Source organism: Theropithecus gelada, chromosome 17 (assembly GCF_003255815.1).
Source record: "Theropithecus gelada isolate Dixy chromosome 17, Tgel_1.0, whole genome shotgun sequence".
NCBI lineage: Eukaryota > Metazoa > Chordata > Mammalia > Primates > Cercopithecidae > Theropithecus > Theropithecus gelada.
Genome location: NC_037685.1, coordinates 53,726,579 through 53,798,667, shown reverse-complemented (window position 1 = coordinate 53,798,667; position 72,089 = coordinate 53,726,579). Strand labels below are relative to the sequence as shown.

At 44.6% G+C, this 72,089-nt stretch overlaps 1 protein-coding gene across 2 annotated transcripts; it reads right to left on the bottom strand.

The window, feature by feature from the left end:
• Nucleotides 1-22,133: 22,133 nt before the first annotated feature.
• On the bottom strand, nucleotides 22,134-50,168 carry ZMYM5 (zinc finger MYM-type containing 5). 2 transcript variants are annotated; one of them, XM_025364389.1, is made up of 5 exons: nucleotides 50,111-50,168; nucleotides 49,076-49,143; nucleotides 37,286-37,778; nucleotides 36,952-37,045; nucleotides 22,134-22,499 (listed from the first exon to the last, which is right to left on the bottom strand). In XM_025364389.1, exons 3-5 carry the CDS (start codon nucleotides 37,766-37,768, stop codon nucleotides 22,459-22,461), a joined length of 618 nt encoding a protein of 205 aa, XP_025220174.1. In that variant the 5' UTR covers nucleotides 37,769-37,778; nucleotides 49,076-49,143; nucleotides 50,111-50,168; the 3' UTR covers nucleotides 22,134-22,458. The 2 variants fall into 2 exon arrangements, with proteins under 2 accessions (XP_025220174.1, XP_025220176.1); XM_025364391.1 differs by lacking the exon at nucleotides 22,134-22,499 and adding an exon at nucleotides 23,469-23,978.
• Between the last annotated feature and the right edge of the window lie 21,921 nt (nucleotides 50,169-72,089).

The following is a 72,089-nucleotide window of genomic DNA, read 5'->3' as shown; positions in this document are numbered from 1 at the left end:
TGACTGCCTGTGATTGACTGAAGCTTGGCTGCTTATGATTGGCTGAAACCTGATTATCTGTTACAAAGTATATACTCCTAAATTAGGTTTAAATTCCTTTATGGACTAAGTTAGGTCACAGTTCAATAGGTAGGAACTCGAAGTATGGAGACAGCCGCAGGCCAATGGCCTCTTGCTTATTTAATTTAATAAGCCAGACCAGGCATGGTGGCTCATGCCTGTAATGCCAGAACTTGGGGAGGCCAAGGCAAGTGGATTGCTTGAGGCCAGGAGTTCAAGACCAGCCTGGCCAACACAATCTGTAATAAAAATACAAAACACAATCTGTAATAAAAATCTGTGAAACACAATCTGTAATAAAAATACAAAAATTAACGCAGAGCGCAGTGGCTCACGCCTGTAATCCCAGCACTTTGAAAGGCCAAGGTGGGCGGATCACTTGAGGTCAGGAGTTCCAGATCAGCCTGGCAAACATGCTAAAACCCCGTCTCTACTAAAAATACAAAAATTAGCTGGGCACAGTGGTGTGTGCCTACAGTCCCAACTACTTGGGAGGCTGAGACAGGAGAATCACTTGAACCCAGGAGGCAGAGGTTGCAGGGAGCCGAGATCATGCCAATGCACTCCAGTTTGGGCAACAGAGAGAGAGAGACTTAGTCTCAAAACAAACAAACAAACAAATAAAAATACAAAAATTAGCCAGGTGTGGTGGTACACACCTGTAATCCCAGCTACTCAGGAGGCTGAGGCAAGAGAATCACTTGAACCCAGGAGGTAGAGGTTACAGTGAGTGGAGATCCTGCCACTGCACTCCACCCTTGGCAACAGAGTGAAACTGTCTCAAAAAAAAAAAAAAAAATTAATAAGCCAAACAGGATGGTCTCAAAATTAATAAGTCCCTATCTGGATTTCTGCAGCTCTTACCATTGTGTAGCTCCCTCCTCTCGGGTATTCTGCCCCAGACTAGATTCTAGCTCCCTCAGTTCCCCTGAATCCTTTTTCTGTCCTCTCAAGTGAGCAAGTTTGCTGTGGTCTCATAGACACCATCTTCCTATGCCACAGCCTGGAAAGGCTCTCTAAGCAAAAGGCCTGTTTCTCTTGTCCCCAGGATCCAGGTCCTGTGCTGCTTGTTGCCTCCTGTCTAAAAACAGCCATTTCAGATCTTTATCCAGTTTTCTATTTTTGTTGTTGTTTTGAGATGGAGTCTCGCTCTGTCACCCAGGCTAGAGTATAGTCGTGCAATCCTGGCTCACCACAACCTCTGCCTCCCGAGTTCAAGTGATCCTCCTGTCTCAGTCTCCCGAGTAGCTGGGACTACAGGTGCACACCACCACATCTAGCTAATTTTTGTATTTATTTTATTTTTTTGACATGGAGTCTCACTCTGTTGCCCAGGCTGGAGTGCAATGGTGTGATCTTGGCTCACTGCAACCTCCGCCTCTCAGGTTCAAGCGATTATGCTGTCTCAGCCTCCCAAGTAGCTGGGACTATAGGCATCTGCCACCATGCCCGGCTAATTTTTGTATTTTTTAGTAGAGACGGGGTTTCACCATATTGGCCAGGCTGGTCTTGAACTCCTGACCTCATGAACCGCCCGCCTCAGCCTCCTAAAGGGCTGGGATTACACGGGCTAGCCACCGTGTCTGGCCTGTATTTTATTTTTTATAGAGACAAAGTTTCTCCATGTTGGCCAGGCTGGTCTCAAAACTCCTGAGCTCAAGCAATCTGCCTGCTTCAGCCTCCCAGAGTGCTGGGATTACAGGCATGAGTCACGATATTCAGCTGTTGTGTTTTATATTTTTTATTTTTGTTATTATTATTTTTGAGACGGAGTTTCGCTCTTGTTGCCCAGGCTGGAGTGCATTGGCTTTTGGCTCACTGCAACCTCCGCCTCCCAGGTTTAAGCGATTCTCCTGCCTCAGCCTCCCGAGTAGCTGGGATTACAGGCATGTGCCACCACGCCCAGCTAATTTTGTATTTTTAGTAGAGATGGGGTTTCACCATATTGGTCAGGATGGTCTCAAATTCCTGACCTCAGTGATCCACCTGCCTCGGCCTCCCAAAGTGCTGGGATTACAGGTGTGAGCCACTGCACCTGGCCTTGCTGTGCTTTTTAAATTGTCTTTTTGAGGGATTTGTCCATCAAATTTCTCAAATCCTTTTTTCTCTTGCTTTTTTTCTTCTCTCTCTCTCTCTCTCTATATATATATATCTATTTTTTTTTTTTTTTTTTTGAGACGGAATTTTGCTGTTGTCCAGGCTGCAGTGCAATGGCGTGATCTCAGCTCACCACAACCTCCGCCTCCTGGGTTCAAGCGATTCTCCTGCCTCAGCCTCCCGAGCAGCTGGGACTACAGGCATGCGTCACCACGCCCAGCTAATTTTGTATTTTTAGTAGAGACGGGGTTTCTCCATGTTGGTCAGGCTGGTCTTGAACTCCCGACCTCAGGTGATCTGCCCGCCTTGGCCTCCCAAAGTGCTGAGATTAAGGCATGAGCCACTGCGCCCAGCCCCCCCACCCTTTTTTTTTTTTTTTTTTTGAGACTGAATCTCGCTCTGTCGCCCGGGCTGGAGTGCAGTGGCCCGATCTCGGCTCTCCACAACCTCTGTCTCCCAGGTGCAAGCAATTCTCCTGCCTCAGCCTCCTGAGTAGCTGGGATTACAGGCATGTGCCACCACGTCTGACTATCTTAAATTCTTTGACCTAAATTGTTCATAATACCTTCCCATGTCTTTGTTTTGTTTCATTTTTGTCTTCCCCCCACCCTCCAGAAATATCCATAAGTTCCTAATATGGCCCTGGCAGTCACAGCTCAATGGCATCTTCACCCAACAAACCCTAGACTCTCTGCTGCCCCGACCACAGCGACCGGCCTGAGAAGTGCGGCACCAAAGGGCGGTAGGGTGTGACAGGCTGCTACAGTTACTACTTGAGACCATCATTATGACAGTTTGTTACTACTTGAGACCGTCATCACAAGACTGAAGGAAGGAGGACAAATGTAGAAATGAAAAATTAAAAGAAACTTTTAAAGAAAGGGCCAGGGGAAGAAGACAGGTCCCTGCTTCTAGTGAGCAAAGGCAGCCGCCTGAGCCTCTACAGCCCTTCCTATTTATCGGGTAGAAGGAGCAGGGAGCAGGAGGTAATGATTGGTCAGTGGCTTAACTGAGCACAAGTTAACATGATTGCCAACAAGCTTCAGATGTGCCCAATTACAAGAAACACTTGCATCTGGGGCGTGACTGCCCTCAGCATTCCTTCTGGGTGGCAGACACAGTTTGTCAGTTTGCCAACACGCTGCTTTCATGAGAAGTTTGCCGTTTACTTATGTAGCCTACAGTGGTATACCGAGTTGATCATGACCCTCACTCTTTCGGCCTTCAACAGTAGGGAGCCAGGGGAGGAAGCATCAGGAATGGCACAAGGTCATAATGCTGGTGAGCAGGGGGCCATCAGCCCCAGGAGCAAAGGCCACTTGACAGACCTGGGGGTGGGGTGAGTGCCAGAATGCTGTGGATTACTCAGAGTGGAGGATTACTCACAGAGTGGAGGTGGAGACAGGCCACCCCCTCTGCTCCCCTTCAAGTCTTGAGGCCTGAGATGGCTCCAAGTGTCCTTAGAGTGGGGCAGAAAGGAAGCTTAGGTCCACCTGGCATGTGGCGAGGCAGGATCCCTAGAGCAAATGTTCTTGGTGGAGTGTGGCGAAGGAGGCTACTTGCCCCTCCAGGACAGAGGGCTTCTTCTTGGTCCAGTGGGAGAAGATGCCTCCTTGGTGATGAAGCAGTGGGTGATTTGGGGTAGATGTGACATTCATGACGCCAGCTCTTCTGCAAGTCATGGTAAGGCACCGAAGGGTGGCTCCTCTCCCTGCAGCAGCTGTCACTTACCATCCTGTAGACCATGACCTCCTCACGCAGCGCCAGGGCGAGGATCACAGTGAGCCAGCAGGTGCCTGCGGTCCTGGAGCTGGTCGCAGCAGGTCATCCTGCACGCAGTGGAGGCGCCCCCTGTGGGCCGCAGCACATCCCCAGCTTCTGGACGCAGTGTGAGCGAGCGGTCACGCAGCAGCATGCTTGTGTGAAATGCCCCATGAATCTCTGTGCCCACGTCCCTGCAAAGCCCACGACAGGTGCCCGGGTGCCGGAGCACGCACTCACCCCCACGGATCTCTGGGCCCAGGGCTCAGCCCGGCATCTGGTCGCTAAAGGTTTACAATTTTATTAATTTGTAGGCACATATTATGAAAGGCTTTTTAACACCAACAGGAGTGAGGTGTTAGTCTTATTTCCTAGGAGTTTCTCTGGTTTATTTATCCTTAGAAGCAAACTGGATTAATATGTTCTTCACTCTAAATGTGATTTCCAGGATATTAGTTCAAAATAATCTACTGTCTACATTTAAAATTAACACCAATATAGTCCCGATCTAACTTCACACCCTCTTAAAAACAAAGATTCTGTTAATTGGCTCAAAATCTGCTTTCAAGTCTAGTTAAATTCTCTCTTTTTTTTTTTTTATTTTTATTTATTTTCTTTTTTGAGACAGAGTCTCACTCTGTCACCCAGGCTGGAGTGCAAGGTGTGATCTCAGCTCACTGTAACATCCACCTCCCAGGTTCAAGCGATTCTCCTGCCTCAGCCTCCAGAGTAGCTGAGATTATAGGCTGCCCGCCACCACACCTGGCTAATTTTTGTATTTTTAGTAGAGATAGAGTTTCACCATGTTGGTCAGGCTAGTCTTAAACTCCTGACCTCAAGCAATCCACCCCCCCGGCCTCCCAAAGTCCTGGGATTCCAGGTGTGAGCCACTGCACCTGGCACTCTTTTTTTTTTTTTTTTTTTTTTAAGTGAAGTAGTCAGAGGAGGGAGAGTTCAATTTGTAACTGACTGAGAATTGAGATAACTCATTTACTCTACTGGCTCATCTTGGACCAGCGTTTTTTTTTTTTTTTGGTTTTTTTTTTTGATACTCTGTCCAGCCCAGGCTGGAGTGCAGTGGCTCCATCATGACTCATTGTAGCCTCAACCTCCAGGGCTCAAGTGATCCTCCTACCTCAGCCTCCCAAGTACATAGGATCACAGATGTGTGCCACCACACCTGGCTAATGTTCGTATATTTTGTAGAGACGGGGTTTCACCGTGTTGCTCAGGCTGATCTCAAACTCCTGGGCTCAAGGGATTCACCTGCCTTGGCCTCCCAAAGTGCTGGGATTACAGGCATGAGCCACCATGCCCAGCCCAGCCTCAAATTCTTAATTTCAGCCTTAACATGGTCACACATTGTAAGTCAACCTTATAGAGCAGTGGTCTCCAACCTTTTTGGCACAAGGGAAGACAGTTTCGTGGAAGACAATTTTTCCATGGACGAAGGTGGTGGGGATGGTTTCAGGATGAAACTGCTCCACCTCAGATCATCAGGTATTAGATTCTCACGGGGAGCCTGCAACCTCCATTCACAATAGGGTTCCCAGTCCTATGAAAATTGAATGCTAACGCTGATCTGACAGGAGGCGGAGCTCAGCAGTAATGCTCATTCAGCAGTTGCTCACCTCCTGCTGTGTGGCCCGGTTCCTAACAGGTCACAGCCAGGGGTTTGGGGACCCTGTTATACAGCACTATTCCAGCTCTAAAATTTTGTGCCTTCATATTGTCTTTGTCTATGCCTTTCCCTATTCATCTGCCACTGATGATTGCAGCTGCCTATGTTAAGATCTTATGTTGTGTCAAGGAGTTGAGGAATTTTAAACTCCAAGTAATGGGGAACTTCAGAGCTTTGGAGACAAAAAGAGTGATGAGACCTAAAAAGATAGAGTGTTATTCTTTCCACTGAACTTGACTGAGATCTTCCATTCAATTATACTCATTTTTACTTTTTTTTTTTGAGACAGAGTCTTGCTGTGTCACCCAAGCTTTAGTGCAGTGGCATAATCTTGGCTCATTGCAACCTTTACCTCCCAGGTTTAAGCAATTCTCCCACCTCAGCCTCCTGAGTAGCTGGGATTTACAGACACATGCCATAATGCCCGGCTAATTTTTTTTTTTTTTTTTTGAGATGGCATTTCGCTCTTTTAGCCCTGGCTAGAGTACAATGGCATGATCTTGGGTCACTGAAACCTCTGCCTCCTGGGCTTAAGCGATTCTCGTGCCTCCAGAATAACTAGGACTGCAGGTGTGCGCCACCATGCCCGGCTAATGTTTTGTGTTTTTAGTAGAGATGGGGTTTCACCACGTTGGCCAGGCTGGTCTCGAACTCCTGACCTCAGGTGATCCACCTGCCTCGGCCTCCCGAAGTGCTGGGATTGCAGGCGTGAGCCACTGTGCCTGGCCTCACTTTTACATTCCACGTAGCAAATTGTACACTGTATATATATAAAGTGGCTATTAGCAACTCTTACTGGCTCATGACACTAAGAGAGGACCAAAGAAATCACAAGAGGAAAATAGGTCAATGTAAGAATTTTAAAGATAGCAATTTTGAAAATCAGAAGTTTATGAAAACAATCTCAGTTGTCCTCAGTGAGATGAGAAAACCAGTAAGTCAATATTAATTGGCACTGCCATTTTCTTCAAGACTATTGAGACTGTCCTTTCTAATTTTTGATATAAAATTAGTAGGAGGAGGCCGGGCGCGGTGGCTCAAGCCTGTAATCCCAGCACTTTGGGAGGCCGAGACGGGCGGATCACGAGTTCAGGAGATCGAGACCATCCTGGCTAACACGGTGAAACCCCGTCTCTACTAAAATACAAAAAAAAATTAGCCGGGCGAGGTGGCGGGCGCCTGTAGTCCCAGCTACTCGGGATGCTGAGGCAGGAGAATGGCATGAACCCGGGAGGCGGGGCTTGCAGTGAGCTGAGATCCGGCCACTGCACTCCAGCCTGGGCAACAGAGCCAGACTCCGTCTCAAAAAAAAAAAAAAAAAATTAGTAGGAGGAGATAATTTTTTCTAATGATTTTTCCCAGTGAAGTAGCTAAAAAGATGAAAAGAAACCCTGGGTACAGTCCAGATCAGTGATGACAGTTACTGCAGCTGGGGAGGTGAGGGATGGTAAATAGGACCTTCACGTCTATGTTTTCTCCCTTCCTTCCTTATAGTGAGCACACATTAATTTTACATTAAAAAAATAAAAATCAGGCCAGGCGCAGTGGTTCACGCCTGTAATCCCAGCACTGTGGGAGGACGAAGCAGGCGGATCACCTGAGGTCCGAGTTCGAGACCAGCTTGGCCAATATGGCAAAACCCATCTCTACTAAAAATACAAAAAATTAGCCAGGCATGGTAGTGGGCACCTATAATCCCAGCTACTCGGGAGGCTGAGGCAGGAGAATCGCTTGAACCTGGGAGGCAAGATCGTGCCATTGCACTCCAGCCTGGGCAACAAGAGCAAAACTCTGCCTCTAAATAAATAAATGAATAAATAAATAAATAAAAATTAAAAACTAAAAACTAGAAAAGGAAAAAAATTAAATTATTCCTGTACAGCCATACTTGCATTTTTATCTTCTCTTCTTTTTTTTTTTTTTTTTTTTTTGAGACGGAGTCTTGCTCTGTTACCCAGGCTGGAGTGCAGTGGCCGGATCTCAGCTCACTGCAAGCTCCGCCTCCCAGGTTCACGCCATTCTCCGGCCTCAGCCTCCCGAGTAGCTGGGACTACAGGCGCCCGCCACCTCGCCCGGCTAGTTTTTTGTCTTTCTTAATAGAGACGGGGTTTCACCGTGTTAGCCAGGATGGTCTCGATCTCCTGACCTCGTGATCCGCCCGTCTCGGCCTCCCAAAGTGCTGGGATTACAGGCTTGAGCCACCGCGCCCGGCCTTCTCTTCTTAACTTAGTTGATTTTTTTTTTTAAAGGGGTAGGGGTTTTATTACGTTGCCTCATCTGGACTCCAACTCCTGGGCTCCAGGGATCCTCCCTCAGTCTACCAAGCAGTAGGGACTACAGGTTTATGCCACTGAGCCTGTATCATCTAACACTGTATTATGAAAGGTGTCAAACATATGGAAAATTTGAAGGCTATTTACAAGGAACATAGGTCAATGAAACACCTGTCTTTTGAATTTTTTACCTTTAATTACTATGTGTGGAATTGATGGCGCCTTCTAGGTGTGCAGTATGATGATGAAATAAATGAATTTAAAGTGAGGATCTAATTTTATTTTTTAAATTGATAAATCTGATAGTTATGCCAAATTATCTCAAGCAGCCACTGATTGATTTCAGTAGTTGGCTCAAATACAAAAGAGTCTAATTATACTATGAATCTGTGATTCAGTTGATTGACAAGCTTTAATGAAATAATGAGTATATTTGTTTATTTATTTTAGAGACAGGGTCTCACTCTGTCACCCAGGCTGGAGTGCAGTAGCATGTTCTCGGCTCACCGCAACATCTGCCTCCTGGGTTTAAGCGATTCTCATGCCTCAGCCTCCCAAGTAGCTGGGATTACAGGCATGCGCCACCACGCTAATTTTTGTACTTTAACAGAGACGGGGTTTCACTATGTTGGCCAGGCTGGTTTTGAATCCCTGACCTCAAGTGATTTACCCCACTCAGCCTCCCAAAGTGCTGGGATTACAAGCATGAGCCACCGTGCCCAGTCTGAAATAATGAGTACGTTGATAACTTGCAAACAGCTGGGCGCAGTGGCTCATGCCTGTAATCCCAGCACTTTGGGAGGCCGAGGCAGATGGATCACAAGGTCAGGAGATCGAGACCATCCTGGCTAACACGGTGAAACCCCATCTCTACTAAAAAATACAAAAAATTAGCTGGGCGTGGTGGCGGGCACCTGTAGTCCCAGCTATTCGGGAGACTGAGGCATGAGAATGGCATGAACCCAGGAGGCGGAGCTTACAGTGAGCCGAGATGGCACCACCGCACTCCAGCCTGGGTGACAGAACAAGACTCCAACTTAAAAAAAAAAAAAAAAAGAAAGAAAGATAATTTGCAAACAAATTTCAAAACTTATTCTATGTCTCTAGAGTATTCTCTGGGCTTCTAGAGTAAACTGGATTTTTGGAAACATCCCAAAGCCACATTTAGATCCAAGTCTGAAAATACTAAATGATCTAGTTGTCAAAAATCAAAATGGTGGCCAGGCATGGTGGCTGAAGCCTGTAATTCCAGCACTTTGGGAGGCTGAGGTGGGAGGATCGCTTGAGACCAGGAGTTCAAGACTAGCTTGGACAACATAGTGAGACCCTATCTCTATTTAAAACAAACAAACAAACAAACAAACATTCAAAATGGTTAGAAGTTAATGAGGATGATTCTCATGGGTATTCCAAAATACACTGGTACCGTTGGGAGTCTGCAAGTATTCCTAGCGTCATCCCATAAGAATGCACCTTGTGTTCTAGTTGCTGCTCATATGCCATTTTGCTTCACAGGAATAGTATATAAAAATTTAATATATTATAAAATTGACATCAGAAATCAGAAACAGAAGGGAGATTTACTAAATACACAGTGATGGGGCTGCTGACCATCTAAAATAACTTAGATTCCTAATTTTCATTGGTGTGTCTCAAATTTCAAGCATGCCATCTCTTTTCACAGGGAGGAAAAAGCCCGTAACACTTGAAGGTTAACTTAATATATACTTATTTTAATATTTTTTATATTTTTATCAACATAAAATAGGTAAATATACTTATAGTTCACATACAATAATAAATGCTAAAACATTTACAAATTAAATTAAAACAAAAATAAAACCAATAAAATGGAAATTAACCATCATTAACATAACAAATAATGCTGTTTTGTTCAAATAAAAATATTTTGCTCAAACGAAGTAAATCACAAGTATTTGGTTTAATAGCAAAAAGCTGTAGTTTCAGATCCCATTCTGTAAACTGAGTAGTTTTACTTTAATAATAATGTTGAGAATGCTTGTTCACATAAGTATCTTATTCAAACTAGTATTGATCAATTCAAGCCTTTCTTTCCTCTTTTAAGGTAATTAGAGCACTATATATATATATATATATATTTTTTTTTTTTTTTTGGAGACTGAGTCTCATTCTGTTGCTCAGGCTGGAGTGCAGTGGTGCAATCTCAGCTTACTGTAACCTCTGCCTCCTGGTTCAAGCAATTCTCCTGCCTCAGCCTCCTGAGTAGCTGGGACTACAGGTGTGTGCCACCATACCTGGCTAATTTTTGTATTTTTAACAAAGACCAGGTTTTGCCATGTTGGCCAGGCTGGTCTTGAACTTCTGACTTCAATTGATCTACCCGCCTGGGCCTCCCAAAGTGCTGGGATTACAGGCGTTGAGTCATCGCGCCCGGCCAAGAACTGAATATTAACCAAACCCGTCAAATGGCAGTCATTAAATGCCAATTTTTAAATAGGTGTAAATTGATAGATTAACAATAGTAATTGTTAATCTTCATTGCCTAATGATGACTGAAACTAATTAGTTTTAGATTTAGAATGGAAACATTTTTTGCTATTTATTTGCTAACATACTTATTGCTAAGGAACTGTTGCAAGTTACTCTGTAGAGGAGACTTACAACAGGACAGTACTGACTCTTGCAGCACAGATGTTTTCTGAGTAATGTAAGATTCTGATCATCATGCCAAAAAACAAATCAGGTATATTATGTGTACAACAACAGCGCACCATCATTTTTCTCATTTTCATATAATCTGCGTTCTGCAGCATCAATAGCTTTATTTTTTTTCAGATCAGATTTTAATTTTGAGTACTTAACACTATTGTTGATGTGCATTTCACTTTCTTCATGTTTACTAAGAATATGTGATAAATGTTGCCAATCTTTGCAACCATTTTCATTTTTCAGTTGATTTTTTCCTTCCCCAAAGAGTCTGCAATATAGACAAAACACAGAATCTTTTGAGGTCGAATAAAGTAACCAGGATCTAGTGGTTTTTTCACCGTTTGGAAGAATCCGTGTATAATAAGTTTCTGAAAACTTTCTCCCTGTATTATCTTTTGGAAAGTTAAAATTTCTTACTTGAGGCGGAACATTTTCAACAAGAGTGTCCCGTTGTTTAATATTCAAAATTCGGGGCCACGTACCTGGATCTGCGGAAAGCACAACTGGTACAATGGAGTCTTCAAAATTTTTCTCTTCCAGTTGCTCTTGAAATGTATCAGCTATGGCTGACGTGGAAGAAGGAGGTAAATTCACATTCTCTTTGATCAGTAATGTATCCATGCCACATTCTACTGAAAGGTGTAGCTCTGAAGTCTTTTCCTTTTTTTCTGTGATTCCATCTATTTTTTTCAAAAGCGTACTTGACGATCCACAGAATTGTTTCTCATTTTCTTCTCTAACAGCATTCCTTTTTCTATTTTCTGATGCTGTTAATTTTTTTGATTTTGTTTCCATCATCTGAGGACAAAGATAGATTACAATTTTACTTTAGGTTAAACTTTAAAAAATTAATGTATATTCAAATGCTCAATAAGCACATGCTCATCATTAGGCATCAAAGAAATGCCTATCAAAAAGACAATGACGACCAGGTGTGGTGGCTCACGCCTGTAATCCCAGCACTTTGGGAGGCCAAGGCGGGTGGATCATTTGAGGTCAGGAGTTCGAGAACAAGTCTGGCCAGCATGGTGAAACCCTGTCTCTACTAAAAATACAAAAATTAGCCAGGCCATGCTGGCATGTGCCTGTAATCCCAGCTACTCGGGAGGCTGAAGCAGGAAAATCGCTTGAACCCGGGAGGCAGAGGTTAAGCTGAGCTGAGATCGTGGCACTGCACTCCAGTCTGGACGACAGAGTGAGACCCTGTCCCAAAAGAAGAAGAAGAAAAAAAAAAGGTGACAATGTACCACTTCATATTGAAGAAGATGGCTATCATAAATAGAGAATGAGGCTGGGTGTGGTGACTCACGCCTATAATCCCAGCACTTTGGGAGGCTGAGGCGGGTGGATCAGCTGAAGTCTGAGGTTTGAAACCAGCCAGGGCAATATGGTGAAACCCCGTCTCTACTAAAAATACAACATTTAGCCGGGCCTAGTGGGGCAGGTACTGGTAATCGCAGCTACTCGGGAGACTGAGACACAAGAGACCTCACTTCAACCCTGGAGGCAGAGGTTGCAGTGAGGTGAGATCATGCCACTGTACTCCAGCCTGGGCAACAGAGCAAGACTCCATGCTTTAAAAAAAAAAAAAAAAAAGGAGAACGAAAGTCTTGGCAAAGATGTGGAGAAACTGGAACCTCTCTAAGATCCTGGTGGGAAATGTAAAGTGGCATAGCCACTTTTGAAAACTGTCTGGCTCAAAAAAACAAAAAACAAAAGACAAAAATAAATTAGATGGGTGTGGTAGCAGGTGCCTGTAATCCAAGCTACTCAGGAGGCTGAGACAGGAGAATTGCTTGAACCTGGAAGGCGGAGGTTGCAGCCAGCTGAGATCATGCTACTGCACACCAGCCTGGATGACAGTGCGAGACTTCGTCTCAAAAAACAAAAAAACGAAAACTGGAAGTTTGTCGAAGTTTAAACAGAGTTACCATATGACCCAGCAATTCCACTCCAAGGTATATACCCAAAAGAAATAAAAATATATGGACACACAGGCCAGCCACGGTGGCTCACGCCTGTAATCTCAACACTTTGGGAGGCCGAGGTGGGTGGATCACGAGGTGAGGAGTTTAAGACTGGCCTAACCAAGATGGTGAAAACCCGACTCTACTAAAAATACAAAATTAGCTGGGTGTGGTGGCGGGCGCCTGTAATCCCAGCTACTTGGGAGGCTGAGGCAGGAGAATTGCTTGAACCTGGGACGCGGAGGTTGCAGTGGGCTGAGATTGTGCCATTGCACTCCAGCCTGGGAGACAGAGTGAGACTCTGCAATCAATCGATGCAGAGATGTGATATGATCAGATAAATAAATGCAAAGATGTGACATGATCAAATTTGTACTTTGGAAAGATTGCTCTAATTGTATTATGAATTCTTAACCTTATGTAAGGAAGCAAGCAGCACACAGATCAGTCAAGAAACTAGAGTAGTAATTCTGGCAAAAGATGATGTTAGCTATGTCTAGGATTACAGCAGTAGAGATAAGGGTTGAGAAGTGCTCAGGAAGTAGAATTTGGATTAGTTGGTAATTGATTGGCTCTAGGGGCTAAGGAAGAAAGAAGAGTAAACAATGACCCTAAGTTTCCGAATGGGCATTTGGGTGGATGGTGGGTTAATTTACTGATATAGAAAACAAAGGAAACCAGGTTTGGAGGTTCAGTTTTCGACACAATGAGTTTGAATTTCAATAAGGCAGTGGTCCCGTAAGAGTATAATGGAGCTGAAAAATTCCTATCACCTAGTGATCTTGTAGCAATGCAACACACACCACTCCACCATTTGTCCTAAACAAACCTACTATGCTGACAGGCATACCAAAGTATAGCACATACAAGTAATAATACTTGATAATAAGCAATTGTTACTGGCTTATGTATTTAATTTTTTTTTTTTTTTGAGACGGAGTCTCGCTCTGTCGCTCGGGCTGGAGTGCAGTGGCGCGATCTTGGCTCACTGCAAGCTCCGCCTCCCGGGTTCCCGCCATTCTCCTGCCTCAGCCTCCCGAGTAGCTGGGACTACAGGCGCCCGCCACCACGCCCAGCTAATTTTTTTTTGTATTTTTAGTAGAGATGGGGTTTCACCGTGTCAGCCAGGATGGTCTCCATCTCCTGACCTCGTGATCCGCCTGCCTCGGCCTCCCAAAGTGCTGGGATTACAGGCGTGAGCCACCGCGCCCGGCCTATACTTTATTTTTTTAAAGAGACGAGGTCTCATTACATTGTCCAGGCTGGAGTGCAGTGGCTATTCACAGGCATGAACAGATACACACAGTGTATCCAGCTTATACAGAAGTATTTCAGAAGAAGGCATTGTTATCAAAGGAGAGGACAGCTCCATACATGTTACTGTCCCTGAACACTGAAATGGAATAGGGACCCCCTGTGGGCATCCCCAAGCATAAAAATAAAGGAAAACCTTGAGTTCCTTCAAGGGAAATTCCAGGCACCTAGCTAGCCTTGAAAAGTAAATGAGTAAATTAATAAGCAAAAAGGTAATAATAGCTTAAAACAACAGCTGGGAAAGTTAAAGAGTCAGATGTTTTCTTCCCTAGAGAAACTAAAGTTAACATCTTAATATATGTCCCTGAGTTGTTTTTCAAAACTCTGGACCTCTACCAAAAGTCTGCTGGCATCCACTGGCATGTGGACCCCAGAAAAAGGGGAACTGAGGACTGAACTCTGACCACTATTCTTTTTTCTAAATTTCTTCCTAAGGAGCCTGGAGGAGGGCATGCCCATAGGCCAGAGCTACCATTCTTTTCTGCTGATGCCAATGTTTTTTTTTTTTGAGATGGAGTCACTCTGACGCCCAGGCTGGAGTGTAGTGGCGCGATCTTGGCTCATTGCAAGCTCCGCCTCCCAGGTTCAGGCCATTCTCCTGCCTCAGCCTCCCTAGTAGCTGGGACTACAGATGCCTGCCACCACACCCAGCTAATTTTTGTATTTTTAGTAGAGATGGGGCTTCACCATGTTGGTCAGGCTGGTCTCAAACTCCTGACCTCAGGTGATCCACCCGCCTCAGCTTCCCAAAGTGCTGAGATTACAGGCATGAGCCACCACACCTGGCCGGAGATTATTGAACTAAAACAGATATAAATCTTGGCCTCAGGGGACTTCTTGGCTTCTTCGGTGAGGGATGAGGCACATGTGTACGTAAATATTCCTATCAGAGGCAACAGTGCACACTAATGAAGGTTTCTATTGGAGGCAATAGTGTACATGAATGATGTGGGTCAAATCTAGCAGTGTGACTGGGGTAAATGCTCTCCAAACTTCAGTATCTTTAACACTTTAAAATTACATATATAGGCCAGGTAAAGTGGCTCATGCCTGCAATTCCAGCGCTTTGGGAGGCCAAGGCGGGCAGATTGCTTGAGCCCATGAGTTAAAAACCAGCCTGGGCAATATGACAAAACCCCACAAAACCCCTGTAGGCATGCACCACCACACCCGGTTAAAACACAAAAGTCAGCAGAGTGTGGTGGCACAAGCCTGCAGTCCCAGCTGCTCCGGAGGCTGAGGTGGGAGGATCACTTGAGCCGCAGGTTGCAGTAAGCAGAGCTCAAGCCACGGCATTCCAGCCTGGGTGACAAGACGGAGCGACCCTGTCTCAAACAAACAAAACAAAACAAAAAAACAGATACATTTAGTATAAAACACCAACTAGTCATACCAGGTTAATTAAAACAAATAGGAGTTCCCTACCACCTCTACCCACTTCCCCTTTACCAGAAGCTAACCACTTACAACCTTTTAAAATAAAACAATTTTTAAAATATATACCATTTAAAATATATATATATATTTTTTGAGATAGTCTCACTCTGTCATTCGGGCTGGAGTGCAGTGATGAAATCATGGTTCACTCACTTGCAGCCATGACCTCCCAGGCTCAAGCGATCCTCCGAGCTCAGTCTCCCAAGTAGCTGGGACCACAGGGGCATGCCATGCCAGCTAATTTTTCAGTTTTTTTTTTTTTTGTAGAGACAGGGGTCTCACCAGGTTGCTGAGGTTGGTCTTGAACTCCTGGGCTCAAGCAATCCTCTTGCCTCAGCTTCCCAAAGTGCTGGGATTACAGACATAAGCCATTACGCCTGGCAAAAAAAAATTTTGAAGACAAGGCCTTGCTTTGTTGCCCAGGAGGAGTACAGTGGCTATTCACAGGTGTGATCCCAGTGCACTGTAGCCTCAAACGCCTGGACTCAAGTGACCCACTCACCTCAGCCTTTCTAGTAGCTAGTATTACAGGTACACGCCACCATGCCCAGCACTTACATAACTTTTCTAGCTGATTCTTTGGTTATTTATTTCCAAATCTCAAAGTTACTTGTTTGTATCACTATTTACTGACCTTTTTTTCCTCCCAGCTTTAGGTATTGACTTCTCGATGAGGAAGATGAAAATTTTGCTTTCCTTCCTCTTACCATGCTCACCATACACTCATCACCCATCCACTTATCTTTGGTTGCAGGATTTCTTGGACAAGATGATTATTTGTTGTGAGGGACTGTGCTGTGCACTGCAGATGTTTTGCAGCACCTCTGGACTCTATCCACTAGATGCCAGCAGCAACCCTCAGGTGTGACAGTCACAAATGTTTCTAGACATTGCCAAATATCCCCATGGGGACAAAAATCATCCCTGATTGAGAAGCACTGGCTTAGATCAAGATTCTATCTTTACATTTTATGACGTGTATGTTATTCAGCGCTAAGCTACTAAGTGCAAGATTTCAGTTTTTTCTTATGGTGTTCATATATTACTAAGGCTTTCTGTGTTGGCCTTTTCAGAAGGCTGCCACTAATCACTTGAAAATACTCACGTGGTTGGGGTGGAGTGGGGAAGCACATTTATAAAACGTAAAACATTCTGATTATACAGAAATATCATGCCTATATTTGGCAACTATTAATTCATTTACTTATTATTATTATTTGAGACAGGGTCTTACTCTGTTGCTCAGGTTGAAGTGCAGTGACATGATCTCGGCTCACTGTAACCTCTGCCTCCTGGGCTCAAGTGATCCTCCCACCTCAGCCTTCCAAGTACCTGGGACTACTGGTATGAACCACCATGCTTGGCTAATATATAATTTTCTGAGACAGTCTCACTCTGTCACCCAGGCTGGAGTGCAGTGGCGCCATCTCGGCTCACTGCAACCTCCACCGCCCGGGTTCAAGTGATTCTCCTACCTCAGCCGCCCAAGCAGCTGGGACTACAGGTGTGTGTCACCACACCTGGCTAATTTTTTGTAGACACAGGGGCTCACCATGTTGCCCAGGCTGGTCTCAAACTCCTGAGCTCAAGTGATGAACTTGCCTCAGCCTCCACAGGCGTGAGACACCTCGCCTGGCCTTTGCCAACTGTTGATGAGTTACTTTTTCTTTTCTTTTTTGAGACGGAGTCTCGCTTTGTCCCCCAGGCTGGAGTGCAATGGTGTGATCTCGGCTCACTGCAAGCTCCACCTCCCGAGTTCTCGCTATTCTCCTGTCTCAGCCTCCTGAGTAGTTGGGACTACAGGTGCCCGCCACCATGCCCGGCTAATTTTTTGTATTTTCAGTAGAGACGGGGTTTCACCATGTTAGCCAGGATGGTTTTGATCTCCTGACCTCATGATTGACTTGCCTTGGCCTTCCAAAGTGCTGGGATTACAGGCGTGGCCACCATGCCCAGCCTATTTTTCTTTTTTTTTGAGACAGGGTCTTGCTCTGTCACGAAGACTGGAGTGCAATGTTGTGATCACAGTTCACTGCAGTCCTGACCTCCCAGGCTCAGGCCATCCTTTCGCCTCAGGCTCCGAAACAGCTGGGACTACAGCCATGTGCCACCATGCCTGCTAATTTTTTATTTTTTATTTTTTATTTTTTTTTTTTTGAGACGGAGTCTCACTCTGTCGCCCAGGCTGGAGTGCAGTGGCCAGATCTCAGCTCACTGCAAGCTCCACCTCCCGGGTTTACGACATTCTCCTGCCTCAGCCTCCCGAGTAGCTGGGACTACAGGCACCCGCCACCTCGCCCGGCTAAGTTTTCGTATTTTTTAGTAGAGACGGGGTTTCACCGTGTCAGCCAGGATGGTCTCGATCTCCTGACCTCGTGATCCGCCTGTCTCAGCCTCCCAAAGTGCTGGGATTACAGGCTTGAGCCACCGCGCCCGGCTAATTTTTTATTTTTTGTAGAGATGGAGTCTCACTATGTTGCCTAGGCTGCTCTCCAACTCCTGGGCTCAAGCAATCCTCTTGTCTCTGCCTCCCAAAGTGCTGGGGTTACAGGTGTGAGCCACTGTGCCCCACTGAGTTACTCTGTATTACTGAAGTACACATGGTAGAATGAGCACTTCATTCTAGGGATCAGAGTAGCAAGCAAGTGATTTAAGAAAATCTAGGCCAGGTATGGTAGCTCACGCCTATATTCCCAACACTTTGGGAGCCGAGGCAGGTAGATCACCTCAAGTCAGGAGTTCGAGACCAGTCTGGCCAACATGGCAAAACTCCATCTCTATTAAAAACACAAAAATTAGCAGGGCATGGTGGTGAGCACCTGTAATCCCAGCTACTCAGAAGGCTGAGGTAGGAGAATCGCTTGAAGCTGAGAGGCAGAGGTTGTAGTGAGCTGAGATTGCGCCACTGCACTCCAGCCCGGGGTGACAGAGCGAGACTCCGTCTTAAAAAAAAAAAAATATATATATATATATATAGAGAGAGAGAGAGAGAGAGAGAGGCATGGCTGCCTAGTTTCAACTATGCATATGTCTTTTTTTTTTTTTTTTTTTTGAGACGGAGTCTTGCTCTGTCACCCAGGCTGGAAGTGCAGTGGCGTGATCTTGTCTCACTGCAACTTCCACCCCCCTGCAACCTCTGCCTCCCAGATTCAAGCGATTCTCCTGCCTCAGCCTCCTGAGTAGCTGGGATTATAGGTGTTCACCACCACGGCCTGGTTAACCTTTTGTATTTTTTGTAGAAACAGGGTTTCACCATGTTGACCAGGCTGGTCCTGAACTCCTGACCTCAGGTGATCCGCCTCCCTTGGCCTCCCAAAGTGCTGGGATTACAGGCATGAGCCACCGCGCCCAGCTATTTTTTCTTTTTTTTAAAAAAAAAGAAGAAAAAAAATTTTTCCAAATACATTTATTTTATAAAATACATGTATCCAGAATAATACAAAGAACTCCTACAACTCAGTAACAAAAAGACAATTCAATAAAAAAAAATGGGCTGAAGAACTGATAGACAAAACAGACACTACCACATTTTAATTTTTCTTTTTTGGAGAGACAGGGTCTGGCTATGTTGACCAGGCTGGTCTTGAACTCCTGGCCTCAGCTCATTCTCCCACCTGGGCCTCCCAAAGTGCTGGGATTACAGGCGTGAAGCACCTCACCTGGCTCCAAATTTTGGTCAGAATGTAGAGCGACTAGAATTATCAAGTGCTTAGGGAGAGTGCTAAATGGTAAAGAAGAAAAATTAGTCTTTTTTTTTTTTTTTTTTGAGACGGAGTCTCGCTCTGTCACCCAGGCTGGAGTGCAGTGGTGCGGTCTCGGCTCACTGCAAACACCACCTTCCAGGTTCAAGCAATTCTCTCGCCTCAGCCTCCCAAGTAGCTGGGATTACAGGCGCCTGCCACCATGCCCGGCTGATTTTTGTATTTTTAGTAGAGACGGGTTTCGCCACGTTGGCCAGGCTGGTCTCAAACTCCTGACTTCAGGTGATCGACCTGCCTCGCCTCCCAAAGAGCTGGGATTACAGGCGTGAGCCACCGCGCCCGGCCGAAAAATTAGTCTTTTAACTTCATCCAGGAGTAAACTTTTTCTTTTTTTTTTTTTGAGACAGAGTCTTGCTCTGTCACCCAGGCTGGAATGCAGTGGCATGATCTCGGCTCTGCAACCTCTGCCTACCGGGTTCAAGTGATTCCTATGCCTCAGCTTCCCACGTAGCTGGGATTACAGGCACACACCATCTTGCCTGGCTAATTTTTGTATTTTTAGAAGAGAGGGGGTTTTGTCATGTTGCCCAGGCTGGTTTTGAAATCCTGGCCCCAAGTGATCTGCCTCCCTTGGCCAAAGTGCTGGGATTACAAGTGTGAGCCACTGTACCTGATCATTTTCTTTTTCTTTCTTTTTCTTTTTTTAGACAGGCTTTCGCTCTGTTGCCCAGTTGGAGTGCAGTGGTACAATCATAGTTCACTGTAGCCTCAATCTCCCAGGTTCAAGCAATCCTTACACCTCAGCTTCCAAAGTAGCTGAGACTACAGGCACATGCCATCATGCCTGGCTAATTCTAAAACATGTTTAGTAGAGATCAGGTCTCACTGTGCTGCCCAGGATGGTCTCAAGCTCCTGAGCTCGAGCAATCCTCCCGCCTCAGCCTCCCAAAATGATGGGATTACATGAGTGAGGCACTGCACCCAGCCCAAAGTAAACTTTTAAAACAAGCTTACAACAATCTATAGACTTGAATATTTGAGATGGGACAAACCAATGACACAATGACAGAATGGAATTAAATGAGATTCTAAGATAAATCTGGTTCATGTAAGCTGTAAGGATGAAGCTACTATATATTTGATCATTTAAAGCTGATTAAAAAGAATTACCTGTTTATATTCGTTAATACAACTTTGGCAGCAAAATCTCTTCTGCTGACCTCCAATCACCAGGATGTTGTTTCCAGTACTCTTACTAGGCATGTACTCTCCACAGTGTTCACAGCAGTTCATTATTAGACCATTGGCCAATCTGTACTTATTAAAGCAATGGTTACTGCACAGTTTATGTGTTACATTATTTACGCTGACTTCATGGCGAATCTAAAAGAAAAACCAGAAGTCGTTAACTAAGATATATGAACCAGATTAGAAGAGCAAGCAATGAGGTAACTAGTTTAGCACAGCAAGCAATGAGATAACTAGTTTCTGTAACAGAAGCAAAGAATCCCTAATCATATCTCAGAGGAAGATATACCCAGGGAAAAGATTTTTTCTTTTTTTCTGAGATGGAGTCTCACTCTGTCACTCAGGCTGGAGTGCAGTGGCACAATCTCGGCTCACTACAACCTCTGCCTCCCAGATTCAAGCGATTCTCCTGCCTCACCCTCCCTCCCAAGTAGGTGGAATTACAGGCACCTGCCACCATGCCCGGCTAATTTTTTTATTTTTAGTAGAGACGGGGTTTCATCATGTTGGCCAGGCTGGTATCGAACTCCTGACCTCAAGTGATCTGCCCACCTCGGCCTCCCAACATGCTGGGATTACAGGCATGAGCCACCATGCCTTGCTGGTAAAAGATTTTTTAAAAACATATTTTTTTTTCCTTTATTTGTAAGATCACTTTGATTTTACAAAAGAGGAAAAGATTAATAGGAAAGCAATACAATCAATAATAACTTCCCGAAATAACAGATAATGAACTCTACTTTTGAGACAAGTTCTTACTATGTTACCCTGGGCTCGAATTCCTGGGCTCAAGCAAGCCCTCCACTCATGCCCCCCGAGTAGCTCACATTACAGGCTTGCAGCACCACACCTGGCTTTGGTTTAGATTTTGACGTGACCCACTTAAAAGAAACGGGTCACAATCTTTTTTTTTTTTTTTGATAGTGTCTCTTGCTCTATCATCCTGGCTGGAAAGCAGTGGTACAATCATAGCTCACTCCACCTCAAACTCCTGGACTCCAGTGATCGTCCTGTCTCAGCCTCCTAAGCAGTAGGGATTATATGTGTGAGTCACTTATCTCCAAGGATCAACAATTTTTAGTCAGTATTTTAAGTCAAGTTCACTGCCCTACAACATTTGCGGAGGGAGCTGAGGGAATCAATATGATCTGTATTCAGGATGGGGACTGTATAACTAGAAGCAGGGTAGTTCTCACGCTGGTAACTGTGATAAAATCATGTCCTTCGTAGGCATGACTCAGGGTAACCAACACCAAATTTAGTTACCAAATACTTTATAAAGTGAGGACTGCCTGTATGCACGTTTCTTCTCTTCTAAGAAATGGGAAGACCGCAGTATCACTTAATGTTAAGCAAACAGCATACATTCACTCCACTTGTTCCATGTGTTCTTGTACCAGGATCTGTTGCTTCCTAATTTTAACTTTTAGATTCAGGGGATACATGTGCAGGTTTGTTAGATGGGTATGTTGTTTTTGTTTTTGTTTTTCTTTCTTTTTTTGAGACAGAGTCTTGCTCTATTGCCCAGGCTAGAGTACAGTGGCGCAATCTTGGATCACTGCAGCCTCCGCCTCCCTGGTTCAAGCGATTCTCCTGCCTCAGCCTCCCAAGTAGCTTACGCTACCATGCCCAGCTAATTTTTGTATTTTTAGTAGAGATGGGGTTTTGCCACGTTGGCCAGGTTGGTCTCAAATTCCTGACTTCAAGATATCCACCTGCCTCGGCCTCCCAAAGTGCTGGGATTACAGATGTGAGCCACCATGTCCGGCCCCAAGGTAGTTTTTCAGCCCTTGACCCCCAACTCCTGAGACTACAGTTTTATTGAATGTCATCAGGAAGAACAAAACCCACCATAAAACAATTGCCTTGTTTATGAGCACAACTAATTCCATAGAAACAGATGTGTACTTTCGATGCTATGCAAATGGAATTTTATTTATAAAATATCCCATAGGATAGTTCTAACATATCCTTATTCTTCCTTTCAGCTTCACGTTATACATCCAGAACATGTGCATTATGTAGATGAAAGAGTACATAATAGTACTTAAAAGTTAAAATTATCACTGTTAGCCTAAACAACTTAGATATAAAAATCCAGACCTCTGCTAATTTACTACAAATTGTACATCTTGACTTATTAAAAACTCCTTTTTTAAGATTCCGGTTGTTTTCACAGGGAGACAAACAAGATGCACTACAAAATTCTTGGAAGGATCTGCTTGATTCTACTGGAAGAACAACATCAGCCTTCTTTGTAGATGCATCTCTGAAACAGAAGGTACAGACACACAATTTAAGAACACTGCATTTTTTTTTTTTTTTTTTTTTTTTTTTTTTTTTTGTGAGACGGAGTCTCGCTCTGTCGCCCAGGCTGGAGTGCAGTGGCCGGATCTCAGCTCACTGCAAGCTCCGCCTCCCGGGTTCCCGCCATTCTCCTGCCTCAGCCTCCCGAGTAGCTGGGACTACAGGCGCCCACAACCGCGCCCGGCTAATTTTTTTTTTTGTATTTTTAGTAGAGACGAGGTTTCACCGTGGTCTCGATCTCCTGACCTTGTGATCCGCCCGCCTCGGCCTCCCAAAGTGCTGGGATTACAGGCGTGAGCCACCGCGCCCGGCCAGAACACTGCATTTTAATACAAGTCAAATACACTAATAATAATTGCCATTTTTCATTTTCTTATGATTTAATACTAGAAATCAAGTATAACTTTGGATGCAGCAAATCCACTTTTGGCTTTATTGCCAAGAGTTCTTAAACGATATAGAACGAGAAGAGTCAGAGATAAAAATCTTTCGTAGCACAAGAACCTTGCCACAAGTTCTTAAGATTTTTAGATGCATTCAAAAATGCTGGTCATAGGCTGGGCACAGTAGCTCACACCTGTAATTCCAGCACTTTGGGAGGCCGAAGTGGGCAGATCACTTGAGGTCAGGAGTTCAAGACCAGCCTGGCCAACATGATGAAACCCTGTCTCTACTAAAAATACAAAAAATTAGTTGAGTGTGGTGGCGGGCACCTGTAATCACAGCTACTCGGGAGGCTGAGGCAGGAGAATCGCTTCAACCTGGGAGGTGGAGGTTGCAGTGAGTGGAAATCGTGCCACTGCACTCCAGCCTGGGCAACAGAGTGAGACTCCATCTCAAAAACAAACCAACAAACAAAAATGCTGGTAATAAATTCATAGAACTAAGGTGTAAGATGGGGAAGCAGGGGAGGCAAATGTAGTAGCAGGGAGGAGGGCAATTAATTTTCATACTTATGTTCCATTTTTCTGCCAAGAGTAAATACAGCACATACTAGTCCACGGCTTGGATATATTCTAGGAGCTCAAGCTCAATGAACTTGAAGACACTCCTGCAACAATTCTACCCATAAATCTATCCAGCTCTGCAATTATATTACTTATTTATACCATTAGTATTCGACTACATGAAGAAATGTTGAAAGGTACTGCTTACTTTTTACATATTACACTTCGTGTGTTTTGAGTACGTTTATGAGAAAAGGAAGAAAGGCAGGTGGTACAGCAAAAGAGGTGAGCTGATCCTTTTCGTTGATAAGCTGTCTGTCCCTTCTGTAAAGGTTTTTTGCAATTTGCACAAGTGATTTTAGCTGGTTTAGTAAGTTGCTGTTGGGCTGTAGGCTGGAAATTCTGCTTACGAAGTAAGGCCACTGGTGATAAAGAATCCACCCCTGGCTGTTTCTGATTACGGGGAAATGAAGCTGACTGGGAGATCCAAGAATCTTAAAAATGAAACAAGAAAAAAATCATGGAACAAATCAAAATGTACATCAGAAAAATAACTTACGTTTTCATTTAAGAGTTTAAGAGACAGATGAGGCAGGCGTATAAACATGTGGTTAAGGCCAAACACTCTTGATGCACAATCCCAGGGCAACTATCCACTTTGTATCTCAAGTGAATGATACTCCACTGTGCCAACAATAATAATAAATGTTGGCGTCTGGAATTGTGTAATGTGGTAGCCATCAGCTCTTAAGTCAGACTCCAGGTTCAAATATCTACTGAGCGTAATAGATTATACAAATATACTAACTGAGGACACCTAACTCATCAGAGTGCTATGAAGAACACATGAGATACAGTAATGCCTGGCACACAGGCACACTCAAAAAATATTAGCCACTTTTTTTTTTTTTTTTTTTGAGACAGAATCTCTCTCTTTCTCCCAGACTGGAGTGCAATGGCACAATCTCGGCTCACTGCAACCTCTGTCCCCCAGGATCAAGTGAATCTCCTGCCTCAGCCTCCCAAGTAGCTGGGATTACAGGTGCACACCACCATGCTCAGCTAGATTTTTTTTTTTTCTATTTTTAGTAGAGAGGGTATTTCCCTCTCTAATGTTGGCCAGGCTGGTCACGGACTCCTGGCCTCAAGTCATCCATCTGCCTCAGCCTCCCCAAGTGTTGGCATTACAGGCATGAGCCACCACTCCCAGCCTAATCACATCTGTCTGTCTACTTATACCACTAAACAATCAATCCCTCTCTTTCTATGTATTTCAAGTAAATTGTAGACATTAGTACATTTACTTTCAAAATACTTTAGACATAATAGTTTAATATAAATCTATTATTATTTCCCAGTCTTCTAAAACATTACTTCTCAGGCATTAATCCAGGCTGTGGATTACTTAGGAAAGACTCAGCTTTCCTAGCCTTACACAGCAGCTGCAGTATCATAAATTACTGTTAGCTTCAAAATGGTACAGTATTACTTATAGGTGAGGTGCTTCTCAAATTTTACTGTCCATATTACATCACTTGGGAATCTTGTTTAAATGCAGATTCTAAATTAGTAGGTCTGAGAAGAGATCTGATACTCTGCATTTCTAACCAACTCTCAGATGATGGTGAAGCTTTGAGAAACAAGGCCCTATAATAAAAAATTATTTTGTAATCTCTCTTCAAAAACAGCTTTTGGACATGATTATAGGCTCATGCCTATAATCCCAGCACTTTGGGAGGCTAAGGTGGGAGGATCACTTGAGGCCAGAAGTTTAAGACTCAGCCTAGGCAGGGTGCAATGGCTCATGCCTCTAATTCCAGCACTTTGGGACACTTGAAGCCCGGGAGTTTGAAACCAGCCAGGTAACAAGGCAAAACCCCATCTCCACAAAAAATAAACAAAATTAGCTGGGTGTGGTGGCGCTCGCTTGTAGTCCCAGCTTCTCACTCTGTTGCCCAGTCTGAAGTGCGGTGGCATGATCACAGCTTACCGCAGCCTTGAACTCCTGGGCTCAAGCGATCCTCCCATCTCAGCTTCTTGAGTAGCTGGACAACAGGTGCATGCCATCACATCTGGCTAATTTTTTTATCTTTTGTAGAGACAAAGTCTCACTCTGTTGCCCAGGCTGATCTTGAACTCCAGCACTCAAGCGATCTTCCTGCCTCGCTCTCCCAAAGTGCTAAAATTATAGGCGTGAGCCACCACACCTAGCCACTTTTTTTATTTTTATTTTTTGAGACAGAGTCTTGCTCTGTTGCCCAGGCTGGAGTGCAGGGGTGCGATCTCGGTTCACTGAAAGCTCCGCCTCCCAGGTTCACGCCATTCTCCTGCCTCAGCCTCCCGAGTAGCTGGGACTACAGGCGCCTGCCACCATGCCCAGCTAATTTTTCGTATTTTAGGTAGAGACGAGGTTTCACCGTATTAGCCAGAATGGTCTCGATCTCGTGACCTCGTGATCCACCCGCCTTGGCCTCCCAAAGTGCTGGGATTATAGGCGTGAACCACCACGCCCGGCCCACCTGGCCACTTTTTACTTTTTTTTTTTTTTTGAGACAGTCTTGCACTGTCACCTGGGCTGGAGTGCAGTGGCACGATCTCGGCTCACTGCAACCTCTGCCTCCCAGGTTCAAGCGATTCTCCTTGCCTCAGCCTCCCAAGGAGCTGGGATTACAGGCACACACCACCACGCCTGGCTAATTTTTGTATTTTTAGTAGAGATGGGGTTTCACCACATTGGTCAGGCTGGTCTTGAACTCCTGACCTCGTGATCCACCCGCCTCAGCCTCCCAAAGTGCTGGGATTATAGGCCTGAGTCACTGCGCCTGGCCTATTTTTATATGAAAAATTACAACAATCTGTGAGGCTCTGGATGATGTTAGTATTTCAATCCATAGGTCGGAAGGCGGTTTTTATCAGTACTCCTCTTAGTGAGTCCTCAGTGTCTACTGAAAACTCCATTTAGCTTCTCTGCAGCCTTTTCTGGAACTGAATGCATATTCAATAGGGAAAAACAGCCCCAGTTCTTCTCAGATCTTGGAACCCTAATTTTTCCATTTGTTATTTGTAGCTCTTGATGTCTTTAAACAGATACTTTACACATTTTGTCATTTTTTCCCCAATTATTCTCAGCAAGAGGGATAGGACTTAGCTAGGTATCAGAAGTGCAACTCCCTAGAGTATCACGGTCAGAAATGTTTATAATGCAACAAAAATATGACAGATGTAAGAGCAAATTCTAAGTTTAGGTATTTTCTCTCATGAGCTTTTTTTTTTTTTTGTACTGTTTATACAACAGTATGTGAGAACTGGAGAACTTTCACTGAAACATAGTATACTGTAAAAGTTAAAGAAAGAATTAAATGGTCCTTTCTAACAAATATAATCCTATTTTCTTTTTTTTTTTTTTCTTTTTTGAGACGGAGTCTCGCTCTGTCCCCCAGGCTGGAGTACAGTGGCACGATCTCAGCTCACTGCAAGCTCTGCCTCCCGGGTTCACACCATTCTCCTGCCTCAGCCTCCCAAGTAGCTGGGACTACAGGTGCCTGTCACCACTTTCCGGCTAACTTTTGTATTTTTAGTAGAGACGGGGTTTCACCGTGTTAGCCAGGATGGTCTCGATCTCCTGACCTCATGATCCGCCCGCCTTGGCCTTCCAAAGTGCTGGGATTACAGGCACGAGCCACCGCGCCTGGCGAAACCTATTTTCATAAAACAGAATGCAGTTTTACGTGTACTTTATGAAGGGCCAGTTGTTTTGGTTTTCCTTTTGGTGCTGCCAGCTTCCGCCTGTAATCCCAGCACTTTGGGAGGCCGAGGTGGGTGAATCATTTGAGGTCAAGAGTTCAAACCAGACTGACCAACACGGTGAAACCCCATCTCTACTAAAAATACAAAAAATTAGCCTGGCGTGGTGGCACACGCCTGACATCCCAGCTACTTGGGAGGCTGAGGCAGGAGAATCACTTGAACCCGGGAGGCAGAGGTTGCAGTGAGGCGAGACTGCGCCACTGCACTCCAGCCTGGATGGAAAAATGATACTCTGTCTCGGGAAAAAAAAAAAGCTTTCAACATTCACCCGTTTTTCAGCATCACCTTTAACCTGAAAGTTTTTCTAACATTCTCTCCAGAATTGTAGATTAAATCTTATTATCTAAACGACACAGTTCTATAATTTTTGTCCCCCAAAACAGACCTTCAGAGAACTCAGGAATGTAAATTCATCCATACTTCATAAACAATAGAAACTCATTGTCCTATATCATAAGCAAAATAATTTAAATGCAGTTATCATGACCTTCTGCTCCATTTATATAAGTGTCAAACAAGTCATTCTATTAAATAGAGTAATAGTCTTTTTTTTTTTTTTTTTTTTGAAACGGGGTCTCGCTCTGTCGCCCAGGCTGGAGTGCAGTGGCCGGATCTCAGCTCACTGCAAGCTCCGCCTCCCGGGTTCACGCCATTCTCCTGCCTCGGCCTCCCAAGTAGCTGGGACTACAGGCGCCCGCCACCTCGCCCGGCTAGTTTTTTGTATTTTTTAGTAGAGACGGGGTTTCACCGTGTTAACCAGGATGGTCTCGATCTCCTGACCTCGTGATCCACCAGTCTCGGCCTCCCAAAGTGCTGGGATTACAGGCTTGAGCCACCGCGCCCGGCCCATAGTCTTTCTATTAAAGTTGTTTTTTTTTTTTTTTTTTTTTTTTTTGAGACAGAGTCTCATTCTATCAACTCAGGCTGAAGTGTGATCTCAGCTCACCGCAGCCTCCATCTCCTGGGTTCAAGCGATTCTCCTACCTCTGCCTCCCAAATAGCTGAGATTACAGGCATACACCACCATGTCCGGCTAATTTTTGTATTTTTAGGGACAAGGTTTCACCACGTTGGCCAGGCTGGTTTGAACTCTTGACCTCAAGTGATCCACCCTCCTCGGCCTCCCAGGGTGCTGGGATTACAGGCATGAGTCACCGGGCCCGGCCTTCAGCTACTTTTTTGTATTTTAGTAGAGACAGGGTTTTACCATGTTGCCCAGGCTGGTCTCAAACTCCGGAGCTCAGGCAATCCGCCCGCCTTGGCCTTCCAAAGTGCTAAGAGGTTACAGGAGTGAGAGACACCACGTCCAGTCTGCTAAAATTTTTAAGTCACAAATGTATCAGGTGAAGAGAAAATATCTGAAACGGCCAGGCAGCGTTGTGGGCCTGTAATCCCAGCTACTTAGGTGGCTGAAGTGGAAGGACTGGTTGAGCCCAGAAATTCAAGGCCAGTCTGAGCAACATATGGAAACCCTGTCTCCACCCCGGACCAAAAAAAATCAAATATAGTGTTAAATTAATGAGATAAAGGGATGACAAGAATAAAAATAAATCCAAGAGTAATCAAAATCTCTTTCAAACAACGTTGATAATTCTCAATTATGCCTACAATTTGAGTGAAATGACAGTATAGTAGCTAACTACAGATTTTTTTTATTTATTTATTTTTTGAGACAGAGTCTTGCTCTATTGCCCAGGCTGGAGTGCAGTGGCGCAACCTTGGCTCACTGCAACCTCCGCCTGCTGGGTTCAAGCGATTCTCCTGCCTCAGCCTCCTGAGTAGCTGGGATTACAGGGGCTCGCCACCACGCCTGGCTAATTTTTGTATTTTTTGTAGAGACGGGGTGTTGCCATGTTGGCCAGGCTAGTCTCCAACCCTGGCCTCAAGTGATCTACCCGCCTCAGCCTCCCAAAGTGCTAGGATCATGGGTGTGAGCTACCGTACTGGAATGTTTTTGTATAGTGAAATATCAGTCTATATTATGATTCTATACTAAAAAACATCTATTAACCCAAATATACAATGTTAATTTACTTCAGAATGTGAAAAATGGTCTTGAAGACTAAAACATAAAAGAAATATATAGCAAGGCTTCTAGTTTTAAACTCCATGAAAGATCTTTTATTTATATAAGATGGAATTCATACTTACTTACATAAACATGAATGACATCTAAAACAAACAATAAATATCTAAAACGTAAGAAATTATTTTAAAACAAAGAGTGAAAGAAATAAACAGGCATGGTGTGGTGGTTCATGCCTATAATCCCAGCACTTGGAAGGCCAAAGCAGGTGGATGGCTTGAGCTCACAAGTTCGAGACAAGCCCAGGCAACATAGAGAAACCCTACCTCTACAAAAAATACAAAAATTAGCTGGGCACAGTGGCACACGCCTGTAATCCCAGCTACTAGGGAGGCTGAGGCGGGAGAATGGCTTGAACCTGGGAGGCGGAGGTTGCAGTGAACTGCACTCTGGCCTGAGTAACAGAGTGAGACTCTGTCTCAAAAAAAAAAAAAAAGAAAAGAAAAAAAAAGGGCCGGGCGCAGTGGCTCATGCCTGTAATCTCAGCACTTTGGAAGGCTGAAGCGGGCAGATCACAAGGTCAGGGGATCGAAACCATCCTGGCTAACATGGTGAAACCCCATCTCTGCTAAAAAATATTTTAAAAATTAGCCGGGCATGGTGGCGGGCACCTGTAGTCCCAGCTACTCAGGAGGTTGAGGCAGGAGAATGGTGTGAAACCAGGAGGCGGAGCTTGCAATAAGCCCAGATCACGCCACTGCACTCCAGCCTTGGCGAGAGAGTGAGACTCCGTCTCAAAAAAAAAAAAAAAATTGCTAGGCATGGTGGTATGCAAACCTGTAATCCTAGCTACTTGGGATGCTGAGGTAGGTGGATGGCTTGAGCCTGAGAGGTGGAGGTTGGCAGTGAGCCAAGATTGTGCCACTGCATTCCAGCCTGAGTGAAAGAGCCAGACCTTGTTTCAAAAAATAAATAAGTAAAAATAGACTCAAAAGGATGATTTTCAATGGACATTATTTCAAAGTCTTTGACACCTTCATTGCTTTTAACACAACCTAGAGATTGCAAGTGTTCTATGTTGTCTCAGGTTTAACTATTAATAAGACATGTACATAGTAATAAATGGGTGACAGACGTGAATTTGAGAAAATTTATTAAAAATTTCAAATATATTTGTCAATGGTAAACGATATGCAAATTATGATGATACTACCTTTCAGTTTAGCAAGCTTTAAATAGTAACACCTCCTTGTTAAGGAGTGTTTACAATATAGAAAAATAACCCTTTTTTTTTTTTTTTGAGATGGAGTTTCGCTCTTGCTGCCCAGGCTGGGATGCAGTGGTGCAATATTGGCTCACTACACTACAATCTCTGCCTCTGGGGTTCAAGCGACTCTCCTGCTTCAGCCTCCTGAGCAGCTGGGATTACAGGTGGCTGTCACCAGGCCCAGCTAATTTTTTGTATTTTTAGTAGAGACAGGGTTTCATCATGTTGGCCAGGCTGGTCTCGAACTCCTAAGCTCAAATGATCCAGCCACTTTGGCCTCCCAAAGTGCTGGGATTATAGGCATGAGCCATCGCACCCAGCTGAAACTCTAATGCTGCAGGAAAAGTAACACAATTTGGTGGTAGGGGGAATTTTGTATTAACCATCGGATGCTTTAAAAATATGTTGACATCTTGAATGCAAATCTACTTCTAAAAACTTCTCAAGAAAATAAGGGTGCCAAACTTAGAGATGTTTATGAGAAACAGTTTGTAAATGCAACAGTAGAAACTACCCCAAATAACAAACTACTAAATGACATATAAGCATTAACAGATAATAATATTTAATATGATCTAATAATGATATGTCCAATGCTTCCCTGAGGTCAAGAACAAAACAATGTTTTATAGTCTACTTGTATTCAGCATTGTATTAGAAAAAGAAACAAAAGGTAATGTGTGAAGTCAAACTATTTCCATAGTAATACCAAGATTTATTGCTTTTTGTACTACGTGGCATTTGCATTAATGATGGAAATGCAAAACTTCTGGCAATGGAACTAAACCGTACTAGCAGTTTTCACTAGTACGCATTTGTGAAAAATAAAGTGTCACCTTCACTTATGAATGTTATCTTAACACCAACTGGTATATATGGAAAACAATTCTGATGCTAATGTACTCAAAGTCAGCATCAGACCTCACAGGTTTAAAGGCCTGGTTCTCAACAACACTGCCCTCACTTCAGATACCAGCTGCACTTCTAATCAACTGGCCACAAATCTGGGAGGGGTTCCCAAGGTTGGATAATTTGTTAGAAAGACTCACAGAACTCAGGAAAAGCTCTATACTTACATTTACAGTTGTTTGTTGTTTTTTTAAAACAAAGGATACAAATCAGAAACAGCCAAATGAAGAGGCTCATAGGTCTGGGAGGGCCCCAAATGCAGAATCTCCGGGCCAGCTTTCAGTGGAAGCAGTAGCATCACCCACCTGGTACGCCGATGTGTTCACCAACCATAAGGCTGCACTGAACTTCAAAGTCTACCGTGTTTTATTTGGGTTTCATTACGTAGACATGACTCATTGGCCATATGACTGAACTCAGCTCCAGATCCCCTCCCCTCCCAGACTTTGGGCTGGCTCAAAGACCCAAATTTCAATCCTATTATTCATCTTTCTAGTGTCTAGACCCCACTGTGAGTCATCTCATCTCTTCGCGTAAATTCAGGTATGATCCAAGGAGCTTATGAGTATAGCAAAGATACTTGGAAATTTTAAGGATTCAGAGTCTCTCTTCCAGGAACCAGGGACAAAAATCATCTTTACTACAGATGTCTTTGGTGAAACAGTGAAAGTTATTAATAATTTCACTAAATTTTAGCCTTTGACATCTTAATTTTCTGTATGACAAACTGGGTAATATGCATAAAGCATTTCTGTTTCATACCAAACTACAAAGGTTATCTTATTGAAAAGCAGAAAAGTGCTTAAACAGTTGCTGGACTCTAAGTTGAACTAGCCACTTTTCATGGAATACCATTTTTACTTGAAAAAATGACAAACTATGACTACTGGAGATATTTTCTCAAAAATCAATCAAAAGAGTCTATCACTTCAAGAAAACAGAGTATTTGTTGCTGATGAGAAAATGTGAGCTTTCATGTGAAAAATCAGAATTTCTGAAAACTTCGGGCACATGTTCGCAGGACCTCCTGAGGGCTGTCACTGGCCAAAAAAAAAAAAAAGGCGAATTTTTGAAAACTTGTATCCACTACCATTAACTTGACAGCTTCCTAAAGTGTCAACATTTAGGAGGATCTGAGTGAACCAATATTTTCCAAATAACCAATGCACATTATTAAGTAATACAAAGGTTAAAAATCCATTCAAAATCAATACATTTTAAACTAATAGACCAGTCTGTACCAAATATAGTCCCCTGTCTCTACCAAAGAAAAAAAAAACTAGCAGGGTGTTACAGCATGCGCTTGTAGTCTCAGCTACTCAGGAGGCTGATGTGGGAGGATAACTTGAGCCCAGAAGTTTGAGGCTGTAGTAAGCTATGATCATGCCACTGCACTCTAGTCCAGGAAACACAGTGGGATCCCAACACTATGATAGTCTCACTCTGTTGCCCAGGCTAGAGTGCAAGGGCGTGATCTCAACTCACTGCAACCTCTGCTTCCCAGGTTCAAGTGATTCTTATGCCTCAGCCCCCCAGTAGCTAGGACTATAGGCATGCACAACCACGCCCAGCTAATGTTTGGCATTTTTAGTAGAGACGGGATTTTGTCATGTTGGCCAGGCTGGTCTCAAACTCCCAGCCTCAAGTGATCCGCCTGCGTTGGCCTCGAAAAGTGCTGGGATTTCAAGGCATGAGCCACTGAGCCTCGTGATGAAAACTGAATTATATGGTTACAAATCCCACATTCTAACAACCTCGAAAACTACTAATTGTCAAGTTTTGGTGCTGCATCAAAAGAAAACTATCCACATCTAAAAAGACGTTGAAAATAGTCCTCCCTTCTCCAACCACCTATCTATGTGAGGCCAGATTTTCTTCTTACACTTCAAGCAAAATAAAATACTGCAACAGACTCAATACAGAAATACATGCGAGAAGCTAGGTATATCTGTCTTCTATTAAGCTAGATTTTAAAGAGATTTGCAAAAATGTAAGACAATGTTACTTTTCACTAAATTTCTTTGAAAATAGTTATTTTTCATTATAAATGTTATTTATGTTATATAATAGGTAATTATTGTGAAATGAATAGTTTTAATTTTTCTTAAGATTTTACCTTATTTTTTGAGACAAAAAAATTTCTGTTGCCCAGGCTGGAGTGCAGTGGCATGATCTCAGCTCACTGCAACCTCAGCATCCTGGGATCAAGCAATTCTCATGTCTCAGCCTCCCAAGTAACTGTGACTACAGGAGCATGCCATCATGCCCAGCTAATTTTTTTTTTTTTGTATTTTTGGAAGAGACAGGGTTTCACCATGTTGGCCAGGCTGGTCTTGAATTCCTGACCTCAGGTGATCCGACCGCCTTAGCCTCTGAAAGTGCTGGGATTACAGGTGAGAGCCACCACACCCGGGGTAATTATTATTTTTTGAGACTGCGTCTCACTCTGTTACCCAGGTTGGAGTGCAGTGTTGTGATCATAGCTCACTGTAGCCTCAAACTCCTAGGCTCAAGTGATCCTCCTGCCTCAGCCTACGAAAGTGCTGCAATTACAGATGTGAGCTACTACGTCCATCCATTATTATTATTTTTTAAAGACATTAGGTCTTGCTATGTTGCCCAGACTGGACTCAAACTCCTGGACTCAGGTGACCCTTCTACCTCACCTCTCGCCTCTTTTTTTTGTTTTTTTTGAGACAAATCTCACTTTGTTGCCCAGGCTGGAGTACAGTGCAGTGATCTGGGCTTACTGCAACCTCTGCCTCCCAGGTTCAACTGGTTTTCCTGCCTCAGCCTCCTGAGTAGCTGGGACTACAGGCACATGCCACCACGCCTGGCCACTTTTCTATTTTTTTAGTAGAGATGGGGTTTCACCATGTTGGCCAGGCTGGTTTCAAACTCCTGACTTCAAGTGATCTGCCTGCCTTGGCCTCCCAAAGTGCTGGGATTACAGGTGTGAGCCACCATGCCCAGCCCCACCTCAGCCTCTTGAATAGCTAGGACTACAGGTGCATGCTACTATACCTGGCTAAACCTTTACTTTTTAATATATCTAACAGTAGAAATAAAAGAAACTTTTGGGGTCTTCATTTTAAGAGTAAATCTGAGACCAAAAAAATTGAGAATAAGTACCCTATGGAAAAAATAAAAAATGTAAATATACGTATTTATTATAGCTTCAAAACAAAGAAAAAGCATGTAAATGATGAAAAAAATACGTAGCGGAATGAGTACTCCAGACAAATATTTTGTGGTTACTAAAACTTACATATACATATTTTTAGAGACAGAGTTCCACTCTGTCTCTCGCCTAGGCTGGAGCACAGCAGTAGGATCAAAGCGCAATGTGACCCCAAACTCCAGGTGTCAAGTGACCCATCTCAGCCTCCTTAAGCGCTGAGGTTTACAGGTGCACATCATGGTGCCTGGCTAATTTTTTTTTACTTTTTATAGAGATGAGGTCTTCGCTATGTTACCGAGGCTGGGTTCAAACTCCTGGCCTCAAGTAATCCTTCTTTCTTGGCCTCAAAAAGTGATGACATTACAGGGGTGTGCCACTGCACCCAGCCTATATTTTTATAATGACATAAAGTATTAGCATTTAGATTAAGCAGGATATAAAACAATATAAAAAATGCTCTAAATTATATTTTTAAAAACCAAAGATTGAAAGCAAACCAAAATCTTCACAATGGTCACATTATTTCTAGTTACTAGGGTAAGGAGACATATTTTCTGATTTCTATAATTTTTTTCTAAATTTTCTATAATAATCACATAGTATTTCATAACCAGAAGATAAGATTATTTTAAAAATAAGGAAAAAAGTTGGCCGGGTACAGTGGCTCACGCCTGTAATCCCAGCACTTTGGGAGGCTGAGGCGGGTGAATCACTTGAGGTCAGGAATTTGAAACCAGCCTGGCCAACATAGTGAAACCCCATCTCTACTAAAAATACAAAAAATTAGCTGGGCGTGGTGGCACACGCCTGCAATCCCAGCTACTCAGAAGGCTGAGGCCCGAGGATCACTTGAACCCAGGAGGCGGAGATTGCAGTAAGCCGAGATTGTGCCACTGCATTCCAGCCTGGGTGACAGACTCTGTCTCCAAAAAAAAAAAAAAGTGGGGGGGGGGGAAAGCACTATTTTCCATGAAAGTAACAACACGATTCGGTTCTCAGGTTCTCGTTACCTTTCAGTCCTTTCCTAAAATTCAACAGGCTATAAACACCAAAATGGTCAAAAAAAACAATACCAACTCTCCTCCAAACCCCTCACGAGTCATACAAAAGCAACAAAAAGGTATTGCTATTTAAAAAAAAACTTGCTATATTTTAATTATATCAGAATAGGACTATCCATGTAAGTTCTAAAAATACAGTTCCCTGATTTAAAGGCAAGAAAGTTTTCCAACTTTCAGAATTAAGCAAATAATAAAGCGCCAACTTAAAAACTAAAATCAGGCCAGGTGCAGTGGCTCACACCTGTAATCCCAGCACTTGGGGAGGCTGAGGTGGACAGATCACCCGAGGTTAGGAGTTTGAGACCAGCCTGGCCAACATGGAGAAATCCTGTCTCTACTAAAAAGACAAAATTAGCCAGGTGTGGAGACGGGCGCACCTGTAATCCCAGCTACTTGAGGGGTTGAGGCAGAACAATCAGTTGAACCCAGCAGGCAGAGGCTGCAGTGAGCCGAGATGGCGCCACTGCACTCCAGCCTGGGCAAAGAGAGCGAAACTCTGTCTCAAATAAATAAACAAATAAATACAAACTAAAATCAGGGATAAAAACAGCCTAAAAATAAAAACTTAAGCAAAAATTGAAATTTTAAATAATTACAAATAAAATAAAATCCAATCATTATATATTACTTTGTTCTTTCATTTCACTGTATCTTTATCCTTTGATTTTTATACAAAGAAAGAAGGCTAAAGAAGGTAAAGTATTTCAATTGAAATACTTTAGATGTAAATCATACTGGATAAAATAGATTAAAATTTCAAAGTTTCAGAGACCAAGTAAACCATACAGTTTTATTAAGTAAAATATTCTATCTTAATATGAAAGTCAAAGGCTGGGAGCGGTGGCTCATGCCTGTAATTCCGGCACTTTGGGAGGCCAAGGCAGGTGGATCACTTGAAGTTAGGAGTTCAAGACCAGCTTGGCCAACATGGTGAAACCCTGTCTCTACCAAAAACATAAAAAGTTAATCCCAGCTACTCAGGAGGCTCAGGCAGGAAAAAATAAAATTGCTTGAACCTGGGAGGCGGAGGTTGCAGTGAGCTAAGATCGCACCACCGTACTCCAGCCAGCCTGGGCAACAAGAGCGAAATTTGGTCTCCGAAAACAAACAAACAAACAAAAACAGAGTCAGAGAATGTGAATAAAATAGATATGAGCACTAAAAAGAACAGCCAAATGTTTATTTACTTGAGGTAGAAATATCACTTGCTGCTTACCAGGACTATGATGAGTTGCAAATTCTCCATTCTGAAATAAGTCTCCTGCCACATTCATTCTACCAGGGTTAAAAGGTCTTACTCCAGTCTTGGTCTGTGGAGTTAAAGATGGGGTGTACGTTTGTATATTAACACCAAAATTACTTGACTGAAGTCCTTTAGCGACATCTCCCAAGTTGGTATTCTATAGTGATGTTTTATATGTAATCATTATGTTCATATCTTGCCCAGCATTCACAGAGCTTATACCTGTTTCTAAGGTTGTAACATTAGTAATAACGTATTTCAGAGTCAATTCTGTAGTGATACCACTATTACCCATTCCTGCATTTACCTTACTTCTTGAAAGACTGGAAGTGGAGAAGTCCAAATCTTTGGTTTTGTTTTTAGTTTCAGGAAGTCCCCATTCAATAAAACAGGAAGAATTTTTCTCCGCTCCTCCATTTGTTTCTATATCCTCTTCATCATCAATAACAATTGTCTCACTTATATTTCCTTTCTGAGACGCCAAATCTCTTGAAGGAGGGGGAATTACAGAATAATTTCCTTGTGGCTTTTCATTTTTTGATGACACAAGTATGAAGTTTCTTTGATCAGCTATTGCTGGAGCAGAAATTGAAGGAGGTTGTATAGATTCAATAAATACAACATCATCATCATCTTCCACTGGTGAGTTTCTAGATCTACTAACTAAAGGACAAGCTGGATGACCAAAGGAATCCCCTAAGTCCATGAGACTAGTTGCCATGGCCATATTCCCTAATAAAGCAGGAGTCTGTTCAGTCAATTCTAATCCTCCCACTGAACATTTATCCATGCCAATGAACCTGTAAAGAGACAGAAAAGAAAAAGTTCTAGTATGTTATGATTTTTGCATTTTACTACAATAAAATAGCACAGGTAAATTTTTCAAATTATTTTTTGTGATACCTGATATCCACTCTGGTTTTCCTCTACTGTTAACTAATGTTTACTTCAGAGTTCGATGGACATTAATCATATAATTTCGGTAGTCCTTTAAAAAATTCTAATCAATTTATAGTACTCACTTTAGTCACTCTTTACAGTGAAAAAATGCGTTTCCTTTGAATTAGAAAATAGTAACAAAATAATTAAATTAAATACCAATAACTTAAGGTCCTAATATAATCACTTATATTCCATATGCTTTTATCTACTACAGCGTTTATGATATGGCCCTATTTCCCAAGTGTCTCCTGCCATTGTTCTCTTTCCAAAATCTCTTCTTCCAAAATAAGTATGTGATTATCTTTATGCATCTTTTTTGCCCTTGTACAGAAAGCATTAAGTCCATTTATGCCAGATATTATGCAACGGGCTTTTTACAGAACGTAAAATTATCAAAACTCCACGATAGTAGGTATAATTTACTCTTACAGTTCAAGAAATTGAGGTCTAGGGAAGCTAACTAAACTGTTCCAGATAACACTGGGACTTAAACTCAGGGCTCTAATGCTAGGCCCCAAATTCTTTTTCTTTTGAGAGAGGGTCTCACTCTGTTGCCCAGGCTGGAGTGCAGTTGCGTGATCCTGGCTCACTGCAGCCTTAAACGCCGGGGTTCAAGCAATCCTCCCACCTTAGCCTCCCAAGTAGGTAGGACTACAGGCTCTTGCCATCACAGCCCAGCTAATGCTCCATAAATTTCTCGGAGAGAGGAGGTCTCACTACATTGCCTGGGCTCATCTCAAACTCCTGGCCTCAAGCAATCCTCCTGCTTTGGCTCCCCAAAGTGCTGGGATTATAGGCATGAGCCATGGTACTTGGCCTAGCCCCAAATTCTTAACTTGTTAACACTCAACATTTGTATACTTATTATGCACTAAGCTATGATGAAGGAAAGAATCTAGCAGAGACAATAGTTGAAAAATCTGGAAGTGAAAAACTGATGAAACATGGGTGGCTCTTAAGAAGGTGAGAGATAAGGACATGTGCACAGGTGGTAATGAAATTGATCATGTATAAGAATCACCTCGGCCGGGCGCGGTGGCTCAAGCCTGTAATCCCAGCACTTTGGGAGGCCGAGATGGGCGGATCACGAGGTCAGGAGATCGAGACCATCCTGGCTAACACGGTGAAACCCCGTCTCTACTAAAAATACAAAAAACTAGCCGGGCGAGGTGGCAGGCGCCTGTAGTCCCAGCTACTCGGGAGGCTGAGGCAGGAGAATGGCGTGAACCCGGGAGGCGGAGCTTGCAGTGAGCTGAGATCCGGCCACTGTACTCCAGCCTGGGCGGCAGAGCAAGACTCCGTCTCAAAAAAAAAAAAAAAAAAAAAAAAAAGAATCACCTCTATCTCAACTGAAAGAAGGCAAAAGTAAGTATAACTGGAATGCATGTAAGCATGCAGAAACAATACATGGGATTATACATGCTGGCCTCAATTTGCAATTTTTTTTTTCTTTTGGTGTGAGGTCTATGTTACCCAGGCTGGTCTCGAACCCCCGAGCTGAAGTGATTCTCCCGCCTAGGCCTTTCAAAGTGCTGGGATTACAGGAATGAGCCACCACAACAGGCCTGGCCTCAGTCCTTTTTTTCTTTTTGTTTTGTGAGACAAGAGTCTCACTCTGTCACCCAGGTGCAGTGGCACCATTTCAGTTCACTGCAACCCCCACTTCCCAGGCTCAAGTGATCTCCCCGCCTTAGCTTCCTGAGTAACATGCCTGGCTAATTTTTTGTATTTTTGCTAGAGACAGAGTTTCACCATGTTGCCCAGGCTGGTCTCAAACTTCTGAGTTCAGATGATCCGCCTGCCTCAGCCTCCCAAAGTGCTGGGATTATAGGTGTGAGCTACTAGGCCTGGCCTCTGGCCTCAATTTTCTGAGTAGAAACTTGAGAGTGAAATGGGGTGGGAATTTTACAGGTGTTGAATGATTAAGAAAACACACTTCAAAAGGCAGTCATCACTCCATTTTATTTTAAACATCTCATACTGAAATATGCTTTTTTTTTTTTTTTTGAGACAGAGTCTCGCTCTGTCGCCCAGGCTGGAGTGCAGTGGTGACACCTCTCAGCTCACTGCAACCCCTGCCTCAGCCTCCCAAGTAGCTGGGACTACAGGCGTGCGCCGCCACGCCCAGCTAATTTTTGTATTTTCAGTAGATACAGTGTTTCACCATGTTGGCGAGGATGGTCTTGGTTTCTTGACCTCATGATCCGCCCCAAAGTGCTGAGATAAGAGGCGTAAGCCACTGTGCCCAGCCAAAATATGGTAACATTTTTATTCTAAAAATTTCCCAGCCGGGCGTGGTAGCTCACACCTGTAATCCCAGTACTTTGGGAGGCTGAGGTGGGCGGATTACTTGAGTTCAGCAGTTTGAGAACAGCCTGGCCAACATGGTGAAACCCCATCTCTACTAAAAATACAAAAATTAGTCGTGGTGGCAGGTGCTTGTAATCTCAGCTACTCAGGAGTCTCAGGCAAGAGAACTGCTTGAATCCAGGAGGCAGAGGAGGTTACAGTGAGCTAAGACTGTGCCACTGCACTCTAGCTTGGGCAACAGAGCAAGACTCCATCTCAAAAAAAAAAAAAAAAATTCCCAATTTAATCTATAATCCATATAGTCATGAAATAGGTAACATTTATTTTTAGTATGTATTATGCTATTATATATATTAACTCAGATAACACTTACTTAAGTGAGCAAGGAACTATTATTTTTCCCATTTTGCCAATTAGGAAACTAAGAGCCAGGAGATAAGTAACCTGCCTAACTTACCATTACTTAAAAAGCTAGTCACCTTTGGGAGGCTGAGACGGGCGGATCACGAGGTCAGGAGATCGAGACCATCCTGGCTAACACGGTGAAACCCCGTCTCTACTAAAAAAAACACACACACACACACAAAAAAGCTAGTCAGGATTCAAATCCAAGAAATCTGACTCTAGGCCGGGCGCGGTGGCTCACGCCTGTAATCCCAGCACTTTGGGAGGCCGAGACGGGCGGATCACGAGGTCAGGAGATCGAGACCATCCTGGCTAACACGGTGAAACCCCGTCTCTACTAAAAAATACAAAAAACTAGCCGGGCGAGGTGGCGGGCGCCTATAGTCCCAGCTACTCGGGAGGCTGAGGCAGGAGAATGGCGTGAACCCGGGAGGCGGAGCTTGCAGTGAGCTGAGATCCGGCCACTGCACTCCAGCCTGGGTGACAGAGCGAGACTCCGTCTCAAAAAAAAAAAAAAAGAAATCTAACTCTAAAACCTATTTCTTAGCCACTATATTATATGCAATGAATGTGGAAAACAATTGTTAAAAATTACTTATCTTTTGTTAAGATGAGCCAATTGATTACAACAACAAAATTAACATTTAAATAAGGCTGTTTCAAAGATAAAGAAATAATGAATTTAAGGAACCAGTTTAAAATAAGGTTTGTAAAAGAAACGAAAAAAATTGGGGGCCAGGAATGTTGGCTCATGCTTGCTAATCCCAGCACTTTTGGGGGCCAACTGGGAGACCTGCTTGAGCCCAGAAGTTTGAGACCAGCCTGGGCAACATGGTGAGACTCCACCTCTACTAAAAATTTTTTAAAATAATGAAAAAAAGGAAAATAATTTCTGGAAAAGAGTTATAACTGACTCCACAGTATCTTCTTCTTCTTTTTTTTTTTTAAGATGGAGTCTCACTCTGTGGCGCAGGCTGGAGTGCAGTGGCGTGATCTAGGCTCACTGCAAGCTCCGCCTCTCAGGTTCACACCATTCTCCTGCCTCTGCCTCCCGAGTAGCTGGGACTACAGGCGCCCGTCAGCACGCCTGGCTAATTTTTTGTATTTTTAGTAGATTCGGGGTTTCACCGTGTTAGCCAGGATGGTCTCAGTCTCCTGACTTCATGATCTGCCCGCCTGGGCCTCCCAGAGTGCTGGGATTACAGGCTTGAGCCACTGCGCCCAGCCCACAGTATCTTCTTGTGGCTGGTAGGTTCTATTTTACTTTTCTCACAGAAAATAATACAGAGTACTCTTTATACTCAGTTCACTGCAGTCATCTACCTTTAAAAAAAGATAAAATATTCACCTATGCTTAAATCCCAAATTATAAATAAGTTAAAACACTACTAAAGGCTGGGTGCGGTGGCTCGCGCCTATAATCCCAGCACTTTGGGAGGCCAAGGTGGGTGGATCATGAGGTCAGGAAATCGAGACCATCCTGGCTAACATGATGAAACCCCATCTCTACTAAAAAAAAAAAAATACAAAAAAAAATTAGCCGGGCATGGCGGTGGGCGCTTGTAGTCCCAGCTACTCAGGAGGCTGAGGCAGGGGAGAATGGCATGAACCCGGGAAGTGGAGCTTGCAATGAGTGGAGATGGCGCCATTGCACACTCCAGCCTGGGAGACAGAGCGAGACTCAGTCTCAAACACAAAAAACCCAAAAAACAAACAAACGGCCGGGCGCGGTGGCTCAAGCCTGTAATCCCAGCACTTTGGGAGGCCGAGATGGGCGGATCACGAGGTCAGGAGATCGAGACCATCCTGGCTAACACGGTGAAACCCCGTCTCTACTAAGAAATACAAAAAATAGCCGGGCGAGGTGGCAGCGCCTGTAGTCCCAGCTACTCGGGAGGCTGAGGCCGGAGAATGGCGTGAACCCGGGAGGCGGAGCTTGCAGTGAGCTGAGATCCGGCCACTGCACTCCAGCCTGGGCGACAGCGTGAGACTCCGTCTCAAAAAAAAAAAAAGAAAAAAAAAAAAAAAAAAACAAACAACAACAAAAAAACACTACTAAAAGCCATTGTGTTTATAACTTAACCGTCAAAAACTTTAATTCTATAAACACAAGACCATAAGAAAATTTTGAATATTTCTACAATATTGTCTAAAAACAGAGAAAAAGATGCTGTTTAGCCAATTAGCTATGTGGCAGCAGGCAAATTATGTCACCTCACGGAGTTTTAGTTTTCTAAACTGTGAATGGGGTTAACATATAGCTTTAAGCTTTTTTTTTTTTTTTTTTTTTTTTTTTTTTTTTTTTTTTTTTTTTTTTGAGACGGAGTCTTGCTCTGTCGCCCGGGCTGGAGTGCAGTGGCCGGATCTCAGCTCACTGCAAGCTCCGCCTCCCGGGTTTACGCCATTCTCCTGCCTCAGCCTCCCAAGTAACTGGGACTACAGGCGCCCGCCATCTCGCCCGGCTAGTTTTTTGTATTTTTTAGTAGAGACGGGGTTTCACCGTGTTCGCCAGGATGGTCTCGATCTTCTGACCTCGTGATCCACCCGTCTCGGCCTCCCAAAGTGCTGGGATTACAGGCTTGAGCCACCGCGCCCGGCCAGCTTTAAGCTTTTTAATGAGGTGAGTTGACATGCAAATCTCCAGCATATGGCCTGGTCCATATCAGAGAGTGCAAAAAATATCAAATTATGACCAGGCCCGGTGGCTTATGCCTGTAATCCCAGCACTTTGGGAGGCCAAGGCAGGTGGATCACCTGAGGTCGGGAGTTCGAGACCAGCCTGACCAACATGGAGAAACCCCACCTCTACTAAAAATACAAAATTAGCCGGGCGTGCTGATGCATGCCCGTAATCCCAGCTACTCAGGAGGCTGAGGCAGGAGAATCGCTTGAACCCAGGAGGCAGAGGTTGCGGTGACCTGAGATTATTCCATTAACAAGGGCGAAACTCCGTCTCAGAAGAAAAAAAAAAAAATTAGCCAGGTGTGGTGGCATGTGCCTGGAGTCCCAGCCACTCAGGAGACTGAGGCAGGAGAATCGCTTGAACCCGGGAGGTAAAAGTTGCAGTGAGTTGAGATCATGCCACTGCACTCCAACCTGGGTAACAGAATGAGACTCTGCCTCAAAAACAAACAAAAAATCCTTTTCAATAAAAAGGTATTTAGGCAAATACTATGTTACATCGCTACATCCTGGGATTTCGGCAACTGTCTAATTTTAAACATTTAACTAGTCTTCTTGTGGTATCTTATTCACACACAAATTATAACACTAACAAAATCCTTAAATGTAAATTATCTCTAGAGAATGGGTAACAACGTAAATTTAACAGGATATTTAGGCGTAAAGATAAGGGTTAACATAAAACAAAGAAATGAATACATGTACTTTGACCTATTTGACCCATTTAGCTCTCTTCTTGTAAACTACCTTCAGAGACACTTCACAGTTGAGTATATAAGCACTCCTATTTAAAATGAGATATAAGGGTGTACCATGATTCTGAAGGTACTCACAAAAGAAAGAAAAAAGAAGAGTCAACTGAACTACTACCACAGATAGCAAGAGAATTACTGCAGGAACCAGGAACAAAATTACTATCCAAATTGGGCCTGGTGCCTCACACCTATAATCCTAACACTTTGGGAGACCAAGGCAGGAGGATCACTTGAGGCTAGGAGCTCAAGACCAACTTGGGCAACAAACTGAGAACTCATCTCTACAAAAAAATAAAGGCCAGGTACAGTGGCTCATGCCTATAATCTCAGCACTTTGGGAGGCTGAATGAGATGGGAGGATAGCCTGAGCCCAGGAGTTCAAGACCAGCCTGGGCAATGTAGAGACCCCTCTCTACAAAAATTTAAAAATTAGCCCAACATGGTGGCATGTGCCTGTAGTCCCCACTACTTGGGAGGCTGAGGTGGAAGGATGGCTTGAGCCCAGGAGATCAAAGTTGCAGTGAGCCATGATCACACCACTGCACTGTAGCCTGGGCAACAGAGCAAGACCCTGTCTCAAAAATAAAAAATAAATATAATAAAATAATTAGCTGGGCAAGGTGGTACACGCCTGTAGTCCCCAGCTACTTGGGAGACTGAGGCAGGAGAATCACTTGAGCCCAGGAGTTCAGGGCTGCAGTGAGCTATGACCACCCCACAGCACTAAAGTCTGGGTGACAGAGTTAGACCCATCTCTAAAAATTAAAAAAAAAAAAAAAAAAAAGACAAAAAACAAACAAAAAAAACAACTGTCTAGAAATCAGTAGCCCAGCAGAGATTAAGACAGTAAACTGGGCCAGGCGCAGTATAATGCCCCGTAATCAGCGCTTTGGGAGGTCTAGGCGGGTGGATTGCTTGAGTCCAGGAGTTCAAGACCAGCCTGGGCAACACGGCAAACCCTTGTCTCTACAAAAAATACAAAAATTAGCCCGATACAGTGGCACATGGTTGTGGTCCCAGCTACTTGGGAAACTGAGGCAGGCAGATTGTTTGAGTCTGGGAGATGGAGGTTGCAGTGAGATGGGCCACCGCACTCCAGTCTGGGCGACAGTGAGACCCTGTCTCACACACACAAAAAAAAGATGGCCATTGATCACGTATAACTGACTTCGTTCCCTTCCAAAACTCCCCTAAAGAGTACTATCACAAGGAAAGGAAGACAAGAAACAAAAGCAGTATGATTTTATAAGTAAAAGAACAGAAGGATGAATGGTTAACTAACTGCCAACCTGAGACAGCCAGAGTCTAAAACAGTGGGAAAAAAAGCCAAGAAACATTCTGATTTACGCTGTAGGCTCAGAAGTCTGCAGCACCAGGTATCCCTGGAACAGAATGGGCAGATGCTAAAAAAAGAGGTTGAGAGATCTCTTCCCTCCCATCAAGCTGATGGTGACAGGCCTTTCCCCATCCTAGCACAGATCCTAAAAATGTTTTTCTTTGACAAGATAGAACATAAGATCTAAGACTTGGGTTCACCAAGCACTGGGGAATGTTTCAATACCAAGAAATATCCCCTCTCCACTGCTTGAACCCAGGAGGCGGAGGTTGCAGAGGGCCGACATCACGCCACTGCATTCCAGCCTGGGTAACAAGAGCAAAACTCCGTCTCAAAAAACAAAGAAATGTCCCCTCTCCTACTTGATTCCCAGAGAGCTGGCATCCAGACTTATATTTTCCAGGCAGCAAACTCTTCTCTGGAGGCTTTCTTTCTCAGCAAGACTCTTCCCTGGGGAACTAAGCATCAGCAAAAAAGGAAAGCTCTAAAAATATTAACCTATGGGGTTCCCCATCAATTGGCCAGAAGATCATCCACAAGCTTCAAGTTAGAAACCCCACTCCCACTCTTCCAATTTGCTTTTTAGTTCCCAATTGTTTTTGTTGTTGTTGTTCTTGTTTTTTGGGTTTTTTTTTTTTTTTGAGACGGAGTCTCGCTCTATCACGCAGGTTGGAGTGCGGTGGCGCAATCTCCGCTCACTGCAAGCTCCCCCTCCTGGGTTCACATCATTCTCCTGCCTCAGCCTCCTGACAGCTGGGACTACAGGCACCTGCCACCACCACACCCGGCTAATTTTTTTTTTTTTTTTTTGTATTTTTAGTAGAGACAGGGTTTCACTGTGTTAGCCAGGATGGTCTCAATCTCCTGACCTCGTTATCTGCCCGCCTCGGCCTCCCAAAGTGCTGGGATTACAGGTGTGAGCCACTGCGCCAGGCCTTTAGTTTCCAATTCTTAAGCATAAATAAATCAGTCAAGAATTACACAATATATATAACATCTACTATGTACCCACAAAGATTTAAAATAAAATTTTTTTAAAAAGGAATTACACAGGCCAGGTGTGGTGATGGGTGCCTGTCATCCCAGCAGTTTGGGAGGCCAAGGTAGGTGGATCACTTAGGTCAGGAGTTCCAGACCAGCCTGGCCAACATGGTCAGACCCTTGTCTCTACTAAAAATACAACAATGGGCCGGGCGCGGTGGCTCAAGCCTGTAATCCCAGCACTTTGGGAGGCCGAGACGGGCGGATCACGAGGTCAGGAGATCGAGACCATCCTGGCTAACACAGTGAAACCCCGTCTCTACTAAAAATACAAAAAATTAGCCGGGCGTGGTGGCGGCGCCTGTAGTCCCAGCTACTCGGGAGGCTGAGGCAGGAGAATGGCGGGAACCTGGGAGGCGGAGCTTGCAGTGAGCCGAGATCGCGCCACTGCACTCCAGCCTGGGTGACAGAGCGAGACTCCGCCTCAAAAAAAAAAAAAAAAAAAAATACAACAATGAGCCAACGTGGTGGTATGTATCTGTAGTCCCATCTACTCGGGGGGATGAGGCACAAGAATCGCTTGAACCCAGGAGGCAGAGGTTGCAGAGAGCCTAGATCACTACAAGGGCAAGACTCTGTCTCAAAAGAAAAAAGAAAAAGAAAAAGAATTATAGATGGAGTCTCGCTCTGTCGCCCAGGCTGGAGTGCAATGGTGTGATCTTGGCTCACCGTAACCTCCACTTCCCGAGTAGCTGAGATTACAGGCATGCGCCACCACATCCGGCTAATTTTGTACTTTTTTTTTTTTTCGGTAGAGATGGGGTTTCCCTATGTTGGTCAGGCTGGTCTTGAACTCTCGACCTCAGGTGATCTGCCCGCCTTGGCCTCCCAAAGTACTGGGATTCCAGGTGTGAGCCATGGTGCCCAGCCAATTTTTATATTATTAGTAGAGATGGGGTTTCACCATGTTGGCCAGGCTAGTCTCGAACTTCTGACCTCAGGTGATCCACCCACCTCAGCCTCCCAAAGTGCTGGGATTACAGGCGTGAGCCACCATGCCCAGCCAACACTTCTAATATAAAAAGAACTGCTAGAAACTAAAAGCTTAGTGGCAAAAATGAAAAATTCAGCAATAAGAATTGAAAGATAAAGCTGAGAAAATCTCAAGAATTAAAGGAAAAAATAAAGAGGGCAAGGATTATATCTCGGGGAGGGGGAAGAATTATATCTCCCACTAACTATACACGTTTGTGTGCGTGCGTGTGTGGGTGTCTCAAACCTCATGGACCAGGCTTTTTTTTTTTCTTAAGACAGGGTCTAGCTCTGTCACCCAGCATGGAATGCTATGGCACAAACACAGTTCACTGCAGACTTGACTCCCTGGGCTCAAACAATCCTCCCACCTTGGCCTCTCAGAGGGCTGGGATTACAGGAGTGAGTCACAGTGCCCAGAGCCACTTTACTGATTTTTTTGAGACAGAGTCTCTATCTGTTGCTCAGGCTGGAGTATAGTGCTGTGATCAGTGCTCACTGCAGCCTCAACCTCCTGAACTCAAGCGATCCTCCCACCTCAGCTTTCTGAGTAGCTGGGACTACAGGCGTGTGCCACCACACTAAGCTAATTTTTATATTTTTTTGTAGAGACAGAGTTTTGCCATGTTGTCCACACTCAAACTCCTGGGCTCAAGCTCTCAAGCTATCCGCCCATCTCAGCCTCCCAAAGTGGTTGGAAAACAGGCATAAGCCACTGTGCCCAGCCACTTTACCTACCCACCACATCCTGACACAGTCCTAAGTTTAACTAATTAAGAGATGTGCTGTGAAATGTAAGAAAATAAGAGCAAATAGGTTAGTAGAAAGCAACAAGGGTAAAATGAAGGCAGGACTACTACTACGGGGGACAAATTAATCACAAGTTTGTTTTTGATGAGCAACGGAAAACTGATCAAGGTTGAAAGGACAGAATTGGCAAGAACTGAATCCCAGATAATAAAAGTAGAAGTAAAGCTTGTTAAAGAAAAAGCAAATCATTTTCAGTCCTAATAAAATTATTCACACAAGGATTGGTGTTAAAAGCATTAAGTGAACAGCTGACAGAGAAAGGGCATTTGTACTGTACCAAAATGAACACATAAATCACTGTCTAGTAGCAAAGAAAACCCCGAAAAAACAAAAACAAACATTAACTTCCTAACAGAGAGAGATTAGGCCACTCAGATTCGGTGGTCAATCTTAGAATTAGGAACAGTGTGACAACCAGTTTATGTTATCTCCTCATGTGATGCTAGCTGGACTGTCAGGGTACATAAATAACAGTCTTCCTCAAATACTAGGCAAATATCAACGTCAAAACAACAGATTATTGAGTAGTGTTTCTTTTTAATCCAACAGTAAAGAAGTTTTTCCAATCTCTTGGAAAAGAAAAAATTGTAAAATGCAAGGCACTTAAAAGAGCTAACTTGTTCTCGAACTTGAGTTCCAGTGGTATAAATGCCAGCACTCCCCGTGCCTTCCCAGGGACTACCATGGCTTGGCTCTGGGGACAGGTGCACCCAAGCAATTAACTTGAAGGCCAAGGCTTTCAAGATAACACAAAGGTAAATCCCCCAAGAACACCGTACTACTGCACTAATTATATGAGACAGCAAAGCGAGGTAAAAAACAAAACAAAACAAAACAAACTCACAACGGAGATATTTCCCTCTTAATTTCTGCCAAAGCCTCACGACATAGGCTCGAAGGTGATTCCTGGTCCTGGAATGAGAAATGAAAACCAATTTCTGTACAATCAACCTGTATGCACAACCAACTCAACACCGGGAGGTGGCAACGGGGTGAGAGGCCAAGGAGTTCCTGGGCTCGGCGACCCTCCCCCGCCCTAATGTGACCCAGAAATTAAGTTGAAAAAAAGAACTACAGGAACCGCAACGACGAGACAAAGCTAAAACTGCTTCGTCCACCTGCAGGACTGGGATGGAGTGGGCTGGGGACCCGAGGCCTGCTCCCACGAAGGCAGAGGGACGGGTAAACGTTGCCTCGACGACAAGGATTTGTACTCCCTCCTAAGTTTGCCCACCCAGCGTCATCTCTGCCACTCCAAGCACCATTTCCGAGGTAACGGGCGGCGCGCGTCACCTCTGGGCCCACAACGGCCTCGAGAAGTTGCCCTGGGGCCCCAGCAGTCGACGACGGGCCCCAGATCCGCCATTAAACTCGCCCAGAGAAGCAGCAAAGGGTAAAAGCCGCGCAGCGCCGGGAAAAAGAAGAGCGGAGGAGGAGACCCAGCGGGGCAGAGGCAGCAGCCCTCGCCCGAAAAACCTGGGGACCTCGGCTCCGGCGGCAGCGCAGCCCCGAGAGCGGAGACCCGGCCGGGGCGCCCCTTCCCCGCTCCCCCGGCAGGAGAGAAAGGAAAATGCCCCGCGACGTCCCCGGGCGGCCGGCACCCCGCCCCGCCGCCCCGCGACCCCCGCCAGCCCCGCGACCCCCGCCGCCCCGCGACCCCCGCCAGCCCCGCGACCCCCGCCGCTGGCCACCGCCTCCCCCAACACTCCCGGCCTCGCCCGCACTCTCCCAGCCCCTCGGGCCGTAAGCAAAGGCGCCGCTGACAGGAGCGCAGCCCCGAGCTGCCCCTGAGGCCCCGACGCGGCAGCGGCAACGGCGACGGCGGCCGCGCCGCGGGATATTAACCGGGTCGGTGGGAGGCTGCGGGGGCTGCCCTCACCCATCTCCGCCTCCTCCTCCGGAGACTGCGCTGCTCCCAGCCACCCCCAGTCTCGGCGGCCCCGGACTGGAAAGACAGCGGGGATAAGCCTCACCCGGTTCTGGCTGCGGCTCCGCGGAACGAACCTCCCCTCTCCCGGCCCACCCCGCTTCGGCGACACGCACAACTCCGCCCAGTCCAGTCCCGGCTTTCGCGCTGGTGAGGAGGAGAAGGCGGAGAAGACGACGGCGCCGCGGCCGAGCCCGGGGAGGCCCCACCCTCTGTGCGCTCGTTGGCGGCGGCGGAGGCGGGCCTGGGCGCCTCGAGCACGCCCATTGGCTCCGACGGCAGTCCTTCAAGGCTCCTCCTCGGTGGGGTGGTCCGGAAGGCTGTCCGTCAGCTGCGGGCCACACCCGCGGCCCGGCCGTTCCACTCCCGCCTCTGCCATCCCTCAACGCCTGGCCGGGTTCTCTGCCCGTCGGACTCCCGCCCCCACTCACCGGGTCCGCCAGGCTCAGGAGCCCGAGATTCGCCGCCCGTCGCAGCGGCCGCGCTTCGGCCCCTCAGGGCCCGGGGCTCTCCGGGACCTATATAGCCCGGGAGACTACGGCGGGGCCGCCTGCCCGGGCCCGGGCGCCCAGGCTGCGGCAGCGGATCTCAACGCCTCTGCCCGAGGAGAGCGGCAGCCTCGATGCCCCAGCGCCCTCCCTGTCCAGTTCCTGGAAGGACACGGGCGAGGCCCGGGAGGCGCTGGTGCGGGGCCGAGTGTGCTTTCGGGGCCGCGGGTGAACTGGAGTCCGGATCCGGCCCGCTGCGGCCAGTGGAGGCCTTTCCACCCTCGCCGCGCCCCGTGGGGAATAGTCCCCCACTTCCCGCCACGGCTGCAGCAGGAGGAGACGACGTCCTCCATTTTGTCGGCACGACTGTGGGAACTTGGGACCCCCAAAAACCAAACCCTCTGGGGCCAGGACTTGTCCCGGGGAAGCCCCGACTGGGCGCTGCCATTCGGCCAAGGGAACAGCCCCGGCTGCTGGCGTCTGCGTCCGCGGGGCCGTAGGGGACGGGCACGACGGTGGAGAGACCCAGACGCCGCTCCCCGCCTCCGTCAACCAAGATGGAGGGAGCTGCGGGCTCCCCTGGAGCTGGGCTCCCGCCGGCTGGAGGGGCCGAGGCCCGCCCTGGGGCGTCCCTGGGCGCCGCCGTCCTGCCCGGGGCGCTGGCCCTGCCCAGGCCGCTCTACCGCCTGCCACCGTCTCCTAGTCCTGAATGGTTGATGGAGGCTCCCTCCACAGCCCGCTGAGTCGCGGGGAGCACCCGCTGCGGCCCCCGGGAGAGCGGAGTCAGGGACAGACGGCGCCCGGGGAGGGCGGGCCCCACAGGCCACCTCCACGAGGGGTCTTCTCTTTTGTTCCTCGTCTACACCTACGTCTTCGGCGGATCTCATGGTGCTGAACCATTTCCCAGACTCCACGTAAAGATGGAAGCGATGCCGGCTTCGTCTCGCCCTGGCGGTTCTTAGTGGGATTACAACTGAGGGTGTTAGTTTGGATAAAAGTTGATGAAACTTACCTTATGTCTGGAAATACACATAATGTGATTTTTAAAAAACACATTGAGCCCCGTTTTACTAATGTGGTATCGTAAAGGCACAGGTTTATTCAATGAAAGTCAGACATGAACCATCATCTAATGCAGGGATGGCCAATCTTTTGGCTTCCCCGGACCACATGGGAAGAATTGGCTTGGGCCACACATAAAATAGGCTCACACTAACAATAGCTGACGAGCTAAAACAAACAAAAAAACCAAAACGCCAAAGAAAATCATAATGTTTTAAAAAAATTTACATACATGTGTTGGGCTGCATTTAAAGCCGTCCTGGGCCACATGCATCCCCCAAGGGCTGCAGGTTGGACAAGCTTGATCTAAGACAAAAAAGCATGTTCATGGATTGATGAGAGTGCTGTGTAAGCCTTTGCATATTACATGGTGCTGTATGTCATGGACATGCCTATTACCACCTACATTTTTTAGGTCCTCAATTACTCTTTGGAAATAAATGAATTACATGTAATGTCATCATTTTAATGACTGCTGTAAATTACAAGCACTGAGTACACTGGGTTCGTGGAGAAGGGCTCCTCCATAGAGAAAAGTTAAAGGTCTGACAAACTTTAAACGGTAAGCTCAGTAGCCACATGTCATGTATTTTCTGATTATCATTTTTAACCACGTCTCTACTGAAAATACAAAAAATTAGCCGTGCGTGGTGGCGGGCACCTGTAGTGCCAGCTACTCAGGAGGCTGAGGCGGGAGAATGGCGTGAACCTGGGAGGCAGAGCTTGCAGTGAGCAAAGATCACGCCACTGCACTCCAGCCCGGGCGACAGAGCAAGACTCCATCTAAAAAAAAAAAAAAAATTGTCACACATATGACACAATTGCACCTGGCACATCAATTAATAAAAGCTTGTAAATTTTGCCTGTCATTGTTAATTCCCAATTACCACAGTGGTACATTAAGAGAAAAAATTCTGGCCCAGCGCGGTGGCTCACGCTTGTAATCCCAGCACTTTGGGAAGCCGAGACAGGCGGATCACCTGAGGTCAGGAGTTTGAGACCAGCTTGACCAATATGGCGAAACCCCGGCTCTACTAAAAGTATAAAAGTAACCGGGCCTGGTGATGCATGCCTGTAATTACAGCTACTGGAGAGGCTGAGGCAGAAGAATCGCTTGCACCCCGGAGGTGGGGGTTGCAGTGAGCCGAGATTGCGCCATTGCACCCCAGACTGGGCAACAAGAGCAAAACTCCGTCTTAATAAATAAATAAATAGAAAATCTTCCAGCCTGGGTAACACAGTGGGACCCAGTCTCTACAAAAAAATTTAAAAATTAGCCAGAAGTGGTGCATGCCTGTAGTCCCAGCTACTCAGGAGGCGGAGGTGGGAGGATCACTTGAGCCCTGGAGGTCAAAGCTGCAATGAGCCATGATTGTGCAATTGCACTCCAGCATCTGGGTGCAGAGTGAGACCCCGTCTCAAAAACAAACAAAAGAAATGGTTTATAATAATTTAATGACTTATTAAAGTAACATCAGCACTTTCTATTGTAATACAAAAAGAAAATATTTAATTCTTGGAGTTAATATGTAAAATAAACCATGGAGGAAATGTAATTGGAACCAAAATTTATTCATTCTTTGAAAGTGGCTTAGTGCAGCCGGGCGCGGTGACTCACGCCTGTAATCCCAGCACTTTGGGAAGCTGAGGCTGGTGGATCACCTGAGGTCGGGGTTCGAGACCAGCCTGACCAACATGGAGAAACCCCGTCTCTACTAAAAATACAAAAATTAGCTGGGCGTGGTGGCGCATGCCTATAATCCCAGCTACCTGGGAGGCTGAGGCAGGAGAATTGCTTGAACCTGGGAAGAGAAGGTTGCCATGAGCCAAGGTCACACCATCGCACTCCAGCCTGGATGACAAGCGAGAAACTCCCATCTCAAAAAAAAAAAAAAAAAGTGTCTTAGTACAATATTCTTAAATTGTCATTCCAAGTAATTCATAGGGATGTTAGAAACATAGATCAAAAACAATTGGGGTGGGGAAGAGAGAAATGAGACTGAGGGAATTAATGCTTATCTTGGACAAACCAGTGAAAAGGTGTTTTAAGCAATAAAATAATGAAAATGTATTAGAAGAGAAGGAACAGAATCTAAGATTGAAAAAGCATGAGACGACTGGTTGCTATATTTTTTAAAAGATCTCTAGAATCAGTAGGATGCTTTTTTCTCCCCCCTTTGAGATGGAGTCTTGCTCTGTTGCCCAGGCTGGAGTGAAGTGGCGCAATCTTGGATAACTGCAACCTCCGCCTCCCGGATTCGAATGATTCTCCCGTCTCAGATTCTGGAGTAGCTGGGATTACAGGCTTGCGCCACCACATCCAGCTAATTTTTTTGTTTTGTTTTGTTTTTGAGACGGAGTCTCGCTCTGTCGCCCAGGCTGGAGTGCAGTGGCCAGATCTCAGCTCACTGCAAGCTCCACCTCCCGGGTTTACGCCATTCTCCTGCCTCAGCCTCCCGAGTAGCTGGGACTACAGGCACCCGCCACCTCGCCCGGCTAGTTTTTTTATATTTTTTAGTAGAGACGGGGTTTCACTGTGTTAGCCAGGATGGTCTCGATCTCCTGACCTCATGATCCGCCCGCCTCGGCCTCCCAAAGTGCTGGGATTACAGGCTTGAGCCACCGCGCCCAGCCAATTTTTGTATTTTTAGTAGAGATGGGGTTTCACCATGTTTTCCAGGCTGGTCTGGAACTCCTGACCTCAGGTGATCTGCCCGACTCGGCCTCCCAGAGTGCAGGGATTCCAGGCCTGAGCCCCGCACCCGGCCTGAAACCAGTTTTATCTGAGACTGCTGAGATGACTTGCTGCAACTTCAGGACTAATTATGGCCACCGCCGTTGCTCACCATTTGGAGCTTGCCAGCTCCCCAGAAACTTACTAGTGCCAGATACCTTTCTCAACAAGCAATAGGTAACATTTCTCTTTTTCATAAAACCCCCAACCTTCTCTTTGTTCCTCAGACATAAAGAAAACCACCTGATCTGTGTGTATGCCCCCAGTTGCAATTCTCCCCAAATAAAATGTTAAGAGATTCATCTCTACATTTTTATTTTTATATCAACAGTTGTTTTACAAATACCCTTCAAAGGGATCAATTATTTTACTATGATGAGCACAGTCAGAGATGAAAGCTTATATACTAGCTTTTGCTTTTAATCTACCCTAGAATTATTCTATTGATAATCATAATGTTTCAACTTCGGTCATTTCAACTTTGCTTCTGAGCCCTTTGATCTGAGTCATCTTTCATATTTCCCTGCTTTCTGTTATAATGAGATGTTCCATCGTTGCCTACATTTCCTAACTCACACCTGAATCTGTCATTGTTCCAAACTATTGTTTTCTTTTAGTGGGACATAGTAGTTAAGGAGCAAAATCTAGAAGCTAGGAGTATTTGTTGTTCTACATGGTCATTGTTTATAGGCTTTTCAGGGAACAGAGCTAGGAGTGAATATGTTATATTAGCATTTGAATTCATACTGAACCACAGGGTTTTTTCTGAATCTCACTAATCTTACATTTGCATTTCCTTTGTCTCATGCCAAATAGTCCAGTTTTCAAAATTAGAACCAAATTTTTTTTTTTTTTTTTTTTTTTTGAGACAGAATCTTACACTGTTGCCCAGGCTGGAGTGCAGTGGCACAATCTCGGCTCACTGCAACCTCCACCTCCCGGGTTTCAACGATTTTTGGGCCTCAGCCTCTGGAGTAGCTGGGATTACAGGCGCCCGCCACCACGCCTGGCTAATTTTTGTATTTTTAGTAGAGAGGGGGTTTCACCACGTTGCCCAGGCTGGTCTTGAACTTCTGACCTCAAGTGATCCACCCTCCTCAGCCTCCCAAAGTGCTGGGATTACAGGCGTGAGCCACCGCACCTGGTCCAAAAATCTTACTTGCTTTATCCTACAGCTGCCACTATCACAGAATAAAAATACACACAAACACCACCCACAATACAATTAATAAAAATAATTTAAACTTAGTTTACAGTTACTTTTTTCCTTAGAGAAATTCCAACTTACTATGCACAGTAAACTGAAGTGTGTAAGTCAGATGGTGTTTCTTGCCACATGGTTATGCTGCCAACTGGAACTCAAGTTTTACTTGTTTCATTTTACTTTCTATTTTTATTAATTTCTTTTTAAAAATTATGTTCTATAAGTATGCAGAATATTAACATGGAGTATAAGAAAAAGAAATCAGTGTTAAGATATTCTGAAGTTCTTATATTTTGTAAGAGAAGGGTGTGTAGGTAAGTAGGTATTTTAAAATCAAATATATATTAGCTATGTAAGCACAGCTACTAAAAGAATAAAAAATTGGTACTGGCTGGGCGTGGTGGCTCATGCCTATAAACCCAGCACTTTGGGAGGCCAAGACAGGTGGATCACTTGAGCCCAGGAGTTTCAGACCAGCCTGGACAATATGGCAAAATCCTGTCTCTGCAAAAAACAACAAAATTAGCTGGGCGTGGTGGTGCATGTCTGTATTCCCAGCTATTCAGGAGTGAGGGGCTGAGCCCGGTGGGTTGAAGCTGCAGTGAGCCATGATTGTGCCACTGCACTCCATCCTGGGCGACAAAGGGAGATGCTGTCTCAAAAAATAATAATAATAATAATTAGTAGTGATGGGAAAAAGAAAACTTGAACAATCACACACGAGGCAGGATAATAGCCTATTACTGCCTAACAAATTATCTAAAAACTTAGTGGCTTAAAATAAAAAATGTTTATTATGTCTGTTATTGTAGGTCAAGAACTGGGTTCGAGAAGCTCACCTGGGTGGCCCTGACTCAAGTGTCTCCCATGAGGTTGCAGTCCACACGTAGGCCAGGCTGCAGTCATGTGGAGGCCTGACAGGGGCTGATGGATCTGCTTATAAGCCCACTCACGTGGCTGCTAGTATGAGGCTGCAGTTCTTCGCTAGTTGTCTCCACAGTGGTACGCTGACTGCCTTATTTATTTTCGAGACAGGGTCTTTCTCTGTCTCCCAGGCTGGAGGGCAGTGGTGCAGTCACAACTCACTGCAACTTCTGCCTCCTGGGCTCCAGCAATCCTCTTGCCTCAGCCTCCCGAGTAGCTGAGACTACAGGTATGTACCACCATACCCAGCCAATTTTTGTATTTTTTGTAGTTGCCCAGGCTGGTCTTGAACTCCAGAGCTCAAGCAATCCGCCTGCCTTGGCTTCCCAAAGTGCTGGGATTACAGGTGTGCACCACTGCGCCTGACCATACACTGTTATTTCTCCCTCCCTCCCTCCCTTCCTCTTTTTTCTTTTTTTTTTTTTTTGACAGAGTCTCACTCTATTACCCAGGCTGGTGTGCAGTGGCACAGTGCACAGGTCTCAGTAGTGCAATCTTGGCTCACTGCAGCCTCCGCCTCCCGGGTTCAAGCGATTCTTGTGCCTCAGCCTCCCTAGTAGCTGAGATTACAGGCATGAGCCACCACACCTGGCTAATTTTTGTATTTTTAGTAGAGACGGGGTTTCACCGCGTTGGCCAGACTGGTCTCCAACTCCTGACCTCAGGTGATCCACCCACTTCGGCCTCCCAAAGTGCTGGGATTACAGGCTTGAGCCACTGCGGCCGGCCTTACACTGTAATTTCTATTTCAGTCATTAGAAGCAAGTCACCAAGTGCTTCCCACAGTCAAGCAGAGGGGAATTAGGCAGTAAAAATTAAATGGAAAAGTAACAGAGAATATGTGGACGTATGTTAAAACTGTCACAGGCAGAAAGGAGAAAAAAAAACATAAGCAAAACAAAAATAGAAAACAAAATGCTAAAAACGAATATGAATAGACATTATGCTTGCCTATTGAAAGAGAAATACTTGAAGGTTGGATTTTTTAAAATGGTAGCAATGTACAGTTTATGATATGCTACAAATTATAGTAAGACAAAGAGATAAAAAGGGTATACTAAAGAAATATTAGGCAGGCCGGGCGCGGTGGCTCAAGCCTGTAATCCCAGCACTTTGGGAGGCCGAGACGGGCGGATCACGAGGTCAGGAGTTCGAGACCATCCTGGCTAACACGGTGAAACCCCGTCTCTACTAAAAAATACGAAAAACTAGCCGGGCGAGGTGGCGGGCGCCTGTAGTCCCGGCTACTCGGGAGGCTGAGGCAGGAGAATGGCGTAAAAACCCGGGAGGCGGAGCTTGCAGTGAGCTGAGATCCGGCCACTGCACTCCAGCCCGGGCGACACAGCGAGACTCCGTCTCAAAAAAAAAAAAAAAAAAAAGAAATATTAGGCAAAAGAAATTGAAACAACAATAATATATAAAATAGACATTTTTTTAAAATGCATTACTAGGCAAAAGAAAGATTACTTATTGACAAAAAAGAACAATTAACTAGAAAATTCTAAGGGTTTTGTTTTTATTTTTATTTTGATTGATAGAGCATGGCGTCATGCTCTATCACCCAGGCCGGAGTGCAGTAGCCAACTCCTGAGCTCAAGCAATCTTCCCACCTCAGCCTCCTGAGTAGCTGGGATGACAAGCACATGCCACCATGCCCAGCTCAGTTTAGAAACTGTATGCACCTTACATATGGAACCATTCATAACTATATGGTGAAACTGAAAAATCCATAATTATGCTACACTTTCATAAAGTCACGCAGAAAAAAAATCTGTTTAGCACATATATGGCTTTAATTTATACTAAATGTAAAAAATTGATCTGCACCCAATAATGAGGAAATGACTAATTTTTCAATATGTGAAACACACAAAATGAATACTAACTAGATCATAAGGGATTTCTCAACAACTATTAAAGAATGAACCATGTACACATGGCATTCCCTGACTGCAATGCACAAAGGAAAGTTAATAATAAAAAATCGGAGAGTAATATTTGGAGAAATTTTAAAATGCTCTTGTGTAGAAAATTTAAGCAGACTCATATGTTCATTAGTAGTAGTAGTAGTATTTTAATCTTTTGAGATGGTCTCACTCTGTCACCCAGGCTGGGGTGCAGTGGTATAATCACAGGTCATTGCATCCTTGACCTCCTGGGTTCAGGTGATCCTCCCAACTCAGCCTCTAGAGTAACTGGGATTACAGGTGTGAGCCACCATGTCTGGCTAATTTTTTTTTTTTTTTTTTTTCCAATAAAAATTAGGTTTTGCAATGTTGCCCAGTCTGGCTGTGAACTCCTGAACTCAAGTGATCCACAGTGCCTCTGATATGTTAATTTTAAAAGTGGACTCCATGGCTAGGCACGGTGGCTCATGCCTGTAATCCCAGCACTTGGGAAGCTGAGGCAGGCGGATCAGTTGAGACCAGGAGTTCAAGACCAGCCTGACCAACATGGTGAAATTCTGTCTCTACCAAAAATACAAAAATTAGCCACGCATGGTGGCGGGTGCCTGTAATCCTAGGTACTTGGGAGGCTGAGGCAAGAGAATGGCTTGAACCCAGAAGGTGGAGGTTGCAGTGAGCAGAGACTGAGCCACTGCATTCCAGCCTGGGCAACAGAGCGAGACCCTGTCTCAAAACTAAAAAATAATATTAAAAAAGTGGGCTTCAAAACAATTCAAGGTCAAAGGAGAAATTTCAAACTTACAGAGTTGTATTTAAGACAATACGAATAATTATGTCTACTCTTTCATTCATATTCTCTGATTGCTAACATTTTGTTACATCTGCTTTAAAATCCCTTTTATAGACCAGGCGCAGTTGCTCACGCCTGTAATCCCAGCATTTTGGGAGGCTGAGTTGGGTAGATCACTTGAGTCCAGGAGTTTGAGACCAGCCTGATCAATATGACGAAACTCCCTCTCTACCTAAAATACAAAAATTAGCTGGGCATGGTGGTGCATACCTGTAATCCCAGCTATTTGGGAGGCTAAGGCACAAGAATCACTTGAACCCAGGAGGCCGAAGGTTGCAGTGAGCCAAGATCATGCCCTGCACTCCAGCCTGGGTGACAGAGTGAGGCTCTACCTCAAAAAAAAAGTTTCAGGCATAATGTCTCTTTATCTTTAAATCCTCAGCATGTATTAAAGAACAAGAGCAGTGCAGCCATAATGACAGAGCAAATATCACTCATACTGATAGAATCTTCAGATTGTCTCAATGGTCCCAATATTTTCCACTGTGGACTGTCCTCCTCCCCCGACCGAGATCTGCTCCAGAACAGGTGTTGCATTTACTTGCCGTGTCTCTTAGGTCTCCTTCGTTCTGGAATGGCCCCTCGGCCTTTCCCTCTCTCATGACACTGACAGTTTTGAAGAGCCCAGGCCAGTGGTTTCCAGACAATTTTATTTATTTATTTATTTATTTACTGGGGCAGAGTCTCGCTCTGTCGCCCAGGCTGGAGTGTAGTGGTGTGATCTCGGCTCACTGCAACCTCTGCCTCCTGGGTTCAAGTGATTCTCCTGCCTCAGCCTCCTGAATAGCTGTGATTACAGGCACATGCCACCACGCCCAGCTAATTTTTGTATTTTTAGTAGAGACGGGATTTTGCCATGTTGGTCAGGCTAGTCTCGAACTCCTGACCTCGTGATCCACCCACCTTGGCCTCCCAAAGTGTTGAGATTACAGCCGTGAGCCACCGCGCCCACCCAGAGTCGATTTTAAACATGTTCCTCTGGTGGTGGTAATGTCCTCTCCAGTTTGAGAACCACCACGTCAGAGGCGTCTTCCTGTCTGAACCATTCTTTCCTGTTGCTCTCAGGAAGGCAGAAAGGTACGACCGGGCTCACCCCATACTCATCTGGGCCTCCCACACCCAACCCCATGCCTGGCACCCAGTAGGTACTCAATAAAAACTTGACTTGGTTGTTCTGTAGACCAGGGTTCCAGCCTATCTGTGCCACAGAGTGCGCTGGGCAAGGACTTCACCTCTCCAGGATCACTTCTCCCCTCTGTAAATCTTGGTTTGGGGGTGGGGGGTGGGTGGGACTAGGTGGTCTTTAAAGGCTCTCGCAACTTTGGTTGTTGCCTCTCAAAGAAGCTCTTTCCTCCCACTCCAGGAGCTGGATTAAGTGTCTTAGGTCTCCCAAGTCAGTCACTCATGCATCAAATACTTATGAATCACCTATGAGGTGGAACCTGGGACTTGATTTTCTTCATTTCTTTTTCTTTTTGAGACAGAGTCTTGCTCTGTTGCAGAGGCTGGAGTGCAGAAGCGTGATCACAGCTCACTGCAACCTCAAACTCCTGAACTGAATGGATCCTCCCGCCTCAGCCTCCTAAGTGGCTGGGACTTCAGGTGTGCACCACCACACCCAGCTAATATTTATTGACGTATTTATTTATTTTTAGAGATGGTCTCATTATGTTGCCCAGGCTGATCTCTAACTCCTGGGCTCAAACAATCCTCTTGCCACTTTGGCTGGGCTAAGGGATGCCCAGAGAGCTGGTAAAACTATTTCTGGATGGGTCTGTGAAGGTGTTTCCAGAAGAGATTAGCATTTGAGTCAGGAGACTGAGTAAAGATTATTGGCCCTCACTCACGTGCGTAAGCATCCTGCAATCTGTTGAGGGCCTGAATAGAACAAAAAGATGAAGGAAAGGCGTATTTCCTCTCTTTCTTTTCCCTCCTGGGTCTGGGACAACCATCATCCCCCGCCCTCAAGACACTGGAGCTCTTGGTTCTTGGGCCTTTAGACTCTTGGACCAGCAGGGTACCCTCTCCAACACCTCCAGTTCACAGGACTTCCTATCACGACTGAATTACACCATCAGCTTTCCTAGCTCCCCAGCTTTCAGACAGCATATTGTGGGACTTCTTGGCCCCCATAAGCAGGTGAGCTAATTCCTAATATAAAGACACTCATGTATCTATGTATGTCCTGTTGGTTCCATTTTTCTGGCTAATACAGACATCTTGCAATATTAAGTCTTTCAGTTCATGAACTGAAAGTGTTTCCATTCGTGTTTTATTTCTTTCAGCAAAGTTTTTGTAGTTTTGATAGTATAAATCTTCCACTTTCTTGGTTAATTTAATTCCCATATATTTATTCTTTTCCATCCTCTTGTAACTGGTTTTTTTTTTTTTTTTTTTTTTTTTTTTGAGATGGAGTCTCACTCTGTCACCCAGGCAGCAGAAGTGTGGTACTGCGATCTTTGCTCACCACAACCTCCACCTCCTGGGTTCAAGCAATTCTGCCCCAGCCTCCCAAGTAGCTGGGATTACAGGCGCATGCCACCACACCCGGCTAATTTTTTGTCTTTTAATAGAGATGGGGTTTCACCCTGTTGCCCCAGGCTGGTCTTGAACTCCTGAGCTCAGGCAATCCACTTGCCTCGGACTCCCAAAGTCCTGGGATTACAGGCATGAGCCACTGCACCCAGCTGTTGGAATTGTTTTCTTAATTTTTTTTTCAGGTTGTTCATTGTTAGTGTATAGAAACGCAACTGACTTTTACATGTTGACTTCTTTGTCCTGCTTCTTTGCTGAATTTACTTAATAGTTCTAACAGCTTTTCAAGGAATCTTACGTTTTTTTTGTTTTTGATTTTTTGTTTTTTTGAGATGGAGTGTCGCTCTGTCGCCCAGGCTGGAGCACAATGGCATGATCTCCGCTCACTGCAACCTCCGCCTCCTAGGTTCAAGCGATTCTCCTGCCTCAGCCTCCCTAGTAGCTGGGATTACAGGCGCGCACCACTGCACCCAGCTGATTTTTGTATTTTTAGTAGAGAGGGCATTTCACCATGTTGGTCAGGCTGGTCTCAAACTCCTGACCTCATGATCTGCCCACCTTGACCTCCCAAAGTGCTGGGATTACAGGCGTGAGCCACCGTGCCTGGCCAGGAATCTTAAAGTTTTGTACATATAAATTGTCATCTATGGAAAACGTTAATTTATATATACCTTTACAACTTGAATGCCCTTTACTACTTTTTCTTGCTTAATTGCTCTGGAAAATTGGGGAAAGAAAAGTATCTTCAACAAATGGGGGTAGGGGCCGGGTGCGGTGGCTCACATCTGTAATCCCAGCACTCTGGGAGGCTGAGGTGGGCTGATCACTTGAGGTCAGGAGTTTGACAACAGCTTAGCAAACATGGCAAAACCCCATTTCTACCAAAAATAAAAAAAATTAGCTGGGTGTGGTGGCATGCGCCTGTAATCCTAGCTACTCGGAGACTGAGGTGGCAGAATTCCTTGAACCCAGGAGGTGGAGGTTGCAGTGAGCTGAGATGTAGCCACTGCACTCCATCCTGGACGACAGAGTAAGACTCAGTCTCAATAAAAAATAAAAAATAAAACAAATGAGAGTAGGACAATGAATATCCACATAGAAAAAAATGAAATTTGGCCAGGCGTGGTGGCTCATGCCTGTAATCCCAGCACTTTGGGTGGTCGAGGCAGGTGGATCACCTTGAGATCAGGAGTTCGAGACCACACAGGCCACCACGGTGAAACACCGTCTCTATTCGAAATAAAAAATCAGCTGGGTGTGGTTGTGCACCTGTAATCCCAGCTACAGGCTAGGCAAGAGGCTGAGGCAAGAGAATCGCTTTAACCTGGGAGGCAGCGGCTGCAGTGAGCCAAGATTGCACCACTGTACTCCAGCCTGGGCAAGAGTGAGACTCTGTCTCTAAAAAAACAAAAAGTAAAGAAATGTGTGTATTTTTATAAAAAGTATATATACAAAAATGAACTCAAAGTTGATTAAGGACTTAGATATAAGAGCTAAAATCAACTCTTAGATGAAAATATAGAGGCAAATCTTCATGACCTTGGATGTCTGTTTTCTTAGATACAACACAAAAGCCGAGCAGTGAAATATTAATAAATCAGACTTTATCAATATTAAAAACTTTTGTGCATCCCAGGGAATTACTAAGAAAGTGAAAAGACAACCTTCCTAATGGGAGAATATACTTGCAAATAATGTATCTGATAAAGTTTAGTATCCGGAATGTATAAAGAACTCTTTCAATTCAGTGACAAAAAGGCAAACAACTCAATTAAAAATGGATTAAGGACTTGAATAGACATGTCTCCAAAACATGGCCAACCAGCACATGAAAAGATGTTTAACGTCATAGTCATTAGAAAGATGTGTATTAAAACCACAATTGGCTGGGCGTGGTAGCTCACACCTGTAATCCTGGCACTTTGGGAGACTGAGGTGGGTGGATCACTTAAGCCCAGGAGTTTGAGACCGGCCTGGGCAACAAGGTGAGACCCAGTCTCTATCAAAAATATAAAAATTAGCAGGGCATGGTGGCATGTGCCTGCCATCCCAAGTACTCAGGATGCTGAGGCAGGAGGATCACCTGAGCCCAGTAGGACAAAACTGTAGTGAGCTGTGATTGTACCACTGCATTCCAGCCTAAGCGACACGGTAAGACCTTGTCTCAAAAACAAAAACAAAAGTACACAAAAACCATAATGACGTGCCACTTCACATCCAAATTGCCAGTGGAAATATAAAATGGAGCAGCTACTGTGGAAAACTAGTGGTTCTTCAAAAGATATACATTAATTATCATTTGACCAAGCAATTCATTACTGGGTTTATGCTCAAAATAACTGAAAACAGGTGTTCAAATAAATACTTACACATGAATTTTCATAGAGTATTATTCACAGTAGACAAAAAAAAAAGGAAACAACCTGAATATCCATTAATGGACGAAAGGATAAACAAAATGTGGTCTATACATACAATGGAATACTGTTAAAAAAGAATGAATTATTTATGTATGCTAGAACTTGAATGAACCTCAAAAATATGGTGAGTGAAAGAAGCCAGACACAATAGATCATATACTGTATGGCTTCATTTATATGAACTATCTAATATAAGTAAATCTACAGAGACTGGAACCAGATAGGTGGTTTCCAGGGGCTGGAAAAGTGAAGAATGGGTATTGACTATTTAATGGGTACTGGATTTTCTTTTGGGATGATGAAAATGTTTTGGAACTTGATAAAGGTGGTGGTTGCACAAAATTGTGAATATACTGTCACTGAATTGTACACTTTAAAACGTCTAATTTTATGTGAATTTCCCCTTAATGTTTTTAAGAAAGAATGAAGCACATCTTTGACACAAAAACTTTGGGATATGTAACAATTAGAGAATTACACAACATGTATAAAATAAAAAGCTGAGCTTAGTACAGTCATAGCTGTGAGATTATTTGATTGCCCTAACAGTGAATTTTGGGCATTTCTAACAAATTCTAAGCCTAGGCCATGTTCCGTTTGTTTGGGTTAAAAGCACCTTTAAAAATCTATCTTACCTTTTTGTCCTTTCAATTTCTGAGTGCTTTACTACATGCTGAAGCAGTGTATTATGCCCAATGAATTAAACCTGTATAGACTCTTAAAGACACTTGTAATAGTCTCATAGTATTCTTTTTTTTTTTTTTGAGCTGGAATCTTACTCTGTGGCCCAGGCTACAGTGCAGGGGCACTATCTCGGCTCATTGCAACCTCTGTCTCCTGGGTTCAAGTGACTTGCCTGTCTCTGCCTCCAGACTACCTGGGATTACAGGGGCCCGCCCCAACACCTGGCTAATTTTTTAATTTTTAGTAGCGACGGGGTTTCATCATGTTGGCCACACTGGCCTCCTGACCTAAAATATTCCGCCCTGCTCGACCTCCAAAAGCGCTGAGATCACAGGCCTCAGCCCCTAGGTTGGCCAGTATACAAAATTTTTTTAAAGTTAGTTTTGGCAAAGTGATGTGGCTCAGGCCTATAATCCTAGCACTTCGGAACGCTGAGCCAGGACGATCGCTCGACCTTAGGAGTTTGAGACCAGCCTGCAAACGATACCAAGATCCCCAGCTCAACAAAAAATTTAAAAATTAGCTAAGCACAGTGGTGGTGTGTCCAGAATTCATTCCTTCTCATGGGTTCTTGGTCTCTCTGACATAATGAAGCCATGGCCCTCCCGGGGAGTGTTACAGCTCTTAAACGCAGCACGTCCGGAATTTGTTCCTTGCGGAACGTCTGTGGTCCAACAGAGAAGCCGCAGACCGCCATAGACCCTCCCGCTGAATACCACAGCTGTTAAAAGTGGCGCCCGTCCAAACACAAAGCAGCAACACTTGTTCGAACAACCTAAAGAACTAACCTTAAACAGCTGGAAGGAACTCTGAGGACGTCGCAGCTACCTGCGCGGGCCGCCCACTTTTATTGCCTTATTGGCCCCGCCCATGTTCTGGCAATTGGTCCATTTTACAGAGTGCTGATTGGCTCATTTTACAGAGTGTCGATTGGTCCATTTTTACAGACTGCTGATTGGTGCATTTACAATCTTCTAGCTAGACACAGAGCGCTGATTGGTGCATTTACAATCCTCTAGCTAGATAGAAAAGTTCTCCAAGTCCCCAGCCGACCCAGAAGCTCTCCTGGCTTTACTTCTCGGTGTGCTCCTGTAATCCTAGATACTCAGAAGGCTGACGTGGGACAATCACTGCAGCCCAGGAGGTCCAGGCTGTAGTGAGCCATGATTGTGCCACTGCATTCCAACCTGGGCCACGGAGTGAGACCCTGTCTTAAAAAAAAGTTTAAAGAAACAAGTCTTTATTTGATGCCTGAAAGGTGCTTAAGCAGTGTTGCTTGTTTGGGTTTCTTAAGCTAGGATAGAAGGATCCATGCCAGAGGACTGTTCACTGTCCCATCTTTCATTACTGAAGATTGGTTCTAGTGCACGTTATTTTTCTCGCCATTACTGAGATCGGGAACTTAGCTGCCTAATTGCCATTCAGGATTGCAACAATGTTTACAGAAAGTGGGCTTTGAGTACTGTTTTATTTATTTGTCTTAAAAATACGTATTTTAGGCTGGGCGCAGTGACTCACGCCTGTAATCCCAGCACTTTGGGAGGCCGAGGCGGGTGGATCAAATATATATATATGTGTGTGTGTGTGTATATATATACATTTTAGATTACAAATACCGGCCTGGTATTTTTAATCTATAGGAATCTCTAGGTTCTTTATCCATCTTTTATCTACCTTTGCAAAAGAAGCTCCATACTTTATGATCACAACTCACCGCAGTCTCGACCTCCTGAGCTCACGCAATCCTTCCATGTCAGCCCTGGAGTAGCTAGGACTACAGGTATGCACCACCATGTCAGGCTAATTTTTAAAATTTCTGATAGAGACTGGGTCTTGTCATGTTGCCCAGGCTGGTCTCAAATTCCTAGGCTCAAATGATCCTCCCGCCTTGGCGTCCCAAAGTGCTGGCATTACAGGCATGAGCCGCCTTGCCCAGCTGTCCTTTTGTTTTCTATAGGTAACTTATCTGTTTTTGTTAATTTTTTTTCTTTTAAAACACTATTAACTTTGTGTGAGATTTAATGTGGATCCTCTTCGTCTATTTGTTTGTTTATTTATTTATTTATTTATGGGACTGAGTTTGCCTCTTGTTGCCCGGGCTGGAGTGCAATGGTGTGGTTTCGGCTCATTGCAACCTCTGCCTCCTGATTTCAAGAGATTCTCCTGCCTCAGCCTCCTGAGTCGCTGGGATTACAGGCGTATGCCACCACATTCAGCTCATTTTGTATTTTTAGTGTAGATGGGGTTTCAGCATTTTGGCCAGGCTGGTCTCGAACTCCTGAGCTGGAGTGATCCATCCGCCATGGCCTCCCAAAGTGGTGGGATTACAGACGTGAGCCAGTGTGCCCGGCCTATTATTTATTTTGACTTTAAATTAGCTTCTCAAACTTTGAGAAGGAAGGTGTAATTTAAAATTGTCTTTCTAATTTACAGCTCTATAGTGCCACCTTCTGTTGTTTTTATGAGGCGTTTGAATAGAGAGCATCCTACTTCCTGAGATCCGACCGCATCTCTGTTGGCCCCTCTGTTTTACCGGAACCCTTATCTTTCCTTTGTGCCATTTGTTCAAAAACTGCTTAAATCCTCAACACTCCTGGGAAGAGATTTAGCTGGTTAGTTTTGAGAGCTTATGGGGAGAGCTCTCCCAGCCCATTCGTATCTTACTAGAGATGCCTTGTGCCGAAACGCTTGGGGTTTCCGATACTATTTTCAAACTGGCCATCTGAGTGTCCCAGTGAGTGCCTATTGGTTGTTTTGGAATTTATTTTATTTTATTTTATTTTTGGACAGAGTTCCGTTCTTGTCTCCCAGGCTGGAGTGCAGTGGCGCAATCTCGGCTCACTGCAACCTCTGCCTCCCAGGTTCAAGCGAATTCTCCTGCCTTAGCCTCCCAAGTAACTGGGGTTACAGGCTCCCGCCACCACACCTGGCTAATTTTTGTATTTTTAGTAGAGACAGGGTTTCACCATGTTGACCAGGCTGGTCTCAAACTCCTGACCTCAGGAGATCCGCCCACCTCAGCCTCCCAAAGTTCTGGGATTACAGGCGTGAGCCATCGTGCCTGACCAAGAACACACCTTAAACAATCTATGGGTCAAGGAAGAAAACACAGAGATATTATAAAATATATTGGAACAAATTAAACAAAAGCACACCATACCAAAATGTATGGGATTCAGACCAGGTGTGGTGGTTCGTGCCTGCAATCCCAGGATTTGGGGAGGCCAGCGTGGGAGGACTGTTTAATCCCAGGAGTTTGAGACCAGTCTGGGCAACAAGGCAAGACCCTGTCTCTACAAAAATAAAAAAAGTTAGCCAGGTGCAATGGTGTGTAACTGTAGTCTCAGCTATTCAGGATGCTGAGGCATCAGTTTGCCTGTTCCCAGGAATTTGAGGCTAGAGACTATAGTGAGCCATGATCACTCCACTGCTCTCTAGCCTGGGTGACAGAGCAAGACCCCATTTCTTCTTTTTTTTTTTTTAGACAGAGTCTCGCTCTGTTGCCCAGGCTGGAGTGCAGTCCAGGCGCAATCCTTGCTCAGTCTCGGTTCACTGCAACCTCCGCCTTCCGGGTTTAAGCAATTCTCTTGCCTCAGTCTCCCCAGAGCTGGGATTACAGCTGGGCGCCACCACACGGGGGTAATTTTTGTATTTTTAGTAGAGACGGGTTTCATCATGTTGGCCAGGCTGGTGTCGAACTTCTGACCTCGTGATCTGCCTGCCTCGGCCTGCCAAAGTGCTGGGGATTACAGGTGTGAACCACCACGCCCAGCGCAAGACCCCACTTCTAAAATAAATAAATAAATAAATAGATAAACAATTTTGTAAAACTTATGAAATTCAGTGAAAGCAGTGCTAAAAGAGAAACTTATAGCTGTAAAAGCTCCTTTTTTACAGTTAAAGAGAAGAAAGATCTCAAACCAATAATTAAACGTTACACATTAAGGAACTAAAAAAAGAACAACTAAAACCAAAGCTAGCAAAAGGAAGGAAATAATAAGGATTAGAATAGAAATAAACAAAATAAAGAATAGAAAAACAGTAGAAGAAAGGCTTGGCGTGGTGGCTCACGACTGTGATCCCAGCACTTTGGGAGGCCGAGTTGGGCAGTCACGAGATCAGGAGTTTGAGACCAGCCTGGCCAACATGGGGAAACCCCATCTCTACTAAAAATACAAAAAATTAACTGGGCATGGTGGCAGGCACCGGTAATTCCAGCTACTCAGGAGGCCGAGGCAGGAGAATCACTTGAACCTGGGAGGGAGAGGTTGCAGTGAGCCAAGATTGCGCCACTGCACTCCAGCCTGGGCAACAGAGCGGGACTCTGACTCAAAAAAAAAAAAAAAAAAAAAAAAAAGGGAAAACAGTAGAGGAAATCAATACAACCAAGAATGGGTTATTTGAAAAGATCAACAAAATTGATTAATCTTTAAGTACATTGACTCCGAAAAAAAAGAAGACTCAAATAACTAAGAAATAAAAGAGGACATTACAGCCAAAAATAAATGTAATAGAATATTATTAGCAATTGTACAGGCCAGGAGAGATGGCTCATGCCTGTAATCCCAGCACTTTAGGAGGCCACGGTGGGCAGATTGCTTGAGGCCAGGAGTTCGAGACCAGCCAACATGGTGAAACCCCATCTCTACTAAAAATACAAACATTAGCCAGGTGTGGTGGTGTGACTGTAATCCCAGCTACTTGGAGGCTGAGGCACGAGAATCGCTTGAACCCAGGAGGCAGAGGTTGCAGTGAGCCAAGATCGCACTACTGCACTCCAGCCTGAGCAACAGAGCCAGTGAGACTCTGTCTCAAAAACAAAAACAATTGCACAACAACAAAGTAGATAACCGATATAAAATGGATAAATTACTAGAAACACATAACCTACCAAGAATGAATCATAACAAAATAGCATATCTGAACAGGCCTATTACTGGGAAGGAGATTGAATGAGTAATTTAAAACTTCAAAAAGCGTAGTATTAGATGGGTTCACTGGTGAATTCTACCAGACATTACATTTATCGAAGAATTAACAAATAACAATACTCAATAAACTGTTCCAAGGAATTAAAGAGGAGGGAGCACTTCTGAATTGATTTTATGGGGCCACCATTACTCTGATATCAGACAGAGGAAGGCAATACAAGAAAACTATAGATCAATATGCCTGATGAATACTGATACAAAAATCCTCAACTTGGTGTACTGTTACTGTGCTTGGTAAATAATAATAATAATAATAAAATCCCAACAAAGTACTACAAAACAGAATTCAATAACACATTAAAAGGACTATACACTTTGGGAGGCCGAGGTGGGCAGATCACGAGGTCAGGAGATTGAGACCGTCCTGGCTAACGTGGTAGAACGCTGTCTCTACTAAAAATACAAAAAATTAGCTAGGCGTGGTGGTGGGCACCTGTAGTCCCAGCTACTCAGGAGGCTGAGGCAGGAGAATGGCGGGAACCCAGGAGGTGGAGTTTGCAGTGAGCCGAGATCACACCACTGCACTCCAGCCTGGGTGACAGGGCAAGACTCCATCTCAAAAAAAAAAAAAAAAAAAAGGACTATATACTATGACTAAGTGGGACTTATTTCTGAAATGCAAGGGATAGTTCAACATACGAAAATCAATACATTAATACACCACAATAACAAAATTTAGACAAAAACCCATATGATCATCTCAGTTGATGCAGAAAAAGCATCTGACAAAATTCAATGGCCTTTCATGATTTAAAAAAAACCCTCAACAAATTAAGAATAGAAAGAAATTACCATAACATAATAAAATCCATATGTGAAAAACCCGTAACAAACATCATACTAAATGGTGGAAGACTCTAATACTTTTCCCTCAGATCTGGAACAAGCCTAGTAGACACCGTCAGCAAAGCAGCAGGATACAAAATGAACACCAAAAACATCAATCACATTTTTATAAACTAGCAATAAACAATCCGAAAAGGAACAAGACAAGGATGCCTGCTTTTGCCACTTCTGTTCAATATTGTAATAGAAGTCCTAGCCAGAGAAATTAAGCAGGGAAAGAAATAAAAGATATCCAAATTGGAAAGATAGCACAATTACCACTGTCCAAAGACCACATGATCTTTATGTAGAAAACTGAAGATTCTACAAAATTTCTGTTGCAACTAATAAACAAATAAAGGGAAGTATCAGGATAAAAAGCCAACATAAAAAAAAAAGTTGCATTTCTATGCACTAACAATGAACAATCGGAAAGGGAAATTAAGAAGACAATTCCATTCACAATTGCATGAAACAAAATACTTAGGAATAAATTTAACCAAATAGGCTAAAGGATTATAAAACTATAAAATGTTGTAGAAAGAAATTAAAGAAAAATTAAAGGACAGGCACAAATTTAAGGATAGTCAGTCCATATTCGTGGACTGGAAAACTAAATATTAAGATGTCAATGTCACTGAAAGTAACATACAGATTTCATGTAATCTGTATCAAAATCCCAATCATGTTTTGCAGAAATAGAAAAATCTTTCTTAAAATTCAAATGGTACCTCAAGGGAGCCTGAATAACCCCCCAAAGAAAAAAAACTTTGGGCCAGGCATGGTGGTTCATGCCTGTAATCCTAGCATTTTGGGAGGCTGAGGCAGATGGATCTCCTGAAGTCAGCGCCTGGCCAACATGGTGAAACACCTTCTCTACTAAAAATACAAAAAGTAGCCGGGGTGGTGGCACATGCCTGTAATCCCAGCTACTCAGGAGGCTAAGGAGGAGAATCGCATGAACCCAGGAGGCAGAGGTTTCAGTGAGCTGAGATTGTGCCACTGCACTCCAGCCTGGGCAGCAGAGTGAGACTGTCTCAAAACAAAACAAACAAACAAACAAAAATCTTGAAAAAAAAGATTAACAAAACTAGAAGTCTCCCACTTCTTAATCTGGAAGCTCATTACAAAGCTACGGTAATCACAACAGCTTAGTTCTGGCATAAAGACAGAGATGTAGACCAGTGGAATAGAATTGAGACCTCAGAAATAAACCCACCCATATATGGTGAAATGATCTTTAACAAGAGTGCCAAGACAACTTAGAGGAAGAAGGACAGTATTTTCAACAAGTGGTATTGGGAAAA

Coding starts and splice junctions, on each gene's coding strand:
- ZMYM5 (XM_025364391.1), bottom strand. CDS start 37,768: ATGGATAAATGTTCAGTGGGAGGATTAGAATTGACTGAACAGACTCCT. Junction 37,046..37,285: donor CCAGTCTTTCAAGAAGTAAG/GTAAATGCAGGA, acceptor TTAACTCCACAG/ACCAAGACTGGAGTAAGACC. Junction 23,979..36,951: donor TGCAACTCATCATAGTCCTG/GTAAGCAGCAAG, acceptor TTCATTTTTAAG/ATTCTTGGATCTCCCAGTCA.